General features: G+C 37.0%; 2 protein-coding genes across 3 annotated transcripts; one reads left to right on the top strand and one right to left on the bottom strand.

Moving 5' to 3' along the window:
• The first annotated feature begins 23182 nt into the window (after positions 1-23182).
• On the top strand, positions 23183-42529 carry LOC109157296 (vinorine synthase-like). 2 transcript variants are annotated; one of them, XM_019305196.1, is made up of 5 exons: positions 23183-24819; positions 33559-33565; positions 35135-35139; positions 39539-39544; positions 42520-42529. In XM_019305196.1, exon 1 carries the CDS (start codon positions 23208-23210, stop codon positions 24564-24566), a length of 1359 nt encoding a protein of 452 aa, XP_019160741.1. In that variant the 5' UTR covers positions 23183-23207; the 3' UTR covers positions 24567-24819; positions 33559-33565; positions 35135-35139; positions 39539-39544; positions 42520-42529. The 2 variants fall into 2 exon arrangements, with proteins under 2 accessions (XP_019160741.1, XP_019160742.1); XM_019305197.1 differs by lacking the exons at positions 33559-33565; positions 35135-35139; positions 39539-39544; positions 42520-42529 and adding an exon at positions 31630-31640 and having other exon boundaries at positions 23183-24821.
• Positions 30876-31808, bottom strand: LOC109157334. The gene has a single exon (XM_019305233.1). The coding sequence runs from the start codon at positions 31806-31808 to the stop codon at positions 30876-30878; it is 933 nt and encodes a 310-aa protein (XP_019160778.1).
• Positions 42530-72089: the final 29560 nt, after the last annotated feature.

Here is a 72089-nt window from a genome sequence, read left to right on the forward strand (position 1 = left end):
TTTATGATTTCCATAGGACTAGTTATTATTTAAGTCTTAAAATAGGGCTATGTGCCTTAACACTCTATGCCCATAGACTTAAGAAATTGCATGTTTAGCATAATTACGATTGAACACATATAGGCATGCCAACTTGCAGGTTTCGTATATAACATAAATAGTTAATTATCATACATATTAGGCTTGATGTTTCGTAACTGTGAATATTTGGTATAATCTGCTAAGCACAAAGATTAGACATAGATCCTACATATATGGCATCTAGGCTCACAACATACCACACTACATAATTAAACGTCTGCATCCACTCGTAAATGAGGTTCGCATGTGTTAATATATGTGCATATATACTTTATAATAATTATGAGGCTATACAAATCTGCACCCGCATGGTATTTGCCTATCATTTAGGTACATAAATAATTATACGATCGGTACAACTTGTGATCCTATATGTTAAATCATTATAAAATAATTAAATAAAAATCATGACCATGTGTAAAACTTCTATGTTATGTATTAGCCACCCGTAAAACATACATATTGTGTGTTCATATTCGTGACCTTGTAATTTGGTGCATTTTGTCAGCACAATAGTCAGGCACAAACCCAGTGAATCTATATGTGTATGTGTACATACTTCCCATATAATACTTTCCTTATAAACTACTATACTAATTCGGGCTCTCTACCCCAAAATGATTACCAAGCTTCGGGGACGAAGCTTATTGTAAGGGGGGGAGAGTGTAACACCCCGTGTTACGGCCTTTAATCCCGGATTAATTATTTAATTAATTTCATTAATTATAATTAAAAAGGATTTAATTTGATTAGAAATTCCTTTAATTAATTAATATGGTCCACCACGGATCGTGGACCCTTGCCTAAACTAGAGTCAAAAGCCTATTAGAAATAAAGAAAGTCAACATTTTACTAATCAGATCCTAATTAGGAATCCTAGGCCTACACATCTATTAGGAATAAAGAAAATATACATTTACTATTCAGATTATGGTTAGGATTCTCTTTAATTAATTAATATAGGTCCACCATGGACCATGGGCCCTTATCCCTAAAACAAGTCCTTAGTCCTATAAGGAATAGAATTAGTAAACCCATACCATTCAGACCCTAATTAGGACTCCTAAATATATATAAGGACATAGGAGACACCTAGAAGTCACACCACAATAGATATCACCACACAAGAATTCCCAAGGGACTCCCCACCACCAAGCCTAGGGAGATCAAAACGGATGGAAATCTTAGGGAAGAACCTTAATAGCCAAGGAATGATTAATTAAGGCTAAGAGGTAACCCATGTCTCAACAAAACCTATTTTCTTCGCTATAATCTCCTTCCTTGGCCTCCCTCTATATTCTTGCGTCTCGATTGAATTCTTCTATGATAATTATGTTATGTTCTCGATGATTGATAAGATGATTTATATACTTTCTTGATAATCTTGATGATCTTGATGTTAAAAGGAAGTTCCTGATTATGATGTGATGATTCTTGACGAATCTTGATATTTTCTTGATGTTAAAGATAAAATATGTTCTTGATGATTTGGGTGGGATTAGAACCCTAGGTCGGATTGGGAATTTGTATTGTGACGTTCTTGATTTATGTTCGGGTGGGAATTCGCATGTTCGGGTGTTGTTTATGTTTAGAAGTCGTGATAGGATGAGTTATACGTGATTCTTGCTTTTGATCCATTAATTGACTACGTGGTGTCGTTAATTGCGTTTAAAAGTGTCTAAGCAGGGTTTCGGGTTCCACAAAGGATCCCGGGACGAAATTGTGATAAATGAGTCAGTGGGGGGTAGGGGTACCCGCCACCTACCCGCTGCCCGAAGATCACCGCCAGGCAGCGGGCAGGCGTCCGCCCGCCGACAACCCGCTGCCGAGTAGTGATCTCCGGCGGGTGATCCCTCACCCACCGGCTACCCGCTGGTCCATTCCCCGTTTGATATTCCCCATTCCCCGTGGTGTCCCAACGAACCCCGTTTGTCGTGCATGGGTCTAGTTTGATGTTTCGGGAACCGTTCGTAGGATAAATGACTCTTAGGAACCGCATGCTAGTCGAATAGGTAACCCGTTGACCTAAGTGGAAGTCGTATGAACCCCTTAGGACAATTCTTAGTATGTGAATGATCACACGTAAGCTTAATTATATGTCTCCACCTTCCCTATATGCTATTATGTGTTATTATGTGCTATTCTGTGTTACGTGATACATGACCCCAACTTGGTTAAGATCAAGTGGGCTATACGGGCAGTTGAATGGGCTGAGAACCATCCCAACTGTTAACCAGGCCGGTTAAGATCGGTCAGGTATATAAATATTATATAGGACTGAGATCCACTATACGGGCAGTTGAATGGGCTGAGAACCATCCCAACTGTTAACCAGGCCGGTTAAGATCGGTCAGGTATATAAATATTATATAGGACTGAGGTCCACTATACGGGCAGTTGAATGGGCTGAGAACCATCCCAACTGTTAACCAGGCTGGTAGAGACCGGTCAGGTATATAAAGATTATATATAGGACTGAAGGTCCACACGGGCCTCGGTGATATGACCCACCGACCGGGACGCGCCAGGCGGTGTGTAGGGCCAACAAGCCGAGGAAAGCTGTAGTCCACCGACCTCAGTAATCAGGCGGTGTGTAGGGCTCGACTGGCTGCGATCCGCCGAGTGATGGGACATCGGTATGTAGGGTCGTAGTCTCCGAGCATCTTTGCCCACCGACTGAGTTTAGCTCAGCGGTGTGTCGGGCTTGATCCACTACGGTCCACCGATTGTGCGCATCAACGGTGTGTAGGGTCGTAAGTCCCCCCTTGTAAAGGGGATCGCGGTCCACCGACAGGGCGCGTCAGCGGTGTGTCGGATCGTGGTCCGACATTGATTTCGTCGGCGGTTCTCAAAGGGTTGGTTGAGATCAACTCCCCTCGTACCGCGGTACTGAGGTAAGGTGCTGCGGGGCCGTGTTAATGCTATACGCATTAACCCTAATGTTCGGGGCATGCGATTGGTCCTGTGGCGCCATCAATGATTATGTGATATGAATGATACTTGAATGATGATGTGTTTGAATTGAATCTGTGACCTTAGATGCATATTCCTTATGATGTTATCTCTACTTAACTGTTTATCATTGATTAATGTGCTTGTCCCTATTTGCTGAGTCTATCCCTGATTTTAAAGCCACAGTCTCCTAAGTATATATCTTCCTGCTTCAAAATGGTTTTCCTATATCTATATCTATATATATACCTATATTGTATTTCAACGCGTTGAAGTGGGTTACCAGCATCTCTCGCTGAACAGATATATTTGGCTTTCAGGCACAGATGAGTAGATCCCAGAGCATGCTAGAGATCCGAGGCGTAGAGTAGCTAGTTTCCCTTTCGGCCTGCGTGCCATGCTTATGTATTGACATTATTTGAGGATTTTAGTTAGTTAGCCTGTGCACCTGAGTTCTCTAGCTCAGGTGTGGCATAGCACCCCATACTCTTATGTTTGATTTCGGGATTTAATGAGGATTTAGCTTTATTATATAAGTTTTAAAAGTTTCAAAATTTCGGGGTCTTACAGTTGGTATCAGAGCCTAAGTTTGACCCTAGGATAAGACTCTTAAGACCAGACTTTAGGATATTATGCTTGAACTCTAGGTATTTAGGAACATAGGATTCAGGAATCTTAGGACGCGCGGTGAGATTGCGAACCTACCTATCATCACATAACCGCCCCACTTTACCCCACATTAATTTAAAGAATTTCCCCCTTCGCTTATCACATCAAGGTACTCTTCATTCCACATACTGGCCCTAGGAATTTGTTATGTCCTTGCATGCTTTTACCTGCTTTGTTGCTTATCACTCTTTGATTATCATACTTGCTTATTTTCTTAAGCATATACGTTCCTAATTGATTTTAGACAATGTTAGGAACTGCATATTATTGCTTAACTATTTGATCAAACATGCGTTATTCGGATATCTGTAACTTGATAAAGTATTTTGGAACTTGCAATTAGTAATTTTATTCAACTTATAAGGGCTCACTTGTCCTAATCATAATTGACCAATATATTTAACTCACTAAAAAGCCCGATAAGTACTTACATAGGGAAATTTTGGGGAACATAGCTTTAATTAAGGAGGGAAAGAATGGGGCGCGGGATCCTTATGATATTTAATTGAAGTCTCCCATATTCCTTATTAATAACGTGATCCCTTGAGTTTTTCCATGTATTCAAACCCCTTTCGTTGTTCACATAAGTATGGAATTCCTTGAACTTAAAATTGTGCATTCTCGGGGCTTTTCCCGAACTGATTCCTCCTTCACAGTCATTGTAACACCCCAAAATTTTTCAACTTTTAAGACTTATATAATAAAGGTAAATTCTCATTAAATCCCAAAGCATAGTATAATAGAGTACGGGGTGCTATAACACACCTGAGCTGGAGAATTCAGATGCACAGGCTAACTAGGGAAACTATCTACTCTACGCTTCAAGTCTCTAGCGCACTCCAGTGAGATAGATTCGGTTGAGGAGGAGCAATGAAGTACGATTTGCTGTCTTCGCCGTCGTTGGATTACGCTGCTAATGGTTTTTTTTGTCAAGTTTGTTAATTATTTTTGAACTTATTTAAGTTGGATGGCTTAATTGTTATTTTCCAAATAGTTTAATATATGGTCTATTTGTACCTTTTCTCTTTAAAAAAAAAATTAAACATACATTATTTATATACATAAAATATATTATTTGAGTACTAAAAATACATTATTTTTATATATTATTAAATAATGTACATTCAATACAAATAAAATGTATTTTTAATAAATTAAAAGTGTAATTTGTATTCATGGTCCACACAACTACGTAGGTCATGGTCCACCCAATAATTTGCCATTCACACCAATGTTGGCCTCGTGAAGAAGTTGAGGATGCTTAGTGTTTTTTTTTTTTTTTTTGATGGAAATGCTTAGTCTTGTTACTTATTCTCAATTTTGATGGCTACAATCTCGAACGTATCGATATGCTTTGCAATCTCGAATCCGAGCTTTTGGATAGATGGAAAAAGTATATATCTCCTCAGAAAATTCATCTGGACGGCCATACACTCACCGAGAATTGGTATACAACAATCACCGCTACTATTCATCCATGTTATACAGAGCACTCGTACTCATAACGTATTGTAAAATCAGACGTATCCTCACATGAACAATGTATTGCTTACCTCTAAGGAATATAATAGAGTAAATAGAAAGAGACAAGAACATAGAGAATCATCAACTCTATCCTTCAGTATAATATATATACAAGAAATACATGACTGGAGGCGAGATTGTATGGAAGATTGGATTGGATCTCTAGTGGGCACATGAAGACTAGGATCTGACGGGTGGTCTGATTGCACGACTCGTGGTTTATCTCTGCAGTGACTTTAAGGGTATCTGACGAGTGGTTTGATTATGCGACTAGTGATTTATCTCTGCAGTGTCTCTAGAGGCTGGGTCTTGTGGACTTAGAATTAGTTCAACAAAAGTAGGAACACCTAAGTTAAAAATAAATAAATAAATAAATATATAGAATTCTAGTATAACTATAAATCTATAAAGGATGAATAAGTATTATATATCATAATATAATACATTTAATAATATCTACATATAATTATTTACAACAAATTTAACATATTTCATATCATTTAATCACACAATTTGATATGCATCCCAAACTAACACACATTATAGATTTATCAAATACAAAATTTACAATAATCACACTTAGATAATACGGTTAATTAAAATTATGATTAAATTTAATAAAATACATAATACTTGTACTACTTTACAAAAAATCAGGTGGAAAGGGGTTGTGGCCAGCTGTCAAACCACATTATTTTGTACTCCGTAACATTTATTACAATTACAAATCATGCAATTGTATAAAATATTTAGTAAAAACTAATTATTGTCTAAAAAATAATTTCATAAGTTAGAGTAGTGCTTCAAGTTCTCAATCTACATTTAATTTAAAATTTGTTTCTATTATATCTGATCCGTAGTTATATGATGGACAAATGCTATCAGATCAGCCAGTATGCATATATAGATATAGTACAGAATATTAGTTTTATTAATAGTACTCATTAATTAAGTCAACATGTGTTTAGGCCAACATTTGTAATTTAGATTGTGATGATACTAAAATTTAGAAATTTAAGTCCCCAACTTCTTTTGTCTTTTAGACTTATGAATTTTGTATACAATTTCGAATAGTCCGTATGGTGATCTGAAAGGTTACGTTTCAGATAAGTCAAGACAACCCGAATGGTAACCCGAATAGTTACATTTCGGACGGACAAGAAGAAACCTCGAAAGATTGAAGATCAGAAGAGTTGAAGAGTTCAAGACCACAAGACCGAAAGGTTGCAACGGCCGAAAGATGGAAGGACCTACCTTTCAAAGTGAGAAAGAAAGAAGGAAAGGAACGAATGGTAAGGACAATCATTCGTAACCGAGAAGTGGCAAAGTGTTAAGGTTCAAAATGTTAACTCCAATAGTGTCAGTTAACCATTCGAAGAGAACTACTCCAAACATTCTCTGAGCCAACAGTTCGAAACCTTAAAACGCTAGTGCTTTATGGTAAAATATGACCAAGGCAAAGTGAGTCCTAGGTATACATCCCAAGGCAGATTTTCCTCATAAAGCCTAGACATTTATGCAGAACAAAAAAGATATGTTTGGCGCAAATTAAGTAGTCTAACAGTTGGAAAGTCTGACATGCAAAAGTCACTTTTTCGGATTACACGATGGCCTTTACTTTCTGGTCAATAGTTGTTTGAAATGGGTTTCCCTCCAACGGACACATTGAAACTCATTTCTAAACACCTATAAATACCTTCATTCAAGACTAAAGAAGGTGTTGGTCAATTAAGAAAAAATTCATTAAGTGTTCAAAGTATTCTAGTTTCATATTTCGTGACCAGTGAGAGAGATTAAAAACTAAAACTCATATCCAGAATTTAGAAGCTTGGGCTGCTCAAATCGTGAACATCAAGAGCATCTACAACCAAGTTTTCTAGTTGGAGTTTGAAGAATTTTATCTTCAATAATCTGTAACTCTACTCAGTAGAAGTAGAAAGAGACGGAGTAAACTCAGTGTTGAGTTGAAAAACCTGAGAAATCTAAGGCCAGCTTAGTGTTTAAGGCTTAGACGTTCTTCTTTGTACTAAAGGGAATTTGCGCAAACCTCCTTATGAGATTTAAGGAGAAGAGTGGAGTAGGCTTGGATTAGTTGAACCACTATAAAAACCTCTCTCTCTATCTTTACTTTACTGTTATTTTTCATATTCATTAGGATTAAATCTTAACATTTTTAAAATAATAAAATACATGTAAACCACTTAAAGGGGTTAACAAATTTTTGTTGTGCATTCCCAACGAAACGTTGAAGTAACATTCCCGTCAGCTTGAGCGAATCGTGAAAAAATTTCAAAGCATACAAGTCTATTCACACGCCCCCCCCCCCCCCCCCTCCCCCTCCCCCTCCCCTTCTAGACTTGTATCCCAACCCTTCGGGACAAACAAGTGGTATGAGAGTAGTTACTTTGGACGGTAAACGTGTTGTGTATACTACCTGGTGATCCTCATTTCAAAATCAAAACCATTTTAAATTGCACGTAATTTTTCTTTAAAATATGGATCATTATGCATCTAATAACCTTATGTTCAATCTCAATAAATTTGACGACTAGAAGATGCGCATGCAGGCACACATATCGACCTTGCACGATGACATGTGGGATATTATCACCGAAGGGCCAGTCCAAATAATGATGGTAAATGCAAATGCGGCTGCCCAAGTTCCTGATGCCCTAGAGTACATTCCAAAACCTCATAACGCATGGGCATCTGAGGATAGAACAAGAAATAACTTGGACAACATTGCTAATGATATTTTGTTCAAAACCGTGGATGATTTTATCTTCTCGAGGATTAAGAAATGCAAGTAAGCCAAAGATATTTGGAACATTCTTATGCAGATCGGAGAGGGTGATGAACAAGTGAATGAGAACAAGCTCACCATTACTATGGAGAAATTCAAGAATTTTCGAATGGTCAACGGTGAAAGCGTAACCAAGATGGAGACTCAGTTCATGAAACTGTTGAGGGAGATAGCGGATTTTGGAAAGGAGCTATCTCAAAAGGAAATCAACCTCAAAGTTCGCCAAGGCCTACCCAAGTTCGCCGATGTCTACCTTAAGGCCATCCACACCTCACAAATATTAAACGATCTCAAAGCATACGAATTCGAAAGGGAACCGAGAAGTGAGGATGACGTACGAACCGAAGAGTTTTGCGTTGGTTGCTGACCAACAACCTTCAACATCTTCAAGGTCAAATTCTAACTCTTCATATTTTTTAACTGACGAACAGTTTGTCATGTTTGTTAGGAAATTTAATCAGTTTATGAGGAAAAAAACATTCAAGGGTGCTCATCTACACCATCTTCATCAAACCGGAGACATTCTGAGAGGTCAAGTACCTTGAAGAATAAAGACTCGTGCAAAATCTGTGCTACAACTGTCTGAAGCCTGGCCACTACAAAGTTGACTGCCCATTCCCCATAGTTCGGAAACACCAAGAGTAGTAGAGAAGTGCCAACAAGGATGACTCGAGGAACACACGTGGAGAGTCAAGTGGTAGATCGTTAAGGAACCAAGTGAAAACTCACTCGAAAGGTGACATAAGGAGGAAAGGCTTGATGATCGAAAAGTGAACCGAGAAGCCAAATAACGAATTGGGCTCCTCTAGTTCCAGTTCAGAAAGTGAAAGTTCAGAAGATGAGAAGGGACTCATTTGCCTATTCAGCTAAGAAGATTCAGAAGAAGAAATGTGCTTAATGGCTAAGGATGAAGAGATTAACTCTCAATCTTCTTCCGAGTGTGAATTTGACTCTAGTGATTGTTAAGATCCTATGGATTTGGTCATCAAACTAATGAAGGACTTCAAATGTGTAAAAAAGACTCAATCGGAACTAATGGAAGAGAATTCTCGACTATTGGCTACTGAACGCGAATCTTTCAAGAGCATAGTACTCAAAAATTCAAAAATGATAAGCACCATAGGCTAGTTCGAGAAACAAGTTTTCTTACTAAAGGAAGAGTGTAAACTAAGAGAAGTGAGAGAGCACAAGTTGCGTGAGGTCATAGCTACCTTTACAAATTCATCTAAGATGATGGATCGAATTGTAGGTGAGCAAAGAACAATTGGTGATAAAGCCAGACTAGGTTTTGATCCCAGCTCTCTATCGCATTTAAATTAAATTGACCAAACCTTCATACCCTTTGATGGAGAATATTCCCTGGTATGACCTCCATATACGTTCACGCTCTCGCTTTGTAGTCGGGACGGGATCAAACGGTTCGGGTCAACGGGTCAAAGTCAAACTCGTCAATGCTTGGGCCTATATAAGGGCCTTTGACCTTTCATTTTTGAGGCTTCTCTCTCCTTTCTCCATGACACACACTCTCTCTCTATAATGTTCATTTCTCTCCCCTCTCTCTAGAAGGTAGAAGAACATCATTGAATAAAAGACCCCTTTTGAGCTACTTTCTCAGGACTATTCTCTACATTGTTCATGCAGTTTACATATACATTACATATGGTATACACTTCACATACACGGTAATAACCGTATCATTTTTGGCGCCGTCCGTGGGATCATGACAAAAAGCTACGTTCCTACCATCAAAGAAAAAGCTATGGAGTTCTGAAAATAGAAGAGGGTTTGAACTCAGGTATTCAAACTGCCAAGCCATTACCCCAATCGCTGGACTACTTTGATTGTTAGTTCCCCTTTTTTGTTTATTGCCACTCCATGGATCCAGTGAAGAGAATAGGCAAAGGGCTTTTCTAGAAAAAATAACGGATGCCATCAAAAATAGAAGGAAGGCTGCGTAGCCGTCGGCCATCACTACCGTTCTCTTCCACGCCGGAGGGGCCTGCTTCGCCATTCCGCAAGGTGAACAGATTCACCATCCACAATTGTTTAGTAGCTTTGTTAGTCGAAGAATTTCCAGAAAACAAAAACAAAACAAGCAAGTTATATAAGAAATCGAGAAACAGTTGCATGCCTTCACGGCTCCTAAGTGACTGCCTCTCAATCCCCATTCATCTATGTCTTGTATGTTTCTTCATCGCTTGTGTGCTTTTTCCTGGGTTGCTGAAGACAGCCCAGGTTGAAGGTAGGGATATAGGGGATAAAAGCAGAATAATAAAAGTGGGAAGAATGAATAGTAAAAGTAGTGCAATAGCTCTCTTGTTAGTGGTGCATGTGGCGGTGAAGTAGTGTAAATGTCAAGAAATAGCAGTGCATGCAAGGTAATTGGTTGAGAGTGGAGGTGGTGGAATGGAAAAAAAAAAAAAAAAAAAAAAACAAAGAAAGTTAAAGTTTAATGTTGCATGCAATTTGATTGGAGGTTGATGGCGGTGGAGCGTGAAAAGCAGAGCAAGTGGAAAGAGAGAGGAAAAGGAAAAATAAATTAGAAATGAGAAAAGCATCAGATGCATGCATTCCCGATCTTGATGCTTTTCGTTAATTCCCAACTCTGGTATTTGATATTTGGTTACCTAGCACTGGCTTGCTTCAAACTTGTTCGGACCCGATCCGCTATATAAGAAAAGAAGCTCGTTCACCAACTTAGGAAGCAGTCTCGCCGATTAAAGTCGCGATGAGCTCAAAACTACTGGCCGACCTTTTGATAAGTCCCGATCCAAACTTTGTGCAACAATGTGTACTGGCATGTCCCCGAGCATATTCTTCGAGCATGGCTGATCTGGCTCGTAACACTATGTGATATGTGCCATCCAACCGGTCAACTCCTAAACCGGGTGATGGATGATGAAGATTAGTTGTTTTTCCAGGAACCGAAGCAGAGTAGTAATCAGCGCCTCACCATTCGCAAGGTTCCTGTTCTCTCTTCCTTTCGGTCGATCTCCCAACTTCACCATGGCATCATTGTATAAGAACAAAAGGCAGGTAAAAGATTCACAATTCCCCGTCGCCGACCACCTAATCGAACCAATCTTTCAGCAACCGTCGACCGTCTTTCTTGTCGAAACGAAATTGTTGAACCTGGTTCCATTAATCTAACAAGTAGCAAGTCGGCGGTACAAGAATAGCATTCTGGTGGTCGGAGCTTTAACTAGATTATGTTAAGAACGTCATTATGCCTTCCATTTATTTTTTCCCTTCGCGTTGCTTAAGGAAGTTTCACATTGACCCCTGTTATGCCAACGAGCACGTGTTCGCAAGAAGCCAAACAACGCATGCATTTGCAATTCCAATTTCAAAGTCAGAGTCCCCGAGCGTAAGCTGTATGCATTCGAAGTAGCAATTATCCAAAACCACCGCCGACCATTGTAATAGGATATTAAGGGTGAGTTTAGAAACCTGGAAAATGAGTTCTGGAAATCATTTTTCAAGTTTTTACTGTTTGGATGTGCCTGGAAAATCAAGTCAACGGAAATCATTTTTCGTTGACTTTGGAAAATAGGCTTGTTTTGGAGGAAAATGATTTCCTTTTTTGAGGGAAGTCTTTTTCCAACTTTTACACCAACATCACACCATCACCAACATCATCAACACCATACCACCACCACCACCGCTGCTACCAACGCCACCACTACCATACCACCGCAACCACCGTCGCCGCCACCACCACCACTACCGTCGTCGCTGCCGCCGCCACCACCATACCATCGCAACCACTATCGCCGCCACCACTACCACCGTACCACCGCTGCCGCCACCACGACCATACCACCGCAGCCACCACCACGACCATACCACCGCCGCCACCACCACCACCACCATACCACCGCAATCACCATCGCCGCCACCACCACCACCACTATACCACCGCAACCACCGTCACCGCCGCCACCACCACTACCACCGCCGCCGCCACCACCACCACCATACCACCGCCACCACCACCACCATACCACCGCTGCCGCCACCACCACCATACCACCGCAACCACCACCACCACCACACCACCGCCACCACCACCACGACCATACCACCGCAACCACCGTCGCCGCCGCCGCCACCACCACCATAGCACTGCAACCACCGTCACCACACCACTGCCACCAGTTATTATTATTATTATTATTATTATATAACAAATAACACCACTACCACCAACATAATATTTTTGATATATTATTAGTTTTTTTATTATATTTAAAATTATTATTATTATTATTATTATTATTATTATTATTATTATATTATTATTATTATTATTATACATGTTGTAATATTCTAAATAAAATAATTAAAATGTTTAATTATACAATTCTACTCATTTTCCAGAAAATGAACCAAACACACAAAAACAGTTTTCTAGAATGCAACCAAACACTAGAAAGGAAAATGTTTTCTGGAAAATGACTCATTTTCCAGAAAACATTATCCAGAAGTCATTTTCCTGCTTTCCAAACGGACCTTAAGTGTAATAAGCCCGGTTAAGGTTGGTATTTCCACCACCAGTACCTTAAGCCCAGTCGGGTCGGCATCGCCACCACCGGCATTGTTAAGTCTGGGAAAAGTCTCGGCACCAAGTCCTACCAAGTAGGTAATTTTGGTCTCCAGACCCGTGAGGACAAAGGTCCTATCTACGACAACAATGTCGCTAAACTTTAAGTTCCGGTCTTATACCGATTAGGACGAGGTTCTGATCTATGACCGCAATGTCGCTAAACTTTAAGTTCCAGTTCCGTACCGATGAGGGCACAAGTCTGACCTACCGACCGCAATGTCGCTTAAACTTTATTCCGGTTCCATACCGATGAGGGCACAAGCCTGACCTCTCGACCGCAATGTCGCTTAAACTTTGTTCCGATTCCGTACCGATGAGGGCACAAGTCTGACCTACCGACCTCAGTGTTAAAGGCTTTATGTTTTGGTTCCGTACCGCCTATCCTCGGCTACTTTTCTTTGTAAATGGTAGCGCGATCACTCTAAGTCCGGTCAGGTCGACATTGCCACCACCGACGCTCTAAGTCCGGTCAGGTTGGCATTGCCACTACCGGTGCTCTAAGTCTGGTCAGGTCGACATTGCCACCACCGGCGCTCTAAGTCCGGTCTGGTCGGCATTGCCACCACCAACGCTCTTAGTCCAGTCAGGTCGGTATTGCCACCTCTAGCGCTCTATGTCCGGTCAGGTCGGCATTGCCACCGCCAGCGCTTTAAGTCCGGTTAGGTTAGCATTGCCACCACCGGCGCTTTAAGTCCGGTTAGGTCCGCATTGCTACCACCGACGCTCTAAGTACGGTTAGGTCGGCATTGCCAACACCGACACTATGAGCCCGAGACTGTATCTCGACTTTAAGCCCTACTATGTAAGCAATTGAGCCCGTGGGGTCGAACTTCCCACCCCGGGCAAACCCTATCTTATGATTAGGATTTTGATCACCCAATCGCGTTAAAAATCCGATCACTCCATCGGTAACATGCAAATCCTCTATCATGTTAGAGGTTCGATCTCTTGATCGGTAAGTTTAGATCTCGTAAAGTTCCAAAAGTCCTAAAAGTTTGACGAATCGACCAATGAAACATTGGCACCGTGAGTTGATCGGGTCACTTCCCGATCACAGTTAGAGTTGAAAACAAACTCAGGAAGCCATCGTATTTACTCCCTAATGCTGACGATTCTGTCAACTTAGGGAGTGGGGGGCTACACTGATAGGATTGTAGGTTAATTCCCTCAACCTATGGAGCTCGTTCGTTAATGTGCTTCCCGAGCAAAGCTACCTTCGCGGCCACATCATCGTAGACCTTTGGAGCTCGCTCGTTAATGCACTTCCCGAACAAAGCGACCTTCCCGGTCTCGTTATCATTAGACCTTTAGGTCTCCTAGCGCCCTTCCGCTTGGGGGTTGTTGGTTCGTAAACCAAGCATAGAAGGGGAAAGCTCTCCATTTCAATTAATTATTGTTCTTTAAAAGCGCATCTCGCTATTGTTAGACCATCGGGTCTCCTTGTGTCCCTCCGCCTGGAATTCTCAGTTCGTAAATCGATTGCAAAAAGGGGGAAGTCGGCCCGGTCGAATAATTTTTTTTTTTCAAAAAGCACGTCATAGTGATCAATTCAGTAATCAAAGCCAACAGAGCACGATCGGCTAAAAACGATCTTGAAACCAAGTAATCTAGGTTGGGGTTTGACCGAGCTCAAACCAACTACGACCAGTCAGCCCGAGTGAAGGGCCTTGGGAAAAGTGTTCTCTCTTGTAATCAACATGATCAATTGAGGTCCTTGGACCGTGAATAAAACCAGTCTCTTGACTGGTAAGACTTGATCATTTGGTCTCCTTGAAAACCCAATCTCATGATTGGTCGGTTTTGATCATTAGATCGTAAGCAAATTCAATCTCCCGATTGGTGTAACCCGATCCTTAGAACGGTATAAATTGATCTTTTACATCGTAGAAAGTTCGATCCCTAGATCGTGAGTAAATCCAATCATTTGATTGGTAAAAAGTAGATCCCCAGATCGCAAGTTAATTCGATCTCCCAGTTATAGCTGACAATCCGGTCGCTAGATTGGTAAAGTAGATCTCTAGATCGCGGTTAACCCGATCTCCCGATCATAGCTAGCATCCCGATCTGGCGCCAATCCGGTCGCTAGATTGGTAAAGTAGATATCTAGATCGCGGTTAACCCGATCTCCCGATCATAGCTAGCATCCCGATCTGGCGCCAACCCGATCTCCCGATCATAGCTAGCATCCCGATCTGGCGCCAGATCGGTAGATTTCGACCCGATCTCCCGATCATAGCTAGCATCCCGATCTGGCGCCAGATCGGTAGATTTCGACCTCGAATCGTGTTGCAAATCCAATCCATAAATTAGCAGAACTCAAACGACCCCTTATAGTCCAAAGGGATGTGCTTATGGTTGTAATATTTTTCCTTAGCTAGAATTTTTTCCCACTAGGTTTTTTCTTCCGTAAACGTTCAAGCTCTCGTTTTGTAGTCAGGTCGAGGTCAAACGGTTCGGGTCAAAGTCAATGCTTGGGCCTATATAAGGGTCTTTTTTATTACAAAGGAAGGGGGATATACCCATACAAACTACGCCTACAATGAGGCTCGAAACCTAGACCTCCCACATAGGGGAGCAATCCGATACCAGTGGACCACAAGCCACTATATAAGGGTCTTTGACCCTTCATTTTAGGGCCTTCTCTTCCCTTTCTCTACGACACACACTCTCTCTATAATGTTCATTTCTCTCCCCTCTCTCTAGAAGGTAGAAGAACATCATTGAATAAAAGACCCCTTTTGAGCTACTTTCTCAAGGCTATTCTCTACATTGTTCATGCAGTAAACATACAGTATACACTTCATATACATGGTAATAAACCGTATCACCCTTCAACAAATGGAGGTCTAAAGTCTATTTTTGTTAAAGGTCAAGATAGTGCCCGAACCTTCAAAGGTTGTTAACAAAGGCAAAACACCACAAACGAATAGTCAACAGAAATGTGATAATGTTCGAAAGGTTGTGGAACCTTCGAAAGGTAACCTGAAAAGCATTCCAAGTACTATACAGAACAGACCTACCAGTAGCAGACAGAATGGTCAACCTAAGAAGAAGAATCATTCGAGTGGTAAGTCTAATAATAACTCGAAATGTAACCATTCGAAAAGAAAACCAAATCATTATTCGAATGGAAACCCCAAAAGGTTCAATAAACCCAGAGGTTCACTAAGAGACCAATGAGGGGCGCCAAAAGGTTATTTCCTACTGATGAGGACTGGCTTATGGTCCATGAACCTATACCGAGAGCGCAATTCGAGAGGTTTCATAGACATAATCAACAATTCTATTCTAGGGTGCATTGCAATGTGATTCAACCACAATTTCAGAAAATATATGCACCTAAAAAGCCCAAATTTACCAAAATATTCCTTATGATTATAATTCTTTCAATGGTTACATTCTACCTAGGCTTGGACTAAAATGGGTTCTAGGTACAAGTGGATGCCCCAACTTACTAACCAACAAGGACCCAAGAAGGTATTATGAATATTAAGCACAATTCTTATTAAACTCATAAGTTGCTCTGTACTGTGTATCCTTCATGGGCTTCCTTGATCCAATTACTTTGTGCATGTGGCCAAGACATAGTATATCGTCCATCATTATTAAACATGATGCTTCTTTGGTATAATATTTATATACATTAATATTTATATACATTAAGCTTTGTTTATACGAGCATATAGAAAGAACATTATATGAACCTACTATAGAGTGAATGGAAATACATATAATGTAAATTTAGTTTAGTGTTTATGAATATTAAGGAATTATGTTTATGGACATGTAAAAAAGATTATGAATATAGTACCTGATGAATGTTAGTAAACATGATGCATCCGCAGTATAATGCTTATCTACAATAAGCTTTGTTTTAATAAACATATAGAATGAATATTATGAACATACCGTAGAGTGAATGAAAGTACATATGATGTAAAAAAAAAAAAAAAAAAAAATCACTTTTGGTCTTACGACTTTTGTGGTCTTATCACTTTTGGTGCACAACTTTAATTTTGTTCAATTTTAATGCCTAACTTTGTTATTTTTATTAGTTTTGGTACTTCCGGTCAAATTAATGAAGAAATGTTACCGAATTTTATATTTTAGGGGCAAAATCCTCATCTCAAGGAAAGATATTCAATATCTAAACAAAAGAAAAATCATATTAAGAGAAAAAGAAGGATTAGCCAATCATCAACGCTATAAATCCCATATATGTGTGTCTAGTTTCTTCTCGTCTTTCCCATTATTCTCGTCGATCAAACACCTAGTTATAGATATGATTTTATAGTGATTTTGTTTAGATATTGAAGATGTTTCATTGGAATGACGATTTTACACCTAAAGATATAAAATCTGGCAACATTTCACCGTCAATTTGGCCGAAAGGACCAAAGCCAATAAAAATAACAAATTTCGGCAACAAAATTGAAAATTTTTAAAGTTGTGCACCAAAAGTGACTGAACCTCAAAAGTCATGGGATCAAAAGTGAAATTAATTCTGATGTAAATTTAGTATATTGTTTTTGGACAGTAAGGTTCGGTTTATAAACATATAGAACAAATATTATGACCATAGTAAATAATAATGTTATTAAATATGATACACTATTCGACACTTAATATAAAACGAAATAGTTTTAGACGAGGGTCTGCGATATAAGGTAGGCACTGATCCACGATAGCTGAGATATCAATGCTATTGAAATTAATATATATTTGGGGATATAAATATTACTCCGTATTATTTTTTTTTAAGAAACAACACACATGACCTGCATTTACAAAATAAATATATTATCCACGGGAACATGAAGAAACACACATAACTTGTATTTACTAATTTATATTACATTTAGTGTAATAATTTAGTAGATGCAGATTCTAATATCTTTGGGAAGCAAAATGCATTGTTTGTTGTGCCGACTACATTTAATTAAAATGTCCAAATTCAAAATTTATGAGTACCAACATCAATTTGCACTCTAGATTTTAGGTGTCTCTTGCCTATATATATATACCCATAATTCCATAAATTGAGTTCAGTCTCCGTAGCTTTTTGATAGATATCTCTTTGTACCACCATGATATTGTTTGAATCTTACAAGTGATGAATGCTTTTTTTTTTTTTTGGTTCATACCACGAGATGTCTTTAGTAGGTTCTAACTGTAGGCAATCGTTATGCCATGGAACCGTGTTCATCATCCATGGTGAACACGGTCCCAACGGTAACGGTGCACCGTTTATCTTTTCTTCTTCTTTTTTTTTTTCTTAATTAACCGCGTAACTTTTCCTCGCGGTTTCACTTCCTCTTCGCGCAAGTTTCTTCAACATTCATAAATTATGAATGTGCAGCCATGGATTTATGAATGTGCAGCCATGGATTTATGAATGTGCAGTTATGAAATTATGAATTTTCTTTTATGAGATTATGAATTTTCTGTTATGAAATTATGAATTTTCTGTTATGAGATTATGAATTTTCTGTTATGAGATTATGAATTTACAGAAAATCCATAATTACATAACTGTAAATTCATAATCTAATAACAGAAAATTCATAATTTAATAAATGTTTTTCTTTTATGCGATTATGAATTTTTTGTTATAAGATTATGAATTTACAGTACATTCATAATCTCATAACAGAAAATTCATAAACTAAACAAACGCGCGGCGTTAACAACACATTAACTAAATTTTTTTTCCCGTAAAAACGACACCGTTTGGATCCGTGTTCACCATTCATGGTGAACACGTTTCCAGGGCATAATTTGCGAACTGTAGGAGACACCTTTAAACTCGTACCATACTTAGACTAATTCCTATTCACACCGGACCGGCCCATTAAGGGACAAAGTGCTGGCTAGATTGATTTTTGGAGCGTTATGCCATGGAACCGTGTTCACCATTCATGGTGAACACGGTTCCAACGGTGTTAGTACACCATTATCTTTTTTTTTTTTCTTAATTAATTGCGTGACTTTTCTTCTTCATTTTCACATTTTGCGGTTTCACTTTAATTTGAGGTGAACAATGATTTCGGACATTCATAAATTATGAATTCATGCCTGCACATTCACTTTGGAACTATGCCTACACATTCCTGTCCGAAATCACGGACATTCATAAATTCTGAATCCATGTCTGCACATTCACTTTGGAACCATGCCTACACATTCACTTTGGAACCATGAGATTATGAATTTTCTGTTATAAGATTATGAATTTTCAGTTATGAGATTATGAATTTTCTGTTATGAGATTATGAATTCACTTTATGAGATTATGAATTTTCTGTTATGCGATTATGAATTTTCTGTTATGAGATTATGAATTTTATGAAAATTCATAATCTCATAACAGAAAATTCATAATTTGATCAACGCGCGCCGTTAACTCCACATTCGCGAATTTTTTTTTTTTTTGCCTAAAAACGACGTCGTTTGGCCTTGTGTTCACCATTCACGATGAACACGTTTCCAGGGCATAATTTGCCATTGATTTTTCAGTTCTAACTCTGACCTCTCTTAATAGACAATAGTGCACAACCACTCTACCAACCAAGCAAGTTATTGCCTCTTTTTATTTAACTCCAAGACTAATTTAGTATAAAGTAAAATTCAATACAACTTTCCGTACATAATTTTTTTATAATAAGAAATTATTAGAATATCATATATATTTTGTACTATATAAAATTTATAAATAATATAATTATTAAAAACTAACTCCATCGGGCAACATGCGTTGTTTTAATATTCTTTCTTTATTTCTTTTGTTTTGTAACTCGACCCAGTACGACAATATTATTTATTTAAGCCTTCTAAGGAAAGGATTGCATCAGAAGTTATCCAGCTTGCCGGATTTAAATAGAGTATCCGTAACCATAAGTGGCCATGAAATTTGTTGAAGCTTGAAACCCATGCCCCTAATAAATAATAATGGCCCTTGAACCTAGGCTAAAAATCATTTTTGAGCTTAAGGCATTTGGATAGAAAAATACTGTTTTATAATAATAAATAGACCCGAACCTGTTTTTATAATAATTAGGTATATATATATATATATATATATATATATATATATATATATATTAGTAAAATATTTAAATCATAGATAGATAGTTCTATTTGGAAAATATATATTTATATTTAATATAAGGGAAAACGACGCTTTTGGCCCCTCAATAGTTTTACTTTTGAAAATTTAGCCCCTATCAATTGATTTAAACAAATCTAATTCTTTAATTGTTTATAATGTGACACATTTAGTCCCTCATGTTATATAATTAGAAATTTTTTTTATTCATGAGATTATAATTGTCCATTGCTTTCAAATCGTTCTTCGAATGGAAACCTCAAAAGGTTCAATAAACCCAGAGGTTCACTAGGAGACAATGAGGGGTGCTAGAAGGTTAATTCCTTCTGATGAGGATTGGCTTATGGTCCATGAACCTATGACGAAAGCACAATTCGAGAGGTTTCATAGACATAAGCAACAATTCTATTCTAGGGTGCATAGCAATGTGATTCAACCACAATTTCAGAAAATATATGCACCTAAAAAGCCCAAATTTACCAAAATATTCCTTATGATTATAATTCTTTCAATTGTTACATTCCACCTAGGCTTGGACTAATGGGTTCTAGGTACAAGTGGATGCCAGAACGTACTAACCAGCAAGGATCCAAGAAGGTATTATGAATATTAAGCTCAATTCCTATTAAACTCATAAGTTGCTCCGTAGTATGTATCCTTCTTGAGCTTCAATTCCTTGATCCAATTACTTTGTCCATGTGGCCTAAGCCTAGTATACCGTCCATCATTATTAAACATGATGCTTCTTTGGTATAATATTTATATACATTAAGCTTTTTTTGTATGAACATATAGAAAGAACATTATATGAACCTACTATAGAGTGAATGGAAATACATATGATGTAAATTTAGTTTAGTGTTTATGAATATTAAGGTATTGTGTTTATGGACATGTAAAAAATATTATGAATATAGTACCTGATGAATTTTAGTAAACATGATGCATCGGTAGTATAATGCTTGTCTACACTAAGCTCTGTTTGTAATCTTTTATAAACATATAGAATGAATATTATGAACCTACTATAGAGTAAATGAAAGTACATATGATGTAAAAAAAATTAATTTCACTTTTGGTCTCACGACTTTTGAGGTCTTATTACTTTTGGTGCACAACATTAATTTTGTTCAATTTTAATGCCTAACTTTGTTATTTTTATCAATTTTGGTCCTTTCGGACAAATTAATGAAGAAATGTTACGGGATTTTATATTTTAGGGGCAAAATCGTCATCTCAAGGAAAGATATTCAATATCTAAACAAAAGAAAAATCATATTAAGAGAAAAAGAAGGATTTGCCCTCATCAACGCTATAAATCTCATAGATCTGTGTCTAGTTTCGTCTCGTCTTTCCCATTATTCTCGTCAATCAAACACCTATAGATATGATTTTACAGTGATTTTGTTTAGATATTGAAGATATTTCCTTGGAATGACGATTTTACGCCTAAAGATATAAAATCAGACAACATTTCACCGTCAATTTGGTCGAAAGGACAAAAGCGGATAAAAGTAACAAAGTTTTGAAGAAAATAAAAATAACAAAATTAGGCACCAAAATTGAAAAATTTTAAAGTCGTTCACCAAAAGTGATAGAATCTCAAAAGTCGTGGGACCAAAAGTGAAATTAATTCTGATGTAAATTTAGTATATTGTTTTTGGATATTAAGGTTTGGTTTATGGGCATATAGAACAAATATTATGACCATAGTAAATAATAATGTTATTAAATGAGAGCAGGTACTTCATGTACTTAATATAAAACGAAATAGTTTTGGACGAGGGTCTACCATATAAGGTAGGCACTGATCCACGATAGTTGAGATATCAATGCTATTGAAATTAATATATATATATTTGGAGATATAAATTATTACTCCGTATTATTTTTTCGTAAGAAACAACACACATGGCCTGCATTTACAAAATAAATATATTATCCACGGGAACCTGAAGAAACACACATAACTTGTATTTACTAATTTATATTACATTTAGTGTAAAATTTAGTAGATGCATATTCTAATACCTTTGGAAAGCCAATTACAGTATTTGTTGTGCTGACTACATTTAATTAAAATTTTCAAATTCAAAATTAGTGTGTACCAACATCAATTTGCACTCTAGATTTTAGGTGTCTCTTGCCTATATATACCCATAAATTGAGTTCTGTCTCCGTAGCTTTTTGATAGATATCTCTTTGTACCACCATGATATTTTTTGAATCTTACAAGTGAGTGCTTCTTTTTTTTTTTTTTTTTTTTTTTGTTCATACCACGAGATGTCCCGCAAATTATGCTGTGCAACCGAATGCACCTTGCAAGGTGCATACGATTGCAAAACGGCACCGTTTTGGTTAAAAAAACGCGCGTCCCACTTAAAGAAGAAATCAGGTTCGATTCCCGGCAATAGCATTTTTATATATCCAGAAATTCATAACTACATATCCACAAATTCATAATTATATATCCACAGTAAATGAATGAAGTAAAAATCCACAATGAATGAATGAATGAAGTAAAAATCCACAATGAATGAACTAAATATTCACAATGAATGAACTAAATATCCATAAATTCATAACTATATATCCAGAAATTCATAACTATATATCCACAGTGAATAAATGAAGTAAATGTCTACAATGAATGAACTAAATATCCACAATGAATGAACTAAATATCCATAAATTCATAACTATATATCCACAAATTTATAACTATATATCCAGAAATTCATAACTATATATCCACAATAATGCTATTGCCGAGAATTGAACCTGGATCTTTTTTTTTTTTTTTTTTTAAAGTGGGACGCGCGTTTTTAGTCAAAACGACGTCGTTTTGCATCGTATGCACCATGCACATGGTACATTCGGTTGCACAGCATAACTATTGGAGATGTCCTGAGTAGGCCCTAACTGTAGGAGACACCTTTAAAACCGTACGATACTCAAACTAATCGCCGTTCGCACCGAACCGGCCCAATTAAGGGGTAAAGTACTTACCATATTAATTTTTTGGTTCTAAATCCGACCTCTCTTAATGGATAATAGTGCACGACCACTCATACCAACCAAGTTAGTTAATGCTTCTTTTTATTTAACTCCAAGACTAATTTAGTATAAAGTAAAATTCAATACAACTTTCCGTACATAATTTTTTTATAATAAGAAATTATTAGAATATCATATATATTTTGTACTATATAAAATTTATAAATAATATAATTATTAAAAACTAACTCCATCATATCGGGCAACATGCGTACGTTTTAATATTCTTTCTTTATTTGTTTTCTTTTGTAACTCGATCCAGTACGACAATATTATTTATTTAATCCTTTTAAGGAAAGGATTGCATCAGAAGTTATCCAGCTTGCGGGATTTAAATAGAGCATCCGTAACCATAAGTGGCCATGAAATTTGTTGAAGCTTGAAACCCATGCCCTTAATAAATAATAATTATGACCCTGAAAGTTGAAGTTTATCAAAAAGAGAAAGTGAGGCCATCATCACCAACTCCCCAAACCTTGAGATACCACAAGCTTTCTCTCCTTGACGTACTTGCCGGACCTTATTATACCCCGCTAATTTTGTTCTACGACTCCGCCGCCGGCTCTCGTCGCCACGATTATGATGAGCTCAGGGAATCGCTCTCTAAGACATTGTCCGTGTTGTACCCGCTCGCCGGAAGACTTAAAGATGGATCAACGATCGAATCCAACGATGAGGGCGCGGATTTTGTCCGAGCTAATGTTGGGAATTACGATTTGGGTGAGTTTTTCCGGCGCCTCCCGAAGCTGGAAGATCTACGGCGGCTGCTTCCGCGTGACCCGTACCCAGACGCTATTGATCCGGGCATGCCAATGTTAGCTGTTCAGGTGAACAGGTTCCGGTGCGGCGGAACTGCGGTGGCGTTCTGCACTTGGCACGGGGTGGTGGACGCGATTGGGATGGCCGGATTTTTCAACACCTGGGCCACAATCAACCGGGGCCGGGGGGATTCCGGCGGCGGTCTCGTCGTGGACGCCAGCTCGATTTTCTCGCCGGGGAATCTCAACACTTTCCAGGTAGTGCGCACCTTGTTCGTGGGGACAATGAAGAAGAATTCCGAAAAATACACCTCGAAAAGATTTGTTTTTAGCAAGCAGGATATGGAGCGGATCAGGAAGCAGTACAGCCAATCGGAGCACCGCCGGCGACCATCTCGAGTGGAGGCGCTGTCGGCGTTCGTATGGGCGGCAGTGATAAGAGCAACTCTAGTGGCGAACCCAATCCTCAAGACGCACTTGCTCTCACATTATGTGAACTTGCGAAAGAAGTTGGACCCGCCCTTACCTTCGCACTGCCTAGGCAACATCATCCAAGGGACTGAGTCCGTGTGGGAAGTCGCCGGCGGACCGGTTACTGCCCGGTCGCTTGTAGGAAGAGTCGTGGAAGCTATCGACAAGGTTACAAACGACTACGTGAGGGAAATGCACACTAAAGGTGGGTTTTTAAGATCAATAGTAGCCCGACTACGATCAAAGACAACGAATTACTACAATAAAGATGAGGTTGAAACTTTAAATATAAGTAGTTTATGTAACATTCCCTTTGGGGAAGTTGATTTTGGGTGGGGCAAGCCAATATGGATTGGCATGGGTCATACACTCTATGACATTGCTCTTTTCGTGGATACTAAAGATGGGGGAGTGGAAGTGTGGATTGGGTTAAAACATGAAGTTATGAGCAATTTAGACAAGGACATGGAATTTCATGCATATGTGTCGTTTGCCCATATTGTTTCTGGATCGTCTTATCCTCTAAGTTCTGCACTCTAAGTTAAGATCGACGGCATCTAGTTTATGGATTTAGACCGAGGTTACCAAGGGGAAGGGAATTGAAGTGAATTCCTACACACAATATCATTAGATTGCCACTTTTAATAAGTTTCCTAAATTCATAACCAATATAATGTCATTTAGAGCATCAATTCTTCTTATTATCAAATAATAATGACCTTGATTTGATATTTTTACAATATGTATTCATTTTACGACGTTTATATTTTAATTAATAAAAATAAGATTTTTTGTGTCAAAACTTTGTTATGTTTTTTAAATTAAAGTAGAGCCTCAAGTATAACTTACAGTACAGTATATTAAAACTCATTTTTTCTGAATAAGTATTTAATTCTATTTTTGAAAAGAAGAACTTAATGTTGGGGAAAATTGCAACGTCAACGCGCGATCTGGAAGCCTTTTAAGAAGCACGGACACTATTGGTGTATAGTTGAAAGGAAATCTGTGCCGTGTTACAATAACACTACCTTAAAAGCGTTATTTGCCCGGTAACGGTGCAGTTAGAACCCTGACACGCTTTCGATAGGCTACACAGACCTATTACGGATAGCTTGCACTAGCAATCACGTAGGCGAACCTCACTATTGCTCAGACTTGAATAGGCAGGCACGAAATTATATATTATATATTCATATAATATAATATATATTATGTAATATATATTAGTAATGGAAAAGGAATGACGAAAAAGATATTCCTTTTTGGTGTGTTTTTTAAACAAAAGAGGGATTGCCTCTTTTATAGTACAGGGGTAAGAGACCTTCAACCAGCCCCATCCACACACTAGCGCAATTCATGCTGCCACACAACTTTGTCCGTAAATGACGTCCTTTGAATGGACAATTTCCAACAATCCCCCAAACATTCAAAGTAGAAGGCGAAACAACGTCTGAGCAATACAAATGAGTTGATCTTAATGTCAGTGTTTAAGAACTTGAACTGACACGTAGTGACACTGAGTAATTTTCTTCCCGAGAGTGATATGAATCTTGAACTCACTGGTTAGATAAATTTTTAACTCGAATGCACACACCAACTCAAAAAGCAGGTTCTACAAAAGTCAAACTCTTTGACTTCTTATGAACACCCTTAGTATTAAAGAATGTTATGTCTGTCTCAAATATAGACTTCTACCCTGTCAAAGTCTATCACAATATAGACTTTTAACTTTGACAAGTCTTACCGCATTACAGGTTTTATGTCTTATCAAGTCTATCTCAATATAGACTTTTAACTCTACCAAGTCTATCTTAGTATAGACTACCATTAAAGGCTTATAGAGTAGTTAAATACATAAATCAGTTGTAAGTCTTTTTTTTCTATCATAGGCACTATTATTGGCAACGCAAATGACAGTTTGTGAATTACAATGTGGTGAAGGTGTTGGACACCCCCACAATTGCACGGTTATCACCATGTTTCTTAGCCACTCGGCTTCTTGGGATAACCCCATTGTCTTTCATAAGAGGCGGTTAGCCCTTTTCCACTCAAGTTAGGGATCTCTTTAGGTCTATCTCAACATAGACCATCCCAATTGAGTAGAAGGCACAAGAGCACTTTGTACTCATGTCATTATGCGGTGAATTCATTAGGTTTGTCTCAACAAAACCACCATTTCTCAAAGAGTTATGAATTCATTAAGAGATATAGCTAAACCTCACAAGTACACAGTACACTATCAGAATGACCAACTAGTGTACTATTTTGTAACTCTTTTCATGGCTTCGTTTGACCACAGAAGTGGGATCTACCACGAATTCATTATACCACTTGGACTTTAAGTCCTTCCAATGAGTCAGCGACTAATCCTCATAATTAGCCATCAAGTAAGTTGATTCTCTTGATCAAACTTACATGCACTTTGACGAGTACTTCGTTTACTCGTAAATAATCCCTTGAGATTTTCATGTTTAACATGAAACATCCTCTTTCATCATTACTCTCAATGCCACAGAAAAACTTTTGATGAAAATATAGGAGTTTATTACCCCCACAAGGCACGCAACACTTACAAATATTTTTGTCAAATGTATTTTATCTCTTACCAGACTGATATTTGGTGCCCATCATTAGCTCCTTTGTAGACTGAGTTTTGCCGACTTACTTTGTGGACCATTATAGAAACTTTGCACTCTGCCTGATACATGCTCAACAGTTGAATGTATTTCAACAAACTTGGTTATCTCAATTGATCACAATTACCCTTTAACTAGGAATTATAGGTATTTCAATATGACTCAACCAAGAGTTTAAATAATATATATACAAATGCTCATTGTTAGTAAGCCATAGAAATAATGTTGTCCACATGCTACATCAATTTGAACAACATAATCACAAATTTCACATCATATTCTTATAAGAAATTAATCTCATACACAAGGAATATGTTCGAGCTCATATTTATTCAGAAATATCTCTCAACAATGAGACTTCAGAGTTGCTACTTGCACAATTTTACATTCCCTTGAGAAAATTAAAACTCATATAAAGCATTCACATGATCACACCATCATGATCCCATATATTCTTTGCTTCTAAGAACACACCATCATGATCCCTAAGAACCCAGCCTAATCCCATTGAGTTTGCTGTAGTGTTCAGGGATGCATCCGTATTCAGCTTCAATCGACCCAACATTGGCGGCTTCCACTGTTCACACAGACCAGTCATGCTTCCTGCATGGTCCTTAACATTAACAGAAGTCCAGTTTTGCCAGAAAGAAACAGCACGACGTAACATTATATTTGCATCAAAAGTTATTCCTTTCCAAACACTATCATTTCGACTTTGTCATTACCCCCAGCATGCCATAACATACTTAAGCTTGTTTAAAGTTTCCCCATTCAAATTAGTAATGAATGCAAAAAACCAATCGATGACATTACCATAATCCACACCCGACGCTGGCAATCCAATCTGCCTCCAAACATTAGCCACTTCTGTACATCGGACAAAAAAGGTGGTAAGCATTTTCAGAGTCCGTCTTGCAAATATGACAAATTAAATTGCAATGAATATTTTTGTTTGGAGGGCATCTCTAGTTGACAGAAAGGAAGAAGCTAGTTGCCAACAGAAATGCTTGACTTTCGGGGGTGCATCAAGATTCCAAATTCAAGTCCAAGGTCTGGCATCTTGAACCTCACCTTTCAAATGCCGGTAGCATGACTTAACAGTGTAGTCCCCTTTTGGCTCCCAAACCTAGTACCACGAGTCCTGTGGCTTTCGGACAGAAATTGGAATATTCAAAATTAAATTGGCATCCCGGGCATAAAAAATATGCCGAACACGATCCACATTCCAACCCGTTCCTTGTTCATTAAACAACGTGGCTTCACACGATTCAAAAACTGCTTCACACACTGGTGTTGTGATGTAAGGTTCATCAACCGAGGGCAGCCAAGCATGCCTTCCAATCACCATCTCCATTCCATTGCCAATACTCCGCCTACATCCTTCTCGCAAGACATTCTGAACCTCTAGTAAACCTTGGCCTCCAAATAAAGGATGGGTTACTTCCTGCTGGTGCATCAAAGTAGGAACTATTTGGATAATAACGGGCTTTGTAAATTTGAGCAACCAAAGACAAAGGATTCTTGACTAACCTCCATGCTTGCTTGCTCAATAATGCCAGATTCATTTCCCTCAAGGACCGGAAACCCAATCCTCTTGCACCCTTTGGGCGTGACAGACCATTCCAGGACCTCCATCTCAGGCCCTTTCCATTACCCACTGTGTCAGTCCACCAGTATTCATTCATTAAAACCTCAATATTCCTGTACAAACCTTCGGGCAGCAGAAAAACCATCATCGCATAGCTAGGCATTTTTGGATGACGTTTTTCAACAGTACCTCTCGCCCAGCTCGAGAGAGGAACTTGGCATTCCAACTTTGCACCTTTGTTAGGATTCTGTCTTTCAAAAAACCCAAAATCTGCGTCTTTCTTCTCCCCACTAGCGACGGGAGACCTAAATATTTGCCAGTCGTGTCCCCTTCCGTTACTCAAAAAAGTTTGAGTTACTACATTACGGGCTGTTAAAGTAACATTTGCACTAAAGCATACCATGGACTTTTCATAATTTATGCATTGGACTGAAGCTGTAGACTAAGTATCCAACACATATTTCATACACTGCGTTTCCTTAGAGTTCGCCCGGAGAAATAGAAAACAATCATCCGCGAACAATAAGTGAGATATTGGTGGTGCTCCCCAAGCTACATGGATGCCATGCAAATGCCCCATATTCATATACTTATCAATCATAACACTCAGCCCCTCCACAACTAACAGAAATAGGTAAGGTGATAGCGGATCTCCCTGGTGTAACCCGTGTCCCAGTTGAATAGGGCCCAACTGTTGCTATTCATATAGAATATGATAATTCACTGATCGAACCGTCTCCATTAGAATATTAATCCACCTTCTGTCAAAACCCATTTTAATCATTACAGCCTCAGGGAAAGTCCATTCTACCCGATCGTAGGACTTGCTCATATCTACCTTCAATGCAACCACCCCCTCTTTACCTTGAGTTTTCCGGCGTAGATAATGGTGAGCCTCATAGGCTAACATTATATTATCCGTGATTAGCCTCCTGGGAATAAACGCACTTTGAGCATGCGATATAATCCCCTCAAGAAGTGGTTTTAGCCTGTTTGCACAGACTTTTGCAGAAATTTTGTAGACCACATTACATAGTGCAATTGGTCTCAAGTCTTTCATCGTAACCGGCACTGGCTCTTTTGGGATCAAAACTATGTAGGTTTCATAGTTTGAATGAAGTTTCTACAGAAAATCGTTACCGCCTCGCCCACAATATCCAAATAAAATTGGAAAAACCCCGGGCCTAAGCCATCCGGCCCCGGCGACTTGTCCGGATGCATTTGGAACACGGCTTTACGGCATTCCTCCATACTCACTGGTCGAAGCAACCTTGTGTTTTCCTGAGATTTTACCCTGGCAGTGATACTTGCTACAACCTCAGCCATATCCCCCTGCTCAGATGCAAACAAATTCTGGAAGTAATCCTTCATGACTTGGCCAATATCCTCTTCTGTGTCCACCAAGTTTCCAGCCTCATCTCTCAATTTCAAAATTATATTCCTCCTCTTCCACGATTTCACCGAGTTATGGAAAAATTGGCTATTGCAGTCCCCGCCTTTATACCGGTGTTCCTTCGCTCGTTGTTTTCAAAAAGAGTGTTGTTGTTTTAGCAAATGAAGCATCTCCCTCTCCGTATGACCATACTCAGCCACACTATCCTCATCTCGCCGACCAAGTATAAAATCCAACCTCCTCCTGCAACTCTCAATGCGACGCTGGAAGTCCCTATTGAAAGTCTTTCCCCACGGCTAAACCTCATAACCACAATGGTCAATACGCTCCAGAACGTCCAAGCCTACCGTTCGGTCCAAGCTTTGCGACACAATCTCGCGGCATCTATCCTCCCTCAACCACATGTTGTCGAAAAGGAAGCGTTTCCGGTGATTTACATTCGCCGTCACCACTGGAGTCAGAAGCAGCGCCATATGATCGGTATATGGACAAACAAGCGAGACAGTCATAGCTCCCTTGAACATAGTTAGCCAATTATCTATCACCAGAATCCGGTCAAGCTTCTCTTCTACCATATTTAGGGTGCCTCGCGAACATACCCATGTAAACTGGTTTCCATCAAAGGGGAAGTTCTACAAACCACAATCAGCCACTGCGTCACAAAAGCCATTAATCATCCACGGCGGGTGCAGGGCACGTCCCCGTTTTTCAGTTTGGTCCATTAGATCGTTGTAATCCCCCATTACCACCCATGGCACCGAGCCCTGCCCTGCTAGGTTGCGTAACATCTGTCGCGCCTCTCGTCTTCGTGATCTCTCGGGAATTGGGATATCCATAAAACCCCGTAAAACGCCACACCGGACTTCTCACATCTTGGCTTATCGATGTGTCAATAAAGTTAATGCAATAAGAATTTATTTGAAGATTAACAGTGTTGGACCAAAGCATTGCTAGACCTCCGCTATGCCCCACTGCATCTACTGTAAATACATTTTCAAAACCAAGTTGTACTCTTACAAGTTTCATTCTATGCTTGTCAACAAAAGTTTCTATCAAAAACACTACTCTTGGCCGCTTTGTGCGAACTAAGTCCGCTAATACTCGAATCTCCATAGGGTTGCCAAGCCCCCGACAATTCCAAGATAACTGACTCATATTTCTTGGCGGGCTTGCGACGCAAATCCCGCCGTATGGCCGTGTTTTGAGATACCATCATCACATTCCATGTCACCCTACAGGTTCTTAGTGCCCGAATCCACCCTTTTCCGTTTCAAATCAGCTGCCACATACACAGGTTGCTCTTCACTACCCAACGTAGCATCAGTTAGTGACATGCCCGACGCCTTCCATTCTTTATGCTCAACATCTAGTTCTGGTGCAACCCACTTTTGGCCAACTGAAGGAGCGTTTCTGCGTGAGCCTGCCCGCACCCATGATCCATATGGCTTCTCTGACTTTAGATAAAACCCAAGCGCAATATTTGGACAAACCCTGTCGCCATGGCCTATTACTTCACAAATAAAACAGTACGTTGACAACCTTTCATACCTAAAATCAATAACAACCCATGTGTCATTATCCTTCTTCAATTTCATCTGTTTCTTGAGGGGTTTGGTGACATCAAGCAATACCCGAACACGATAGTATGTTCGCAATGACCCTCCAAAATTCTTGCCATCAGTGTGAACAAGCTTGCCCAGAAAAGAACCAATAGCTGAGACGACCGCATTAGACCTGAGACCGGCCGGCAAGGAATGTATCTGTATCCAGAGCTCGGCATGGTTGAGTGGGACTGTTTTTGGATCATCACCCGCTTCTATCTTCTGCAAGACTATCAAGTGTTGCTCATACGTCCATGGGCCATCCCCTACTATCCTGTTCAAATCAGTTTCATGATAGAAACGAAGGAGGAACAGTTGTGGCTGTAGCTGTTTCATCGTTACCCCCATTACTGGCTGCCAAACAGACGCTATATTATATTGGAAGAAAAGAAATTTGACCGGCTTATTAGTGACAATCCTGCAAACTGCATAATAACTTGTTTCATCGTTCTCTGTGTTGACATGGACGTTCGGCAATTGCATAGAGCGATCTTCGTCGTCGACATCTGCGAGTGTTAGGTTCGCACACATGTGCGTGATTGCGTTATCGGTGTCAGAAGCCATGAAAACCAAGCGTGAAAGATGCAAAACCCTAGTAGCGTAGGGAAGAAGATTGTGACACCTCGTATTTTCCTAAAATAAATTATAGTCCCGATATTAAATATTTTTATTAAAAATATTTATATAGCTATTTAATGTTTAAAACTGGGCTTTGGTCTATTTATTATATGAACTATTATTTTTGTATCCAAATGCCTCCGCCCAAAAGAGATTTTAATTACCTAAAGTTTACCTATTATTGTAAGCCCAAAATATATTTATATACTTTGTATGACCCTTGGTCCAAAAAGAGTTACCCAACCCAAAGTGTGGTCTTGAACTTTAACCCAACCCAACCCAAGTCTAGCCTAAGCCCAACCTAGTATTAACAACCCTAGCTTTAGTGTATATGTGTATGTTTAACTCTCACCTTAGCTTAATTAGTTAATTTTTGCTTATTAGTTTTCATTAATAGTTCTATCCCTTAAGCTTGGTTACTAGTTATTCATTAGTACAATAATGTTATGGTTAGTGTAATGATAGGATGCCTAGCTTAGATAGTTATACTTGTGGGTAATTTAAGGAGGGATTAGGGTTCAAATCCCCTTTATAAGCACTAATTAGTTATAATTAGTACTTTTGTTAATTAGTGAAGATCCGGTTTAATCCACAGGTTCCTGGTAGCATGGCTTTATGAGTTGATCCTATGTTGACGTTGTTTTTGGATGGTTAAGCGAAGGAAGTAACCTATGCTTTACAAAACCTATTTTCTTACTTATATGATGATTTCTTGGCTTCTACTTGTGATTCTTGTGTTGATTTGTGAGATTTTATGCATTGTCTTGTGGTGATGCATGTTTAGAGCTTGTTCTTAGAGTTCTTGAATGCCATTGCTTGGCTATTTCTTGGGTTCAAGTCATATTGTTATTGTGTGAGAGATTTTGGGTGTTTTGGACTTGAATTTGGACTTGTTGAATATCCTCGAAGGGATGATTTGGAGTATAGGGTGTACCTGCGGGCAGAACGGCGGGCAGAGGCCTACCCGCCGCCCCACCCGCGGGGAACAAGTGGTCTCATGGGCATTTACCCGAGGGCGGAACCGCGGGTGGTTGTCCACCCGTGGCCCCACCCGCGGGGAACGTGTGTGGTTATTGGCGGGAATTTGTTCCCCGTGATTCTTTTGACTCGGTATTGATGTTTTGACCTCCCGATGTTGTTTTATTGGGATATTTGTGAGTCTTCTTGATGTTTCGTATGTCTAGAACAGTATGTTAGGAATCCATGTAGGATTTGGTGTCTTAAATTGTGCTAAGGGTCCAACTTTGCGATTCATTGGGCTAATTGTGAGTCTTGAATGTTCTTTAGAACTACTTTTGGTTTACCCGTTTGATAAGCATGCTAGTTTGATGTTGAAATGCTAGTATGTGTGGTTTATTCCTTTTCATTGGGATTAGCAACTTGTGTTGACAATCATTTGGTGTTGAATTGTAATCCTTTGTTGATTGAGTATGGGCTCATGTCTTCATTGTGATCTCTTGATTTGTTCTTATGATGTGAACGTGTGCAATTCGTTGTTCCTTTTGTTGATACTTGATTGAGCCTTAGTCTTCTTGGTAATGATGATGACTTGTGTGACTAGGATTTAAATGTGGGTGGTTGTTACTTGAGCTTTGCTCACATGTAGGTGGTTGTGTGAAATGAATCGTACCCTCGCATACTAATATGTAGGTGGAAATGTGGGTGAATGTAGGTGGGGGGACGACGGTCCCTGGAGGCATAAGGTTGGACTCAGAAATACAGGGGTTACTCGGAGGTAATGGTTGGAACTGAAATAAGGCCGGGGGTAGCCATAAGGTTGGAACAGGGCATAAGGTTGGAACTATGCAACTTGTGGCATGTAGTTGTCACCGTGTGAATGTGATTCTTTGCTTATGAGCATGTCTTGATGTATTCTACTTTGTGATCAGTAGAATGCATCCTGAGTTGTTTGTCTTTCATGTTTGATGTCTTGTCGTTGTTGTGAGGATGGTAATTCCCATTTCTTTGAGAGTGTTTGATGAGTCTTTGAAGTTGACTTCTCTCTATGGTTTTGAAATGATATATACTATATTCCGTTTCGAAATGGTTTTGATTTATACTTATCTATATATGCTATTTAATGCGTATTGATGGGTTACCAACAAGGTTCGCTAGCCGGGTGTTATCCCCATGTTATTCCCTTGTTCTACAGGTTTTGAGTAGATGTCTGAGAGCGCTAGATGTGGATCGCTAGATAGATTAGCTACCATGTTTAGACGTTATCCTTTGTTGGCCTGTGAGCCTAGTGTAGCGGCCTGTGAGCCTAGTGTAGCGGCCTGTGTGCCTAGATACTTTATGTTTTGTTGACTTGATAGTTTTCCCGCCTGTGCACCTATATTTGAGATATGTGTGGCATAACACTTACCGATTTTATGTAGCTTCCGCTTGCTTTATGTCTTGATGATTAGATGTTTTCCTTGAATTTAAGTTTTAAAAATGTGGTAAAAATCGGGGGTGTTACAAAGATTCTCGCGAAAGAGAGCGAGAGAAAAACCCTAGAAAATTTGGTTCTCATCAATTACAACCTGAAATCGTTTCTTGTAGAAAGAATAAATCAATAAAATCAAATAAAATAGTAAAAGCAATAGGATTCGAATTTCTGAGAAAATAATTCCAAAAAACAAAAATTTAAGTCGTGTCGCACACTTTTCATAAAACTGATTCGCTATGATTCGCCATCTCCGGATGATGCTAGGAGTGTTGTAGAGTCTGTCTACGAAGATAAAATGAATTACAACATTATATTTGAGCACTCAAATAATCAAATATAATGCTTTCAACAAACACTAGTACAAAAATGAACAAAGGAGACTGACTTTTCACAACTATTCTGAAAAGAAGGGTGATGTATTTAAAAAAAAAAAAATACTCACAGCGGCAAAATTATAAATATTTGAATAAGAATCCGCAACCGTTTCTAAGTAAAACAAAGTCGCGATTTGAAGAAAAAAAAAAAGCTGGTAGTTTCTACAACCGTTCCACTTAGAACGGTTACGGAAAAAAATTAAAATATACACAGATCTCAATGCTCAATCTTCCCTCCTCTCTTTTATTCTACGACGGACATGTGTTCTGTTTTCTTATCATCGTCAACTTTCTTCTCTAACAAAACCTGTTTCTTTTGTACTTTTTCCTTAGAGCATCCACATTAGTTGGGAAGAATATGGGGATAATGTAAGAGTGATTAGGAGAGAGAATGTGGGGAAGGGAGAAAAAAAAATAAAAAAACTAAAATTAAAAAACAAACGAAAAAAAAAATAAAAAATAAAAAGAAACTGTCAGGCGCGCCTGATGTGCCCTCGGGCGCGTGCTTGGCACGCGCCCGTGTGGGCGAGCTGCTGTGCGCGTTTCTCTTTTCTTTTCTTTCTCTTTCTTCTTTTTCTGCATTCTCCCCAATTTTGCAGAATAAATATCTCCACAATTATCCCCACCCCACATTTGTTATTATCCCCATTGAGAAGAATTAATACTGAAATCTTCCCCTAATATGCACAAGTGTGGATGCTCTTAGAAGAGATCCCTGGTTGCTGTTTTGAGGAGCTGCAACTTTCAGGGCTTTTTCTTCAGGCTTTTCCTCAACTTTCTTTTCTAAAAGAATCATCCCAACAGGCTTCGGGCTCGTTTAGTTCGCGGAAAATATTTTAAAGAAAATGGAATTGAAATTTCATACAAAAAAAATTACTAGGAAGATGAATTTTATTTTTTGGTTGGTAGAAAAAGAATTAATGGGAATATTAATTCTGTTGTTTGGTTAGATTTGGAATTATAAAGAATAACGAGTATAAAGACATGTATGCCCCTACGAATTAATAAGAGTAATATAATTGCGACCCTTTCAACCTAGAAAGGGTTGCAGATACCTTTTTTTTTTTAAATAAAAATAAAAACAAAATTTGCACCGATCGCAAAAAGTAAAGATTAAAAAAAATTATAATCCGTGACTATCTTTACTAAGAACGGTCGCGCGCGGATGCTCAACATTCTGTGACTGTTTCACAATGGTTGTAGAAAGTCCAAGACTCACAGCCCCAGTATCTGCGACCCTTGTACAATAGTCACGAAAAGTCCTTTACAATGGTCACGGATTAACTGTTTTATACTAGTTAAACTTAAATGAGTTGAGCACTGTGTAAATTTAATCGAAGTGTTTGGCATATTTTTTTAACAAAGAAATAATATTTTTGAGATAGGAAAAAATAGAGTTATGGCATTCTCAAATCAGCAACCAAAACATGCTACATGCATGAAGCAAGTAATTTAAATTCAATTCGTAACTCCCACAATTGGTAATTTAATCATATTAAATTTTGATTTGCAGCCCCCTTACGTGTGTGAGAGAGGCTGTATGTTAAAAAATTTAAACTCCTTCTAAAAGAAAGAGCCAATAACGCCTCCACTAAGGCTCAAACTCACAATCTTCCATATGGGAGTCCAACCCGGGTGTCATCTGAGCACAAGGTGTTTGGCAGGAAATTATATATATACTAGTGTAAACTCATATCTCTTTCTAATGTGGAACAAAGGCTCATTCAAAGTCTTCCCAACTCAATTTTTCCAACTCAAATGGGTCACAAAGATCTCACACAAATTTTTGCCTAAACGATATTGTTGGTTTTAGGGACTTTTAGGAAACCCATGAAGGTCCAACACAACCGGAAGATTGGTGGATTCACCGGGAAAATAAAGTAGAAAGATGAATGATTTGTGTTGCTAGAAAGTAGATCGAATATAAAAAAAATAGATAGGAAATTCACTATTTTTGTAGGAGATTGTGTACATGTTTGTGTAAGAATGCAGCTATATTTGTACATAACGATGGGATATTCTTCTTCAGAGAATGAAGCCTTCCTTGTGGTGAAAATGGAGTCTTCTTGTGTGAAGAAGAGTGATATGGGAAGAGTGACATGGTAAGAGTGATGTTTGGAGAATAATATGTGACCCCCCTTTGCTCTTCATCCTTCCCTTTTTATAGCTACAGATTATAGACGTTGGGGGAGAAATAATGATCATTAATAAGGATTTACTATTGGCATTAACATGTAGTAAGTGGAAGATTAATTGAAACGGGAGGGGTGTTTTTATGAGGAAACGGAAGACGAATAAGAGGTTTTAATATGAGGCTTTATTATGGGTAATTAATAGGATAGTTATTAGCCGCCTCTGCCCTTGCCCACACCTTGGGCAATCGGAGTATTGAATCTCCACCAACTCCAGTGCAGATCTTGCTGTGAGAGGATAAGAGTGGAGCTTGTTTCCAACGTGGAGTTGATCACTAGTTTCACACCCGGGAGTAATCCCTCTTTTTGCACCAAAATATATATATATATATATATATATATATATATATATATATATATATATATATATATATGATAGTTATTAGGATTAAATAGGGAAATAATGACTCATTTCTTTGGTTTAGTGGATATTTATTTTGGGGGTTATGGGGTGGCTTAGACGGTCCGATCGGGGCTAGGTGGTCCAATCGAATTCCGATACTCGGTATTCATCAGATATATTTATTAAATATGTAGGCCAATTAGTATGATACTATATAATTAGATTTCAATAGCTCACCAGGACTATGTGGTCCAATGGTACCCGGGTTGGACTTCCATTTGGAAGACTGTGAGTTCGAGCCTCAGTGGAGGCGTTATTAGCTCTTTGTGTTTCAGTAGGTTGAGAAAGTATAAGAACAGATACTACATTGTAATAGAGCTAGTAGCATTCAAAAAAAAAAAAAAAAAAAAAGATTTCAATAGCTCTCTTCGACAATGCCTTAAAAAGAACCTTATAACTTTTAATGGATAAATAAACTATTAGAGTTGTTTGTTGAATAAACAAAAGTTTGGAGGTTTTTTTTTTTTTTTAGTATGAATACTTTTAAATCTTATTTGTTCAAATATGATACTTTTAAACTTTTTTTTAGTACTACTGATTATGTTACAATGTAATATCTATTCATATGTATTTTCTCAACTTACTAAAGGACAAAGAGTCAATACCGCTCCCACTAGGGTTCAAATCCATAATCTCCCATATCGTTTTTGAGTTGTCTTGTTGTCTAAGCTCTGCACTCTAAGTTAAGGCCGGTGGCATCTGGTTTATGGATTTAAATCGAGGTACGAAGGGGAATGTGAAATTATATACTCAATGCACACAAACTATGAAGAGGCAGATTAACTGATGCATACAAGATTGAGGGACTAAGGTCTGATGATAAGTATGTAACACACAACAGATAAATAATAGATAAAATAAATGCAAGTTGACACCAAGATCTTAACGCAGTTGAATCCGCGGGGCACAAGTTCATATTAAGATCAATTTACTAAGCATGTTGAAGTACAAAGACATAGACTTTTACACAATAAGATCACCTACTCCAGGTATCTATTAATATTGTTCTAAAGTACCGCTAGAAATTGATGATCACAAGCCCCTCGTGACGTAGAATCCCTTGTGCCTTGAAAAAGTGGACCCACCAGTTGCCTCAGACTCCACTCTAATCAAAACTTTAAGGACGGATTGTAGTCTCACTAATAAAGCATATACCTTGAGTAACAGATCAACACTAGTACTTTACGTATTCACTCTATGCTGTGCAAATTCCTTCTGAACCCAAAGCCAGTATAAATACTACTAAAACCCTAACGCATAGAGACTGACATCTTTCCATAAGCTATACAAGGAAAGAACTAAAGACCATGCTACTAAAGAAAAATAATAATATTTGATAAACACTAAAATAAGAGTTTTAACAATAAATGTTGGAATTTTTAGCATAAAATAACAATTAAAGTGACTATTTTGTGTACAAATATAAGTGGGTCTACTTCCAATTTAGATCGGGTCAAAGTGAATTTAAACTCTTTGTAATGAGACAAAGAAATTGATATATTGTACACTCAAAACAAGTAATAGGTGAATGAAAAATTGACTCTCAAAATGAACATATAAGTGAAGTCAAAGATTCGAATAATGCTAATTTGTTAGCACTCACGAATGGTAATCTAGCACTTCTGTGCTTTAATATGAAAGGTGGCACCATTAGCTTCAATTAAAGCTTTGAAAGCTTTAGTGCTAACTGCAGCACTTATGTGAAGTACTTTTGAAAAGTTAGCAGCACCGAATGATCGTGATTATTATAACTTGCAGTATCGAATGGTGCTCTGACTATTCGGTCAGTTTCGAAACGTTAACATTTCATTCATACGGATTTTTTGGCCACTTAGATGTTTTAAAACATGTTATTAATGGACAGTACGAATTAATTGTATATTAATTTCATAACTGTTGGTATTATTTCGATAATAAGTATAACCATTTCAAACGTTATAATCCGATTATTAAATTGGATTATGTGACATTCATTAGTTCTATTTATTTCGATACCTTATATAAACACTTAGGTGTTGGGCAAATTTTTAAGTGGTTGGCTTTTGAACTAATCAAAATTTTTGTTGATTTTCTCATCCTCTCTCCACGAAAATCGTTTTGTTATTGAAAATTCTGCCCACACTTCTGATAAAACATCTAAGTGCTCGACTTTGGTTCTAGTTCGTCGGACTTTAGGTTTGTCTGTTCAAACACTAAAGTCGTAATTAGTTTAATATTGGGAGACTGCCGACTACAATGCTCCTAGCACCCTCGGGAGGTAACGGCTCGGTTTTAAGGAAAGTGTAAGTATCACACGACTCTGATTTATTCTCCTTCTTCTCTTTTCTTGTGTTGGGTTAAAATCTCAGGTTTATGAAACCCTTTCTTGTTTATTTATTTTTATATAAATAAATTCTTGGTTACCTACGAAGTTCTTTGGTTGGAATTAATTTTTTCCAAATTAAGTCTCTTTGTGCTAGTTTCTTACTAGTTTTGTTGAGATTATTTTTTCGCAAAATAGATCCACATTTTCATTAATATATATATTTTCGTGTGTGTGTGTGTGTGTGTGTGTGGCTCCTACAATTGTTGTAAGTGGAAGCGTGAATGTTGCGAATGGTCGGAGCGGCAACGTTGTCGCACATTCCGAAACCCCGGGGAACTTTGGTTCAAAGACAGGTGATGGCATCAAAGAGTATATCCCTACGATGAAGGTGCCTGTAATGGTACCAAGTGAATTGGTCGAAAGGTCGTGGAAATTCAAGGAGTTGAATTCCAAAGGGTGACAACATAAAATGTTGTTCAAACTGGTGATTCTCGGCATGTCATGGTTCTTAACCAAGATGATTCCTAGTGGAACGGAACACGCCTAACGCTCAAATCATTAGCGAAGTGAGGGTTTGGAAATATTTTGTTTTCCTATGTCTAAAGTCTAAACTACATCTTGAACAATTTGTGTGACTCGTTGTACAGTGTATACTGTAAATTAAAAATAGCTAAAGAGTTATGAGAATCTTTGGACCTAAAGTATAAGATTGATTACGCTAAGGCAAAGATATTTGTCGTTAGCCGATTCCTTGAATACAAGATGGTGGATTTCAAAATCGTCTTGAGTCAAGTAGACGAAGAAATGATCATGAGTGAAGACTTTCAAAAATTATGAGAAATAATTCCACATAAAATACTAAAACGGCTTAACTAGGCCTGTGCAATGAACGGCCTAACACATGTTGACTTAATTAATGAGTACTGTTAATAAAACTAAGGGCTCGTTTGGTTCGCGGAAAATATTTTAAGGGAAGTGGAATTGGAATTCCATGGAAAAACAATTACTAGGAAGATGAATTTCATTGTTTGGTTGGTGGAAAAAGAATTACTAGGAATACTAATTCTATTGTTTGGTTAGATTTGGAATTGTAAGGAATAATGAGTATAAAGACCTATATGTCCCTACAAATTAATAAGAGTAATATAATTAAAAAAGAAAGTAAGGGTAAAATAGGCATTCCATCTCAACTTTTCTTCCCATCTTCTATGGAAAACAAAATCCTTGGTCCAACCAAGGATTTTGTTTTCCTCAAATTTGAAGAATTCCATGAACCAAACACAAGAAAACAACATTTTCCTCTACTTTAAGGAAAATGTTTTCCCATTTTCCATGAACCAAACATCCCCTAATATTCTGTACGATATCTATATATGCATGCTGGCTGATCTGATAGCATTTGTCCATCATATAACTACGGAGCAGATATAATAGAAACAAATTGTTGGATATTTAGAAAAATGTCGTAGAGATGTGTGGATACTACGTTTTTTATAGGCTGTATAGAATTATAGGAATATTCTGTGACGTGTGCAGGACACTGCCTTAAAAGCTTAATGCCGGAGACTGTGCGGTCTTTTTCCCGGACGCTTTCAACTGGCTAACACAGAAGAGCTCACGTATTCTTTGCACTTTTAGAGATACGTAGCAATTGAGCGTTTAAGCTTATTTTTCCAGTGTAATTCGAGAGGTCTGGGAAGACAGGTATTTATAGTAGTGAGAATACCTGACTTCCCAGTATCAGCCACAATCAACCGAAAAAATAGACGGAAAAACGCAAAGAGAGGAACGCTAATCGCGTTCGTAATCGCCCACTAACGCACACAATTCTCTCTGACTTTATTATTAGTGCGTAGACTAAGAATAATTCTGTGGAGTAGCGAAAAAGTAGGACAAAATATAATTGCCTCGTAAAACTTCGACCCCACTACACCGCGACGCGCGTGCGAACCGAGCCGGGCGGGCGGCGGCGGCGGCGCGCGCGGGGACTTCTCCTTTCCCTCCCTTGAAAAGATTTCAAAGATTCCAAAAGGAGTGGCATTTAAATTATGGGAAAGTAGTCCCTAAGAAACCAATGTGGGACAAGTAGCAAGGCAAAACTCCAAAAACTCCAACATCCTTGAATGTATTCTCCAACAATCCCCCACACATTCAAGAGGTGTGGAAGAAGGATGTTTCAGTACAATCCCGAAGGCTGAACTTAATATCAGTGTGTAAACTTGAACTGACACGTAGTGACCTGAGTAACTTACTTCCCAAGAGTGAACTAAGTCTTGAACTCTTTGAGAAGTGGGTAGTTTTGAACTCTGGTTCACACATCAACACTTCAGGATGTCCTCCATGTAGGTACATAAGTCTTTTCATGGCTTCGTTTGACCACTACAGTGGTGTCCACTTTGAATTCCTTATCTCTTATTTTAAGCCCATTTCCCTTGACGTGTCAAGGATAGCTTTTCGGTTTAGTCCTTTTGTTAGGGGATCTGCAATATTCCTCTCGGACTTCACATACTCTAGTGTGAGTACTCCATTCACAATTAACTGTCTTACAGACTCGTGTCTGACCCTTATGTGTCTTCTCTTTCCATTGTAGGAACTGTTTTTCGCTACACATATGGCAGTTTGTGAGTCACAACGAACAGATACTGATGGAGTAGAATTCCCCCACAATGGCACGTCTGCCAGTAGGTTTCTCAGCCATTCAGCCTCTTGCCCAGCCAGGTCAAGGGCTATGAACTCAGCTTCCATTGTTGACCTGGCTAGACATGATTGCTTCGTGGATCTCCACGACACAGCAGCTCCTCCCATGGTAAACACATACCCACTGGTGGAGCTTACGTCATCACTGTCATTGACCCAGTTTGCATCACAATATCCCTCCAGGACATTCGGAAACCCACTGTACTGCAGGCCCCACTCAATGGTGCCTCTCAAATAGCGCAGTACTCGTTTCAGGGCATGCCAGTGAACCTCACTTGGATTGTGAGTGTACCGACTGAGTCTATTGACTGCAAGAGCGATGTCGGGTCTGGTATAGTTCATTAAGAACATCAGACTTCCTATTAATTTCGCATAATTTTCTTGTGCCACTCCTGCTCCAGTGTGTTTTTGTAGTTTGATACTGGAGTCATACGGCGTTGGAGCCGGGTTCACTTCATAACTGTCAAATTTCTTTAACAGTTTTTCTGTATAGTGACTTTGTGATAGCTTGTAGTTATTTTCACTTTGTATGACTTTTACTCCAAGTATTACATCAGCCTTCCCCAAGTCTTTCATGTCAAATTTTTCAGAAAGTGACCTCTTGGTCTTCTCTATTGCTTCGACATTGGGGCTGAAGATTAGCATGTCATCTACATAGATGCAGATGAGTACCACGCTAGACTCAACTTCTTTTGAGTATAGACAAGCATCTGATCTGTTTACCACGTAACCCAGATCCAGTAGTGTGGTGTGAAATTTTTCATACCACTGTTTTGGAGCTTGTTTTAATCCGTAGAGGGATTTCACTAATCTACAGACCTTTCTTTCTTGTCCTGGTTATACACACCCAGGAGGTTGGTCCATGTAGATTTCTTCTTCTAGGTCTCCATTTAGGAAGGCCGTTTTGACATCCATTTGATGGACTGTCCACTTATGCGCTGCGGCTAGCGCAAATAGCACTCTTATTGTTGCTATTTTTGTCACAGGTGAGTAGGTACAGAAGTAGTCTTCCCCAAACTTCTGTCTGTAGCCCTTGGCTACTAGTCTCGCCTTAAACATTTCTATTGACCCATCGGGTCTTAGTTTCCTTTTAAAGATCCACTTGCAACCAATCGGTTTAGCTCATTTGGGAAGTTCTACTATTTCCCAAGTGTGGTTAGACTTTATTGAGTCTAGTTCACTTTGAACGGCTTCTTTCCAGAATACCGCATCAACTGAGCGCATGGCCGCATCGTAGGTCTTTGGTTCTTCTTCTAGAACCAGCTGACACACGAACTGTTCATAAAGTTCATTTACGTCTTTCAGCTCAGTTATGTACGTTATAAAATCCGACCCAAACGTTGTTTCGGTTCGTTGTCTTTTGCTCCTCCTGAGTTGTTCAGGCTCACTCTCCACTTGTGAGTAAGGAAGCGAAAGTGATTCATTCACATTAGGGGTCTTTAAAGGAAAGATAGTTTCAAAGAACTCAGCTTCCCTGGCTTCACATATAGCCCGGTTTTCTAACTGCATGAACCGATAGGCTGCACTATTCTCTGCATACCCAACAAAGACTGCATCTACAGTCTTAGACCCAACACTGGGTCTTTTGAATGAGGGTAGCCCCACTTTCGCTAGGCACCCCCACACTCTGAAGTATTTCAGATTCGGGGAGTATCCTTTCCACATCTCATACAGAGTATTGTCGTACCCCTTGTGGGGTATTCTATTTAGAATATGATTAGCTGTAAGTGCAGCTTCTCCCCAAAGTGCATTAGGAGCACCTGAACTTACCAGAAATGCACTTATCATTTCTTTGATAGTTCGGTTTTTTCTCTCGGCTACGCCATTCTGTTGTGGCGTATAAGGGGCTGTAACTTCATGGATTATTCCATGTTTTTCACATAATGATTTAAAAGATGCAGATTCATATTCACCTCCCCTATCTGAACGCAATCTTTTTATTCTCATACTCAGTTGATTTTCTACTTCATTTTTGAAAATCACAAATTTATCTTCGGCTTCATCCTTAGTTCTTAGCAGATATATTTTACAAAAGCGAGTAAAATCATCAATAAAAGATATGTAGTATTTTTCCCACCTTTAGATTCTGTGTTTCTAAAGTCTGCTAAGTCAGAATGAATTAATTCTAAGGCACATGTTGTGTTATGCTTGACTAAAGAAAAAGGTTTCTTAATGAACTTTGCTTCAGCACAAGTCTCACATTGCGTTATGGTTTCATTTGACACATTAGATAGCAAGTTCATATTCTTTAGTCTATTCATGCATTTAACACCAATATGTCCTAGTCTAGCATGCCACATGTCAAACGAAATCGCAATATACGCAGAACTGCCAGAACCACTGGCCACATTATTCATGTTGATTGCAGTGTTTTTGTTTGAAATAAAAGGTAACACAAAAAGACCCCCACGCATGTAACCTTTCCCCAGATAATCCCCCCTACGAGTCATTATCATTTTATCAGACTCAAACACTAACTTAATCCCGGCCCTCACCAATAAAGGTCCCGAGACTAAGTTCCTTCGCAGGGAGGGTACATACATTACATTGTTTAAGAACAATTTTTTTCCTGAACATAGATTTATTTCTATGGTACCACTACCTCTTACCTCAGCCATGCTATCATTGCCCATAAAAACTTGTTCACATTGTCCTCGTGCAATTGCTTGAAAACTTTTGAAAAGATTCTTATTTGAGCAGAAGTGGCGCGATGCTCCAGTGTCCACGATCCACTCTTCGGAGTCTTCTATCACATTGGCTTCTAGTGTTACAACTGCTGCCACCACTTCTTGGTCTTCCACCACATTTGCTTGACTTTTTGAGCCTCCCTGGTTCTCCTTTTGTTCAAATCCACCCTTCTTATGGTAGCACTGTGCTGCACGATGGCTATGCTTGCCACAGACAAAGCAGCCACCTGGTTTTCCTGGTTTTTTATTCTTGTTCGCCTTGAATCATTTGGTGTTGTTTGCCTTCATTCCTTTCTGCCAACTTTTATTTTGACCATTGTGTGCAGGTTTTGACCTATCACTTGTTTCGATTACATTAGCCTTTAAATTTTCAGGAAATGAATTCGATTTTTGCCTTGGGCGAAATGCCTCTTCAATGTTGATGTGATTCACCATTTCTTCCCATGTGCTTAGTTTAGGTTCATGTTTCATTTTATTTTGAAATCCTGACCAGGATTCAGGTAACTTCTCAACCAAAGAATAAGTTTGTAAAGTATCACTTACCGGAATCCCCTCGGTGATCAGATCCCCAACTAGATTTTCGAACTCATGTACTTGAGCAATAATAGGCTTACCATCAACCATTTTGTAGTTTAACCAACTGGCGACAGCGTACTTCTTCCTTCCTGCATCATCTGACCCGTACTTCTTTTGTAGCAAGTCCCAGATTGCCTTCACGGACTTGTGAGGCGCATAGATGTCTAGAAGTGAGTCAGACATATATTGAAGTAGAATGCCCCTTACCATTTTGTTATATCGCTCGAATTTGCTTCGACTGTCTTGAGTTGTTTCAGAAGATTTTGCAGACGCCGACACAGCAGATGCCGACGCAGTCGCAGAAGCTTTCGGATCTGGAGTTGCTTCTCCCGTCGATGTGGTCTCGAGGTCATCTGTAGCAGGTGTAGTTGGAGTTGCCGCAGCAGGAATTGCATCGTTGGTGAGTACATAATCAACTTCGTGTGTCTTGAAGTGCACCATCATCTTCACTGCCCACCTGCGGTAATTGATACCATTCAGTGGTTCAATTTTTGTAAGTTCAGCAGCGGGCTTGGATAGGAGGGACGACATTTTCATGATTAAGCTTTTAACTGTTGGATATTTAGAAAAATGTCGTAGAGATGTGTGGATACTACGTTTTTTATAGGCTGTATAGAATTATAGGAATATTCTGTGACGTGTGCAGGACACTGCCTTAAAAGCTTAATGCCGGAGACTGTGCGGTCTTTTTCCCGGACGCTTTCGACTGGCTAACACAGAAGAGCTCACGTATTCTTTGCACTTTTAGAGATACGTAGCAATTGAGCGTTTAAGCTTATTTTTCCAGTGTAATTCGAGAGGTCTGGGAAGACAGGTATTTATAGTAGTGAGAATACCTGACTTCCCAGTATCAGCCACAATCAACCGAAAAAATAGACGGAAAAACGCAAAGAGAGGAACGCTAATCGCGTTCGTAATCGCCCACTAACGCGCACAATTCTCTCTGACTTTATTATTAGTGCGTAGACTAAGAATAATTCTGTGGAGTAGCGAAAAAGTAGGACAAAATATAATTGCCGCGTAAAACTTCGACCCCACCGCGACACGCGTGCGAACCGAGCCGAGCGGGCGGGCGGCGGCAGCGGCGCGCGCGGGGACTTCTCCTTTCCCTCCCTTGAAAAGATTTTAAAGACTCCAAAAGGAGTGGCATTTAAATTATGGGAAAGTAGTCCCTAAGAAACCAATGTGGGACAAGTAGCAAGGCAAAACTCCAAAAACTCCAACATCCTTGAATGTATTCTCCAACACAAATTTTAAATTAAATGCACATTGAGAACTTGAAGCACTACTCTAACCTATGAAATTATATTTTAGACAATAATTAGTTTTTATTAAATATTTTATACAATTGCATGATTTGTAATTGTAATAAATGTTACGAAGTACAAAATAATATGGTCTGACAGCTGGGGCCACAACCCCTTTCCACCTGATTTTTTGTAAAGTAGTACAAGTATTATGTATTTTGTTAAATTTAATCATAATTAATTAACCGTACTATCTAAGTGTGATTATTGTAAATTTTGTATTTGATAAATTTATAATGTGTGTTAGTTTGTGATGCATATCAAATTGTGAGATTTATACTGTAAGTTAATTTATTGTTTATTATGTGTTAGTCCGATAATAAGTTTTTAAATTAATTAAATGATATAAAATAATCAAGACTATGTGGTCTAATGGTATTTAGGTTGGACTTTCATTTGAAAAGTCGTGAGTTCAAGCCTTAATGGAGGTGTTATTGGTTCTTTTGTGTTTCAGTAGGTTGAGAAAGTGTATGAACCTATATTAAATAGGCATGTGCAAAATTGTCTGAAACCAAGGCATCCGATCTATAGCCCTATTGGTTTTTTCCCATCTGACCCGTCCGATTTGAATGCTTGTGAGCCAGATGCGCAGCTCTCTTCTCATCCGATCCGCAGCCCTATACGACTTCGGATAGGGTTTGGTTTTTTCCCATCTGACCCGTCCGATTATCTGAAGTTTGCTAGGGTTAGGATTTAGGTGTATGCTACACGACGTCGTATGAGGTTAGTATATATGTATGTTGAACGCTTGTGAGCCAGATGCGCAGCTCTCTTCTTTGAGACTCTCAGCTCTCTTCTCTCGTTCTTTATTCTCTGACTTCTCTCTACTCCTCTCAAATCTCATCCTCTGAGTCTTTCACAATCTCACCTCTCTCTAGTCTCTACTCTCTGAGAGTCTGACTGTCTGAGACTCTGAGTCTCTACTCTCTAGTTTCTCTATCTGAGACTCTGTGGATATTTCGATTGTTTGATTGTCCGGTGGTCGTTGACCGTTGGTGACTTGTTGAGTTGGTGGTGGACTGGTGGAAGCCCTTCTCGAGTTGGTGGTGGACTGGTGATTAGAGGCCCTTGTTCTCCGGGGAATATTAAGGGGAAACCAAGTAAAGCACAAACCCTAGTTTTTGTTTTTATTGTTTGTTGATTCTTTTCTCTCTGCATGTTCAGATGTTCGTATATTTGTGTTATATTATGCTATGTTGTGATCTATTTTGTGATCTATTATGGTGAAAGCACAAACCCTAGTTTTGTAGTTGTGATTTACTCACCCGTAGTCTTATAGATTGTGATTATGCTATGTTGTGATCTATTTTGTGATCTATTATGGTGGAAGCACAAACCCTAGTTTTGTAGTTGTGATTTACTAACTGATTTACTCACCGTAGTCTTATAGATTGTGATTTGTGTGGACTGTGATAATGTGGTCTATTGAGAAGTTCCAGATTGCATGTCACTTGTCTCTAATTTGTGATACTTTTGATAGTTTGATTAGGGTTTATGTGATTGTGATTTCTGTGGACTATGATAAATTGATAATGTGATATTGTGATCTATTGAGAAGTTCCAGATTGCATGTCACAGTGTCACTTGTGTATAATTTGTGATACTTTGATAGTTTGATTGTGTGGATTGAGATAATGTGATCTGTTGAGACTTGAGAAGTTCCAGATTGCATTTATTGTTGGAAGCCATTAAATGATAATATTTGCATAAAAGTTAAAGGCTTGAATGTGAAATTATCAAGTTTCAAACTTGAAATTTCCATTTATTGGTGGAAGCCATTAACTAAAATCCAGATAATGATGAACTGGATACAGTTCCTGAATCTAGATTTCTTTCATTCTTTGAGTATGTTTATGGATGTATTACCCTTAATTGAATGTAAATATGTAAATATGAAAATGTGAAATCTTGATACATGATGACACAAAAAGTGTCTGAATCTTGATTTCTTTGTATGTTTATGTGATTGTTGCCTTTGCTGAGTACTTGAAGTACTTGTATTTGTTGGACCTTTAATTGATTCCCATCATTTTAGATGAAGAACATCAATCTTCCTGATTCTGGACCTCAACCCTCAACTCAAGAGGGACATGGAGGACAAGCCCAAGGCACTGAGAATCTTGCTCAGCAACCCCAGGTTACTCCTGTTGTTCCTGCAAAAAAGAAGAAGGTGGTTGAGTCTAGATCTCCAGTCTGGGATCACTTTGAAAAGATCAAAAACTCTGAAAATGTAGTGGTTAAAGGCAAGTGCATTTACTGCCTGAAAGTGTTTGTCTGTGAGTCTAAGAAACATGGCACATCATCTTTGAAAAATCATATGCTGGCATGCCTTAAAAATCCTGTTTCAAAGGATACTAGGCAGTCCCTTCTCACATTCAATACTGTTTCAACTTCTGCAACAGAGGCTCCTGTGGGGGTTTTGGGGACATGGGTCTTTAATCAAGAGGCTATTAGGAGGGCATTGTGTGAGATGATCATCATAGATGAACTCCCTTTTAGGTTTTTTGAGGGTCAGGGGTTCAAGAAGTTTATTCTTGTAGCTTGTCCTAGGTTTCAGATTCCTTCTAGGTGGACTATTTCTAGGGATATCTACCAAATTTTCCTAGATGAGAGATTGAGTCTTAAGAAGTTGTTTAGGGTGGGCACCCAAAGGGTCAGTTTAACCACTGATACATGGACTTCTGTCCAGAGGATTAATTATATGTGCATTACTGCACATTTTATTGATGACCAGTGGAGGCTTCAGAAAAAAATAATTTCCTTTGTCCCTGTTTCTTCTCATAGGGGGAGTATATTGCCAAAGCCTTTGGGAGTTGTCTGTTGGAGTGGGGGATTAAAAATGTGTTCACTGTGACAGTGGACAATGCTTCTTCTAATGATACAACTATGGGATTTTTTAAAAGCAAGCTGTTGTCTTGGGGGTCTTCTTCTGTTAGGGTGCAGTATATGCACATGAGGTATATAGCCCATATCTTAAACTTAGTGGTTCAAGATGGCTTGAGGTTTGCATATGAGTCAGTAAAAAGGGTGAGGGATGCAGTGAGATGGGTTAGGAACTCACCTGCTGGGTTGAATAAGTTCAGAGAGCTTGCTGAACTCATTGGGGTGGAAGCCAAAGCAGCTTTGAAGCTTGATGTCCCTACAAGGTGGAACAACACCTACATTATGCTCAACACTGCAATTCAATATCAAAGTGTCTTTGACTCATATCATCAAAATGATCCTTCTTTTTCTGCTGACTTGGGTTCTACACCTTCTTTCTTTGATTGGGAGACTGTTGAAAGCTTAATGAAGCTTTTGAAAAATTTTTATGAAATGACAGTGAGAATATCTGGTTCTCTTTATGTCACTTCTAACACATTCTTCTCTGAAATCTCTGATCTAAGTTTCATGCTGGAAGATATGACTAAAGCTGAGAATACTGAAAAGGTAAAACACTTGTGTTTATTTGTGTAATTCTGTATAACTTGTAAGTTGTATGTGTTTTAAAATGTTTATGCTTTCTGAGTTTCTGTATTTATTAGGCAATGGGGACAAAAATGAAAGACAAGTTTGATAAGTACTGGGAGATCCAGAAAAAATGAACCATCTCATTTTTTTTGCCAATATTCTACACCCCAGAGATAAGGAGGAGTACATGCCTCACCAGTTTGTCCAGTTGTATGGAGATGTCAAAGGCAAAGAATGTTTTGCCAAGGTCCAAACTGCAATGGTTGCATTGTATAATGACTATGCAGCTACATACTCTGACAGTTCATCCTCTAACCAACCTGTCCAGTCTCAGGCTACTAGTTGTACAGTTGGTAGACTTGTCTCAAGGATGAAGAGTGAACTTTAAAAAAAAAAAAAAAAAAAAAAAAAAAAAAAAAAAAAAAAAAAAAAAAAAAAAAAAAAAAAAGAGAGAGAGAGATTGGAGAGTGGTGGTGGAAGCAGTAAGCAGACAGAGCTACAAATTTACTTGAGTGAAAATCTGGTTGAGGATGATGAATCTGTGAGTTTTGATGTTTTAAAGTGGTGGGAGAGTCATAGTGAGAGATTTCATATTCTCTCCAAAATGGCTAGAGATGTGCTTGCAGTTCCTATTTCCACAGTTGCATCTGAGAGTGCATTTAGTACAAGTGGAAGGGTGCTTGATGCATTTAGGAGTTCCTTGACTCCTAAAATTGTGGAATCCCTACTTTGTACCAAGATTGGTTGAGGTTACATAATCAGCCAATCACACTTGAGGAAAATTTAGATGAGGTTGAAAGATTGGAGAAAGGTAAATATATTTGTGTAAATCATTTCTTTTTTACTTTTGTAACTTGTAAGTCAAGAACTAATTACTTATCCTTAACTGTTTCGCAGAGTTACCCACTGGAGCTGCATCTATCTACCATCAATGTTGTCATCCATTCTTGTAATATTTTCAATAATTATTATTTGTTTAAATAATTATTTATCTTTATATGTTATGGTGTTGTACTGTTGTTTGTTGTTGGCCTTCACAAGATGAAACTCTAAGAGTCTTAACTGTCTAAGTGGCTTGGCAACTTTCTATAATTATATTATACAAATGTTGCCCCACTTAGAGTTGAGCAGTATTCAGTACTGATGTCCCATTACATCCATTCTGGATCTCTGGTATTCCTCTCATCCTCTGAATTGATCTCTGTTCAGTTTTAATGCATTATTATTTATTACTTTTTTTTTTTTGGCTATGATGATGCTTCCACCATTGTCTGAACAAATGGTATAGTGTTGCTATGTTGCTCATGTGCTATTATAACACATTTGAGCAATTTGCCACTATCCTTACTTGAAATGGAAAATTGCAAAAGTGTTGCTATGTTGCTCATGTGCTATTATAACACATTTGAGAAATTTGCCACTATCCTTACTTGAAATGGAAAATTGCAAGCTGAGCCTATAAGGCTATTAGCCTAATGCCCCAACAGCATAATATTGTTACTTAGTTAGCTGTTTACTACATATGTTGTCTAATAATCTAATATTGTGTTAAGTTTTCATATTAACATGAAGAAGTGTATAAATGGTGATTGATGTCAGCAGATTTGCTGAAAAGGCATAGATTTGAATGATTGCTGAAGTTTAAGTGATTAACTTCGAATATTACATTTTTTTTTATGTTTTGAAAGTTAAACACTTAAACTTAGATTAATTTTGTAATTTTTGTTTACTTTTTTCAATTTTGTTTGTAAACTTAAATTATTTAGCTCTGCAAAGTGTAAATTATTAAGTTGTTGCATGTTTTATTTTGTTTACTTATTAGTTATTACTTATTTTGTTAATAGAGACTTGGCAGATCAGATATTATCATATTAAATTTATAATATTATTTTGTTTCAGTTTTTCAAATTTCAATTATTAATGACCTTTTCGAAATCCGAATGAAGTCCGAAATCCGACATAGCATATCCGATAGGGTTTTAGTTACAAAATGCAATCCGCAATCCGATCGGATGAACGGAATAGCCATCCGATCCTATCTGATCCGTCTGATGCACAGGCCTATTATTAAATGTATTATATTATGATATATAATACTTATTCATCCTTTATAGATTTATAGTTATACTAGAATTCTATATCTTTTTTTTTTTTCAATTTATGTGTTCCTAGTTTTGTCGAACTAATTCTAAGTTCACAAGACCCAGTCCCTAGAGCCACTACAAGATAAACCACTAGTCGCGCAATCAGACCACCCGTCAGATGCCCCTAAAGTCACTGCAGACATAAACCATGAGTCGTGCAATCAGACCACCCGTCAGATCCTAGTCTTCATGTGCCCACAAAGGACCCAATCCAAATCTTCCATCACAATCTCGCCTCCAGTCATGTATATCTTGTACATATATTATACTGAAGGATAGACTTGATGATTCTCTATGTTCTTATCTCTTTCTATTTACTCTATTGTATTCCTTAGATGTAAATAATACATTGTTTATTTGAGGATACGCCTGATTTTACAATATGTTATGAGTACGAGTGCTCTGTATATCATCGATGAATAATAGCGGCGATTGTTGTTGTAAACAAAGAAAATTGAATATATATTTAGAAATTCAAAATTCTGGTTTACATATCAAATATCAATGCGGGGTGGGTACAAGTCTCTGGATGGTCCTCTGATTCTCCAATTGATGTCTTGAACACTCCACCATTGAAGGGCCTCCGGATTTCAAGTGGCTTAATCTTCAAAGAAGGGCTTGTATATATAGCTTGTTCTTCTTGAAGGGTTTAAATGGCTTGATCTTCAATGGAGGTTTGGATCAACAGGCATGATTGGATTGGAGGAGGGATTTTTACTTTCAGGATCACATTTTCATTGTGATCTCTGAATAATATATATTTCTAAATGTTTACATGATTTTTTCCTAGGATGTCCGATTACATAGAAATGAGAGCCCTATTTATAGCTGTAGGATAAAAGAGTTTTATTAAGCTCAAACTCTTTTGATATTATCTAATTAACAAATTAGATAATATCAATATTATCCAAAATATTTCAAATATATTCAAATATACTAATATTGATAAATAATCAATATTTATCAAAATTTACGTGTCTAAAGTTGTATACCAATTCTCGGTGAGTGTATGGCCGTCCAGATGAATTTTCTTGGGAGATATATACTTTTTCCGTCTATCCAAAAGCTCGGATTTGAGATTGCAAAGCATATCCATATGTTCGAGATTGTAGCCATCAAAATTGAGAATAATTAACAAGACTAAGCATTTCCATCAAAAAAAAAAAAAAAAAAAAAAAAAAAAAAAAACAAGACTAAGCATCCTCAACTTCTTCACGAGGCCAACATTGGTGTGAATGGCAAATTATTTGGTGGACCATGGCCGACGTAGTTATGTGGACCATGAATACAAATTACATATTTAATATATTAAAAATACATTATTTTTATATTGAATATACATTATTTAATGATATATAAAAATAATGTACTTTCAGTACTCAAATAATATATTTTATATACATAAATAATATATTTTTTTTAAATAAAAATATATAAATAAGTTATTGAACTATTTGGAGAATAAAAATTAAGCCATCCAAAGCTCCAAAATCATTAACAAACTTAACAAAAAATAACCATTATTAACATTTTTACAGGTTAAAACAGGTTTGTGCTGACCGATATGTCATGTTGGCAATTTATATCCTACACCAGGGCGCGCATTGCATTGTGCGCCCTGATGCAAAACGACGTCGTTTCAGATTTTATTTTATTTTTTAAAATTTCGCTACCGTGTGTTGGCGGTTAATTTTCTTTTTTAAAAAAAAAAATCTATGTTCAAAAATGTACATAATTTTATACTAGAATACACATAATTGTATACATGAATGTACATAATTGTATAACAAAATACACATACTTTTTTTTTAAAAGATAATACATATTATCTAACATAATACATAATATACATAAACTTTTAACATAATAAGCATCAACTCTTAACATAATACACATAAATTTCCTGTTTCAGATGTACATAATTGTATAAAAAAGATGTACATGATTGTATAAAAAATGTACATAATAATTGTATAAAAAATACACATAGTTGTATAAACAAATACAAATAATTTATAAACAAATACACATAATCACGTCAAATCTCTACATAACTTATCAAAACGACTTTGTTTTGGGAGGCGCGGGGCGCACAGTGCTATGCGCGCCGTGGTGCAGGGTATAACGATTGGAAGAGCAATCATTATTGCATAGACCATGGTCCACACAATTGTGTGGACCATAAATAAAAAGTACATTTTCAATATACTAAGGGTACATTATTTATGCACATAATGTGCATTTTTTGAAAGTACATTTTTAATATACTAATGGTACATTATTTTATATTATGTGCCTTCAGTACAAAAATAATTTACCTTCAGTACAAAAATAATGTACTTTTAATATATTAAAAATGTACCTTATATTCATGGTGCATACAATTGTGTGGACCATGGTCCACACAATAATTTGCCTAGGAAGAGAATGATACAATACATACATACACACTATAAATAGTAGGGTTCATAATGGGTTGAGTTAGATTATTTATGGATTCTAGGCTAAACATTTTGGGCTCACAAAATAATAACACATATATTTATAGGCAAATTATGTTGTGCATCCGTATGCACCATGCATGGTGCATACGGATGCAAAAACGACGTCGTTTTATTAAAAACGCGCGTCCCACTTTAAAAAAAATTCAGTTTCGATTCTCAGCAACAGCATTATATTGTGCATAATTTGAACTATATATCCAGAATCAATGAACTAAAAATCCAGAATCAATGAACTAAAAATCCAGAATCTATGAACTAAAAATACTGAATGAATGAACTAAAAATACTGAATGAATGAAATAAAAATTCATAATGAATGAACTAAATATCCATAATGAATGAACTAAATATGCATGAATGAAAAAAATTCAGTTTCGATTTACGTCTAAATATCCAGAATCAATGAACTAAAAATCCAGAATCAATGAACGAACTAAAAATCCAGAATCAATGAACTAAAAATCCAGAATCTATGAACTAAAAATCCAGAATGAATAATAACATAATGCTGTTGAGGGAAATCGAAACTGAATTTTTTTTAAGTGAGACGCGCGTTTTTAATAAAACGACGTCGTTTTTGTATCCGTATGCACCATGTGCACCATACATGGTGCATACGGATGCACAGCATAACGATCCATATATATATATATATATATATAGAGAGAGAGAGAGAGAGAGAGAGAGAGAGGAAGGTTCAAGTGCGGCAGTGCGCTTAGGTGCGGCGGTGCGGTTAAATGTAGGCCATTAGATTAGATAAATTCAACGAATCACATTCATCCAGGCTTTTCCGATATTTTCACGCACGTTCTCACACTACGCGAACTGCAAGGTTAAAGTCGTCATTGGGCACCTGAATAGATCAAATCATAGTGTTGTGTGTTTTATGTTCGTTATTGGTGCATTATTAACCTTACTGTGGTGTATTTGAGGATTCGTGTTGGTGCCAAGTTTAGGTGCGCCCGCGCCTTCCCATGCGGTCAGTGCGGGTGCACTAATAGTTATACAAATATACACCATCCATGTTAGAAAATGCACACCAAAAAAACATGTCACAAATTAGATATGCATCACCAGAACACACCATTAGGTATGAATAAAAGCACCACACAGTGTTCAGAAATACACCATTGGGGTGGTGAGTTATATGGTGTATTTTTTGAGTGTGTTGTGTGTTTTTTGGTGTATTTGTGCATTTCATTGTGGTGCTTTTTCCTAACACTATTGGTGTCTTTTGTTAACACTGTTGGTGTATTCTGAGAAGCGGCCGATATAAATGACCACTACAATTACCATAACACCCCCCACTTATCAGGACGCGCTTAAATCTTTAAATCTTCAGAAATTAGCCGCTGCCGTTAGATTAAGCAAAATGGACGATGCTGATATAGCCGCACCGCCGCACCTAAAGCCACTGCCGCATTTGAGCGCTAATATATATATATATATATATATATATATATATATATATATATATATATATATATATATATATATATATATATATATATATATATATATATATACACACACACACACACACACACACACACATATGGGCTTGACTAGTTGGGTTCAAGACTTATATAATATATAATAATTATATTTTGGGCTTAGGATAACAAATAAACTTCTAGGCTAAAAAACATTTTTGGGCTTAAGGCATTTGGGTAGAAAAATACTGATTCATAATAATAAATAGACCTGAGCCTGTTTTTAATATATATATATATATATATATATATATATATATATATATATATATATATATATTAGTAAAATATTTAAATCATAGATAGATAGTTCTATTTGAAAAATATTTATATTTAATATAAATATTTAGGAAAATACGGGTGTCACATTGAGTAACATATTAGTACTAGTACTTTACGTATTCTCTCTATGCTGTGTAAGAGCATCCACACCAAAAGATAATGAGGGGTTAATGTCAGATGAATAAACTTGGATGGAGATATTAAGAGATGTGGAGTGGGGTTATTTGAGAGAAGATTTGTCCTGCAAATGCAAAGATAATGTCATAAGAAAGAAAAAGTAAAAAAAAAAAATTAAGCAACACAGGCTGTGCGCGTTTGCGCAAATGCACGCGCAGCGCGCCTGACGCTCCAGCTTTTTGTTTTATTTTTTTAAATTTCAGTTTTCTCTTTTTTTTTTTCTCCCCTCCCACTTTCTCTTTCCTAATCACTCTTACATTATCCCCAAATTCTCCCTAACTGATGTGGATGCTCTAATTCCTTCTGAACCCAAAGCCAGTATAAATAGTACTAAAACCCTAATGCATAGGGAGTGACATCTTTCCATAAGCTATACAAGGAAAGAACTAAAGACCGTGCTACTAAAGAAAAAAATAATATTTCCTAAGCACTAAAATAAGAGTTTTGACAATAAATGTTGAAATTTTTAGCATAAAATAACAATTAAAGTGACTATTTTGTGTACAAATATAAGTGGATCTATTTCTAATTTGGATCGGGTCAAAGTGGGTTTACACTCTTTGTAATGAGACGAAAAAATTGATATATTGTACGCTCAAAACGAGTAATAGATTAATGAGAAATTGATTCTCAAAATGAACCTATGAGTGAAGTCAAAGATTCGAATAATGCTAATTTGTTAACAGTTACGAATGGTAATCTATCACTTTTGTGCTTTAATATGAAAGGTGGCACCATTAGCTTCAATTAAAGCTTTGAAAGCTTTAGTGTTAACTGCAGCACTTTTGTGAAGTACTTTTGGAAAGTTAGCAGAACTTATGTGAAGTACTTTTGGAAAGTTAGCAGCACCGAATGGTTATTATAACTTGCAGTATCGAATGGTGCTCTGACTATTCGGTCAGTTTCGAAACGTTAACCTTTCATTCATACAGATTTTTTGGTCACTTAGATGTTTTGAAACATGTTAGTAATGGTTGGTACGAATTAATTGTATATTAATTTCGTAACCGTTGGTATTATTTCGATAATAAATATAACCGTTTCAAACGTTATAATTCGATTATTAAATTGGATTATGTGACATTCATTAGTGCTATTTATTTCGATACCCTATATAAACATTTAGGTGTTGGGGCAAATTTTTAAGTGGTTGACTTTTGAACTAATCAAAATTTTTGTTGATTTTCTCCTCCTCTGTCCACGAAAATCGTTTTGTTATTGAAAATTCGGCCCACACTTCTGATAAAACATCTAAGTTCTCGACTTTGGTTTTAGTTCATCAGACTTTAGGTTTGTCTGCTCAAACACTAAAGTCGTAATCAGTTTTAATCTTGGGAGACTGACGCTACAATGCTCCTAGCACCCTCGGGAGGTAACGACTCAGTTTTAAGGAAAGTGTGAGTATCACACGACTCCGACTTATTCTCCTTCTTCTCTTTTCTTGTGTTGGGTTAAAATCTCAGGTTTATGAAACCCTTTCTCGTTTATTTATTTTTATATAAATAAATTCTTGGTTACCTACGAAGTTCTTTGGTTGGGATTAATTTTTCTAAATTAAATCTCTTTGTACTAGTTTCGTACTAGTTTTGTTGAGATTGTTTTTTTCGGAAAATAGATCCGTGTTTTCATTAATATATATTTTTGTGTATGCATATATATATATATATATATATATATATATATATATATATATATATATATATATATATATATATAATCGCACTCAGGTGCGAATGCTTCGCCCAGGAGCGAAATAGGAATGGATTCTGTCTGTCCACGTGTCCAGATCTAATGGATGAGAAACACTGATTTTTTAAAAAAGCGCGGTGGTATTTTCGTAAATAATTGAACATCGAAGAGCAAGTAAAATGTATTACAAGTGCATGTAAAATGTATTATAGGTGCAAGTAAAAATTTACACTGAGTATCAATACAAAGTGCACCTATAGTTATAAGTAGTTGCACATATAGTTCTAAGTAGTTGCACAAATAGTTATAAGTAGTTGCACCTAGGTGCATGAATGTCTGTGGGTGGTTTTCAGGGGTATTACTACTCGCTGAACTTAGATCAATGAATGTTAACAAGGCAAAATTACATGCACTTATAGGTGAAAGTAGGTGCATCTATAGTTATAAGTAGTTGTACCTATAATTATAAATAGTTGCACCTATAGTTATAAGCACACCCAGGTGCATGAATGTTTGCGGGAAGTGAATGCTAACAAGGCAAAATTACATGCACTTATAGGTGAAAGTAGGTGCACTTGTGAGTGATTTTACTTGCACTTCGATGTTCAATTATTTACAAAAATGTCACCGCGTTTTTTTATGCTATTAGATCTGGACACGTGTCGCGCGCTGATTCGTTCGCATATTCCTTCCTGGGCACTTATTCGCACCTGAGTGCATCCCTATATATATATATATATATATATATATATATATATATATATATATATATATATATATATATATAGATTTTGGATCCGGTGAGGTCTTAGAGTTATGTGAGGTCGTGAGATTCGATCCGGAGCGTCTATTTTTTTTTTTTTTAATTGGTGTGATTTGTATGTGAGATCAAGGTTAAATGATATGCCATGTATATTACTGGGGGTAAGCTTGTAATTAGCCATATGCATTAATTTCTTGCCATTTTGAAGTTGATTCGGCGGTGTTATTTTCCTTACGCAAGCCGCCTCGCCTCCATCGCCTGCTTCATTGCTCTAGGCCTCCAGCGAGTCACCGTCCACTGCCTCCAGCCGCCTCCATCATCGGACGATTGCTCAAGCCGCCTCGCCTCCATCGTCGGTCAATTGCTCCAGCCGCCTCGCTTCCATCGCCGGTTGACTGCTCCAGCCGCCTCCATCACCGGTCGCCAGTCGCACTGCCTCCTCCACCGCCAGTCACTCCAGTTACTCCGGTGCCCACTGCGTCCTCCAGTACTCCTCCACCACAGCTGTCCAATGAAGCGTCCCAGCCGTAGGCCTCCAATCCATCCATCACAACCTTCACAGGTGAGTGTCTAAGTGACTAGTTTTACTTTTAAATTTAATCAATAATCATATACTGTGTAACTTTGTTTGTGTATACATAATCAATAATCAATATGGAATTAGGTATTATTTAACATGTAATTAGGCACTTGTTCCTTATTGTCCAAATGTGTTGATGTTCATTATTGGTCCATTAGCCAGGAATCTGCTTGAAGTATGAATCACAGTGTTCTTGATGGTAATTGTCTGTATTAATTGTCAGAATTTTGTTAATTTAACGGAATTCAATGATATTTGACTTTAGAGATATTGAAACCTGAGCAGGAGCTATTGTTGCTATAGAAGATGTGTGTCAACATATGCTTATTGAAGTTCATACTTGATAGGGCTGAAAGTGGTTATGCTTTGGTTGGTGAAATACATTACACACTTGTAGGCGAGAGGGCTCTCTTCAGGTTAAGAAGTCTTATCATTCTGTATCTTATTCAATAGTATACCACACTAAATGCTATTTGTTGTTGAATTTGAGCACTGCATGTCTGTATGGCTAATTTATTTTTGAAACATAACATGGATATGATTAGCTCCTATTAGCAAATCCCATTAGTAGTTGGGTCCTATTAATGAGGTAGAACAATGCAAGGGAAGGATTTAATGAGATTTTGTAATTGGTATATTTGCCTTTAAATCTATCCACATAGTTGATATAAAACTGCATAGTCCATTCCTTATAAGTTATGAATATATTTTTTTGGTTCAGTTTTGGAAAATTTCTTTAAAAGAAAAACTTTTGAGGATTCATCTAGCCAAGGTAAACTTTGCTTAGTCCATTCCTTATCAGAGTTATTCTATTGCTCTTCAATATCAGGATAATTATATCAACCTTATAGGCTCTCCAGGACACATGAACTTCTGCAGTGAGGTCTCTACTCTGGGACACATGGACTTCTCCAGAAATTTGGAAAAAAACAAGGATCTATTTAAAGCAAACTATATCTGCAAATTAAGTCTTGCGATCAAAATAATATATGTACAGACTTGGCGTGAGTGTAGTTAAGCATCATACTTGATATAAAACTGCATAGTCTATTGGTTTTGTTTGTCTGTCTTCTCTTTATGGAACTAACACTTTGATTTTTTTTCCCGAATTCTTGTTGCTGTTTTTTTTAGAATTCCAGTTTTTTTTTTTTTTTTTTTTTTTTTTTTTTTTTTTTAAAGGAAGTTTTTAAAGTAAGAGATTGGTGGTACAGTAGTCACTGGTTTTTTGTGCACCATAATTGTAATGAACGGTGGTCTTTGCGTAGATGTTCAGTAGTGTTTGCATGTTACTATAAGGGCATAATTGTTGTACCACTTTTTTTTTTTTGATTTGTCTTTTAAAACGCCCTCTACATAACTTTCGCACACGCATTCTCCCATAAACGCACACACCACCGTATGTTACTAGTATTGTATGAAAAAAATTAAAAAATCAATACTTGAGATAAGAAAATCTCAATTTTACCATTTTTTAAGGATGTCAATGAGATAAAAATGCTCAATTATGGTCCGTTCGTGCTATAATAATACTTGAATTGCAAACCTTATTATTATTATTATTATTATTATTATTATTATTATTATTATTATTATTATTATTATTATTATTTTTAAAATTTATTTTTTCAACTAATCATTTTCTTTTATTTTGCACATGCCTCCTCCCATATACGCACACACCACCGTACGTGACTATTATTGTATGCAACAAATAATATCGATACTTGAGATAAGAAATCTCAATTTCTCCATTTTGAGGATGTTGATGGCATATGAAATCTCAATTGGTGTAAGTTCGTGCTATAATAATACTACAATTTCCAACCTTATTAGTATTATTATTATTATTATTATTATTATTATTATTATTATTATTATTATTATTATTATTATTATTATTATTATTATTTTATATTTATTTTTTTAAAGAATCAACTTCTATTATTTCGCACATGCCTTCTCCCATATACGCATACACCACCGTATGTTACTAGTATGGTTCGGAAAACAAAGAATTAATACGCACAAACATCAACTACTCTTCAAATACGTGGTCATGCAATTAAAAATATACCACGCACTTACCTAATAAAGATTATGGTTCACAATTTAAAAAAAATACCAAAAAAAAAAAAAAAAACTAATACAAAACGTCGTCTGCAGAACTTATGCACATGCCTTTGACCATACGCACACAGCAGCGACAATTTTCAAAAAAAATAAATAAATAAAATAACTCATACAAAATGCCCTCTACATAACTTCCGCACATGCATTCTCCCATAAACATACACACCACCGTATGTTACTAGTATTGTACAAAAAAAAATTAAAAAATCAATACTTAAGATAAGAAATCTCAATTTTGCCATTTTTTAGAATGTCGATGAGATAAAAATGCTCAATTGTGGTCAGTTCATGCTATAATAATACTTGAATTGCAAACCTTATTATTATTATTATTATTATTATTATTAATATTATTATTATTACTATTATTATTATTATTATTATTATTATTTAAAATTTATTTTTTCAATAAATAAATTTTTTCAACCTTATTATTATTATTATTATTTTATATTTATTTTCTAAAAAAAAAAATCAACTTCTATTATTTCGCACACGCCTTCTCCCATATACGCATACACCACCGTACGTTACTAGTATGGTTCGGAAAACAAAAAATTAATACGCACAAACATCAACTACTCTTCAAATACGTGGTCTTGCAATTAAAAATATACCATGCACTCACCTAATAAAGATTATGGTTCACAATTTAAAACAAAGATACCAATAATAATAATAATAATAATAATAATAATAATACAAAACGCCGTCTACAGAACTTATGCACATGCCTTCGACCATATACGCACACAGCAACAACAATTTTCAAAAAAATAAAATAAAATAAAATAACTCATACAAAATGCCCTCTACATAACTTCCACACACGCATTCTCCCTTAAACATACACACCACCGTATGTTACTAGTATTGTAAAAAAAAATTAAAAAATCAATACTTGAGAAAAGAAATCTCAATTTTGCCATTTTTTAGGATGTTGATGAGATAAAAATGCTCAATTGTGGTCAATTCATGCTATAATAATACTTGAATTTCAAACCTTATTATTATTATTATTATTATTATTATTATTATTATTATTATTATTATTATTATTATTATTATTATTATTATTATTATTATTATTATTATTATTATTTTATATTTTTTTTTTTAAAAAAAAAATCAACTTCTATTATTTCGCACACGCCTTCTCCCATATACGCATACACCACCGTACGTTACTAGTATGGTTCGGAAAACAAAAAATTAATACGCACAAACATGAACTACTCTTCAAATACGTGGTCTTGCAATTAAAAATATACCACGCACTCACCTAATAAAGATTGAGGTTCCAATTTAAAACAAAAATAACCAAAAAAAAAAAAACTAATACAAAAATACAATTACTCTTGTCTGTCGTATACCTCTCTAATCACAATGTAATATTACTTATTACCATTCTTATTTAGTCTATTATTATGCTAAATACTACATTATTATTCTAACAAAAAATAACCACACTTACACAATTACTCTTTTCTCCTTATACTTAAAATCTATCCTTAATTAATTTCTAAAACTCTTTCAATCTCATCCATCAATTTTAAATGAGTTAATGGTGGTGATGGAATCGCATGATCTCATTTTTAATAGAGACCTCATCGGAACCAAAGCCTATATATATATATATATATATATATATATATATATATATATATATATATATATATATATATATATATATATATATATATATATATATATATATATATATATTGTATTGAATAAGATTGTTCACCTCATCACAGAAGTTTTTTAAACTCTGTTCATATGCAGTGCAGTATTCCTGTGTGGGAATGAACGTTTGTATGATTATTACATGATGTGTATCAATGTTAATTACATCTAACAGATCTTAATGTGCGTCCTGTATTGTGTTAATGTACTTTCAACCAATATGTATATAACCGCGGTAATATGCAAAGGGTTATCAACTAGTGTGCGCCACAGTAAATCCTAACGTGCGTGATAAAAATACTAAACATGCATATGATTATAACTTTATATGCGTTTAAAAAAAAAAACAAAAAATGAACATACCTCCTTAGCATCAATCGTAACATCATGTACCTCAGGGAGGCTCTGAGCATCAACAGCAGGAATGTGAGAAGCTGGTTGGGTTGGTATATATTCTGGATTGCGTGGCTCGACTCTTCCATGTCCAAAACCACCAGCCTCAGCTTCTGTCTTCTGCCGCTGCTTTAGAAGTGGAGTTGTCCACCCTACTAATGCCGGAATAGACCTCTTGACAGGTCGGTCGAAGCGGAGAATCACCCTATCAACATAATGTACCTGAATACAAATGAAAAGATCATTAAAATAAATATCTGCCACATTTTGCCTTTTTATTTTTTCTGTAGAAACTCAATATGCTTCAAAACTTACAAGCATAAACAACATGCAACCGGAAAAATATCCCGTATATTTTTTCTGCCAAATGACAGCTGCAGCACTCAAGGTTTGGAGGGTGAATCTGCACCAATTGAATTGTGGAATTTTGTCTACATCGTCCACAACTTCCAGAATATGTGGCTTAATATACCCATTTTTTGTACTTTCGATGTACATGGAGTTGAATAGAAGAATAAAGTGGAATTTAAACTATTTCCCTCCATCAGTGCAGGCAAGCATTGCTGTAACAGCCTCCGAATACTTCACGGACGACAGATTTGTTGCCACAATATTATTCTTCCACTCGTTGAACAATGCATTAGTAGAGGAGATCCTGTGTCCCTTGTATTTAATCTCAAGGGGTCCCCTAGGGAAGCCTAAAGCAGCTTCCACATCATCTTCAGTCACGTCCAAAGTTTCCTTTGAACGTAGAGTCAGCTTGTCTGCCATGCCGTCATAGTGTTGTAGGATCCAGTAGCATAGGTGATTCGGGAACTCTTTGATTGTCAGATTTAAAAGACTTCCAAATCCCATCTCCCGAACTGCAGTTTGTTGTTCTGGATTAAATTGTGCAATGGCATTAACCAACATGGAGGATGACCCCCTGTTATGAACTTCTTTAAATTTTGCAAGAATGTCATCAGATTTAGGCTTTCGGGATCGAGTCTTTTTTGAAGACTGAATAGGTCCATCATCCACTGGAGCTACAACAATCTGCATATTACGTTCCCTCTTGCGTTTGGAACCTATATTTGCAAACAAATACAAACTTTTGCTCTTTTAAACTGCAAAAGAGGCTAAATGCAGAATGTGTGTGCATTGTTCGAAGGTATGCGAGTTTATAATTTATGTGCGTCAGTCTACAAGTTAGAGTGCGTTAAACATATAAACAAAATGCGTACAACAATTTCATAATTTTTGGGGTTAATCATAAAACATAGAAATAGAATATGAGTATAAATAGTAAACAATGTGCGGCAAAAAAAAAAAAAAAAAAAAAAAAAAAAAAAAAAAAAAAAAAACCATTAAGATGAATCCACGTGAAGTATACATTCAACGAAATAATATTCCTGAATTCGAATTTATTAGGGATTGTCAACTAAAATCACAATGCGTGAGAAACTGAAATCTTAAACTTATACATACAAGACCTAACGTGCGTGAAATTAATCTGTAAGTTGCGCATGTGATATGAATGTATGAAATTTACCTTTTCTAGAAGGTGGTTGTTAGCTGGATTCGGCCGTGTGGGTTGCATGTTCTTCAGACGCCATATATGCTTTTAGTAACTCGAAGGAGTTGATAATAAAACTGTCCGCGACGCAAGGTGTTGGTAGTTAAGCACTGTCGAAGTACTAAAAGCTTGTAAAGGTTGATGCCTGACTGTGAAACAAATTAGAAAACGCGGTGTTAAAGGTAAGAAGCTCTGATAATGAGTTTCTAACCAGTCGTGGGGAAGAATAAAGGTTTGCGCATTTTGTTTCCTTTAAAAAAAAAAATTAATACCCGGGGTGGTATTTTGGTTAATTTCTGTTGACATCGCACGAAATTGAATTGAATTTACCGGAATTCTAATCGACGGTTGAGATAATTGGACGAATTTAAATGAAAGGAATTCATTTTTTAATGATTTTGTTAAAACGCAATGAATGAATAATCTAACGCACATAAACAAGTAAAGATTTGTGAACAGTTGGCAGGGCAACATATATTTCGGTATACAAGGAATAAATGGATGAGCTTACTGGCGAAATGGTAGAAGTCTTTGAACACACCGACTCTTCTTAGGATCAAATCCCCCCCCCCCCCCCCCTCTTCCCCCCAAAAGATTTAAACATTTTTTGGCCGTTTGTTCGCACAGCAAGAACAGAATATAATAAGCATATTAAAGTATTAGTGTGCGCATATTTATCTCCATGTGTACACGCACATTAAGCTATTTGGACACGCGCAACGTAGCTTTATTAGCTAGGCACACATACATAATATATACAATTAAACAAATTATTATATTATAGATTCAAATCAGTATGTCCTCGTTTTATTAACAAATTTCACATTGTAATGATCTTGTTAAAAGTTGTTGATTAAGGAATTTAACGCACATAAAGGCTATACTAAAGGGATATTCTGTTTTTTTATTATTATTATTAATTTGTTATTAGTTGTTAATCAAGGTTATGTATTTTGGGAAATGAATGAATAATCTAACGCACATAAACAACTAAATACAGGCATATTATTTTCTTTTAGATTTGTGAACAGTTGGCAGACAACATATATTTCGGTATACAAGAAATAAATGGATGAGCCCACTGGAGAAATGGTAGAAGTCTTTGAACACATTGACTTCGCTTAGGATCGAATCCCCCCAAAAGACTTAAAATTTTCTAGCCGTTTGTTCGCACAGCAAGAACAGAATATAAGCATATTAAAGTATTAGTGTGCGCATATTAAAGATTAAATTCACGCACACTCGTTAAAGTACTCACGCACGTTCAATGGTGTGTGTACTTGCGCATGTAATCCATGTGTACACGCACATTAAGCTATTTGGACACGCGAAGTGTTATGCATGTTAATCCATGTGGATACGCTCATTAAGTTATACATAAGGGCACATTTTACGATTGAGATAATTGGACGAATATAAATGAAAGTAACCGAATTTTTTAATGATTTTGTTAAAAGGCATTGATAGAATAATCTAACGCACATAAACAATTAAATGCAGGCATATAATTTTGTTTTCAATTTGCCAAAGTATCAAGACGCATATAAAGTTGTATAATGATTGGATGGTGGTTCTGGAAATCATTGTAATTCAATACATGGTGGAACGATAGTGTGGGACATTCTTCCTCCGGGGACTTAAGGAACAATGTATCCTAATCAACGCGAGGGTTTTGAGTTCTTGTGCTGTAACATTGGTGGGGATACTCACATCGAGATTCTGAAAAAGCTGCAGTCTGATTGTGGGAAGGGATGCATAACCTCGCACGCGCCTAGTACTGGGAAAACCCGCGCTCACGATAGTGTTTCTCCAGTCGTTTATGAAGCTCTTCCCCGATAGCCATCCTGTAATCATAGCCCCTCGAAGCATGCTTCATACCTGGGAAGCTGAATTCCGAAAATGGGATGTGGATATCCCCTTCCACAACTTGAACAATCCAGCATTGTCAAGTAGGGAAAACCGTCACCTAGGCTTCTTTGTCCAGGTCAGTTGTTTCAGGTTTAGAATGTGTTGCTTTAGTTATTAATTATGTTGAAAACAACAAGAGAGGGGGGGGGGGGGGGGGGGGAGCAGGATAAAGATTTCGAAGAATAAGAAGGAGATGAAGAAAAGATGAAGGATCTAGCGTGGGTGAGAAAGAGTCACCATACGACATTGTGTATATCCATGTATTGCAAAAAAACCAAGTAGGAGTATTAAACAATTAGACAATATATAGGTAATAAATTTTGATGTTGGATTGTAGCATCTTACCTCCCTTTTATAGGCTAATAATAACATGGTACGGGGTGTGGGTGGGGGACATTTACTTTCGTGGTTATAGATCATCATATTTTAATATGCGCTTACTTAGTTGCTTATGTGCGTTTCTAAATAATACAGCGTGCGTCAACGAATAAGTTTACTATACGCATGGTATTGTATTCATGAGCCTATATTAAGTAAACAATAAAAGCATTTTAAAGTATTTTGTCACGCACATTAAGCGTGTATCCAACGCACCCTAAAGCCATAAGGCGATTTACATATAAAATTGTCATGCATAGGCAAATTAACCACCTCACCCCTATAAATCCTCCCTCACCACACACCCATACGGTGGGGTTGCATGGTCAGGTGACAAGACTAATCGTTGTCAGCAATTTATCTATTTCCCATAAAGGAAATCTTTTCAAAATTGAATCAAAGAAAATCTTGATAAATGTAACTTTTTTGATATCATCTCACATTATAAATTATTATCAACACGCACATTGTAGTGTTTATTCGCGCATATTACAGTGGAAATTAAAGCACATTAAAAATTGTTGGACACCGTCACTATTCAATTACCAGTCGTATGTGCAAGGTAGGTGAAAAGACTAATCGTTGTCAGTAATTTACCTATTTCCCATAAAGGGAATCTTTCAACATTGAATTGTCATTTATGACTATTAACTATGCATGTGTAGTTGGCGAAACGGACAGTATTTTGTAGTAGTCATTCAATGCTTTAAAGGACTAAAAAAACGGACATCATTTTTTTCACGCACGCAGTACTAGTATTTGGCGCACTTTATAAATCTATCTGAAGCACATTAAATGTGTGAACTCCATTTCATTTCAATGTTTATGAAATGTCAAAATTAAATGTGTCAAAGTCAGGGAATGTGAACAAGTATTTCGCCTATAAAAAGGAAGGTACACCCAACGACCGAGTATCAAGGGTTTTCTTTATATTTTTATATGTTGAAATGGCATCAATTGAGTTACCCACTCCATCTCAACAACAAGCATCATTTCTTCCTCGTCGTGTTCTTCATGTTGTTCATAATATTTACCCTCATGTTCTTCATACTCGCCCCCCTTCTTCTGGTTGTGAGTGTAATTAGTTACAAAAACAACACATTCTAAACCTGGGAATAAACATCCTCTTAATCAAATGCAAAACCACAATAATTCAGCCCTCCCCAGATGCCCCCATCTTTCCCCACACTGCCTCGGAGCGGGAAGTTAGCATACTCTCCCACTCCCTGTCAGCTATACGTCACCGAGTAGTTACTGTTATGCTTCGACGTCCTTTAAGTAGAGTTCGGCGGTGGTAGCTGTGGGGGACCGTGTGGTTATCGACTAAGGCGACACAGTCTAAACCTGAGAAGGTTCTTTTATGGGTCTAAACCGTAACCAATCCCAATGTTGTGGGTCTCCACTAAGTTGCATGTAACTGTTCGAGCAATTTAACACATCTGGATTAGTTGGGGTTTACATTCATTGAAGTCAATCTTCTCAGGTTTAGAATGTGTTGTTTTAGCCCAGACATACGGCAGGATCCTCTACTCTTTGTGGAGATATATCCTTTGGTACCTTAATGCAGGCTTAATCAAAAGAAATATCTCCAAAAGGTGTAGACGGATCATGTCGTTTGTCTGATGTTCTTTATCAATTAAATAAGCTATAATCGGGCATTTGATTTGAATTGTTGTTTTGGTTGGTGTTGATTTAGATCGTTAGGGGGATGTTGTTTATTATTATTTTCATTATGTGAGTGGTAGCAGTAGATCAATGTATGAGTTAGTTCAATACAAATAATAAATATTTGGTTGGCTGTTATATATTTTTCTTGGTTTATTTACTTGAAAGTTATTAAATAAATAAACAAAAATCAAACGTGTATTATTATTGTCATATTATTATTATTATTATCCACACAGTAGGACTAATACCCTTTTTCATCGTGAGTGGGACAAAATCCGTAATATGCGTTGATTTGGTCATTTAAATGCATGCAATAAGAATACAATGTTGCATATGTAAATTATTTAACGTTAAAATATTAATGTTTGCATATTAAGAACTAACTTAACGCACAATCATTAAAATATTACAACTTTACAATGAAGTATTCACACGCACGCGACACACATGTTAATGTGGTTGGAGACGCACGTTAAGTTAGCAAATAAAACACATTAAGAACCATAATGTACTTTACACACACGATTTTTAATTCGTAAAGAAATTCATAGTATTTCTAATCAATAAGGCAAATTGTCTTTGATCGTTTGTTCGCACACTAAGACCTGACCCTATGCATAATAAATTATTCATGCGCGCATGTTAGAGATGAAAATGACGCACGTTTGTTAAAGTATTGGCGTATCGTCAATGGTGTGTGCACTTACGCACGTTAATACATTTGATCACGCACATTAACTTGTTCATAGACGGAAATAGTTTTAAAATCCGTCACGCACATTGAAACATTAACGTACGCATTTTAAATCATTTTTTGCCTTTTTGGTGTACATATTATTATATTTGGAAGGATAACTGTATATAACACCAATTATAGGTAAATTAAAAATGTAAAAAAAAGATACTCCGTATTTTTTATTTTATGAAACGGGTAACACTGTATTTGTCAAATTATTCAATTTAACCTAGTTATTCACATATAAAAGGGGAGGAACACTCATCAAGAAAGCATACGTCGTAATGACATTGTTTGAGTCTTTCACTCCATTACCACAACCACCATCAGTCCTTCATCGTCGTATTATGTACATTCTTTACAATGTATACCCTCCTCATCATATTCGCCCTCCTTCTCCTTTTTGTTGTCGTTGTAATTGATTTCAATAACAACACATTCTAAACCTGAAATCAAACATCACTTAATGCAAACTTCCAACCTGAGATTGATGGAAGTTTGGGATGTTCTCTGCCACCGATTCTAGTCTGAAAGACGTGGTCTCCCCGCCCATTCAGAGCAGATCCACAGAAACGTTCAAGTGATGCATCATGCGTGCTGCTCAAATGGGCATATACTTCTTTGGAAAATCCAAGAAACTTACAAGTTCGCAGAGGACATGAGCGTGGTGTTTTTTTTTTTATTTATGTTTTTTTTTGTGTTTTTTATTAAGAATGAGGAGAATATTGTATCTCGGCAATTTGCGCATGTTAGATGTTATGTAACGCATGTATTTTCATTGGATAAGTTTATTAATAAAGTAAAGTTTTAATACACAAGCTAACTCGCATATTGTTTATTTGGTACGCATATTAAGCATTAATGTTCCGCCAATTAAATATATACATATATATATATATATATACACATACATACATATATATATATATATATATATATATATATATATATATATATATATATATATATATATATATATATATACACGCGTGTTATACAATTCAACGCATATAAAGAGTTTAATATAGGCATATTGTCTTCCTTTTTTAACGCAGATAAGGTTTAATGTTACGCAAGTTTAATGGTTTATCAACGCATTTTTTATTTTTATTGGGTCTAAGTCAGTTAGCATACAGTCTAATGCATACTTTGTTTGAAATACACGAATAATAAAGTATAAAAGTGTGCATATTAACGAATAAATTGACAAATATCCTTTTAAGATCACCCCAAAGCAAACTGTAATATTAATAGACACATTTTAATTTTTTTTTCTCAAAAATATATGTTAAGTTATACATAAATGCACACGCATGTTAAGTGCATATGTAACGCATATTAGAGCAATAAGTCCCGTCAGATATGTACCTGGCATTGGAAATGGTTGTCAAGTCATTTTGGATGTCAACATTTTTTATATTTCCCCTAATGAGAATATTTTAAAGTTGACTGGTCATTCAATACTTAAAAAATGTATCCATTGATGTTTTTTGCTTTATTTTATTTTATTTTATTTTAATTTTTCTTGTAATTTGGTGTACTACAGTCACACGCACACTAAGAATGATAGATACACATAATAAAGTGTCAACATGCGCATATTAATGAATAAATTATATCATATTCGTTTAAAAATCTCCCAACGCATATTCAAATGTAAGTATACGCATTTTAAAGTATACTTGTTACACATTTTAAGTTATACATACACGCACACGC

Source organism: Ipomoea nil, unplaced genomic scaffold, assembly GCF_001879475.1.
Source record: "Ipomoea nil cultivar Tokyo-kokei standard unplaced genomic scaffold, Asagao_1.1 scaffold2779, whole genome shotgun sequence".
Taxonomy (NCBI): domain Eukaryota; kingdom Viridiplantae; phylum Streptophyta; class Magnoliopsida; order Solanales; family Convolvulaceae; genus Ipomoea; species Ipomoea nil.

Excerpts from the sequence above, each read along its gene's own strand:
- LOC109157334 (XM_019305233.1), bottom strand. The coding sequence starts at position 31,808 with ATGGCTTCTGACACCGATAACGCAATCACGCACATGTGTGCGAACCTA.
- LOC109157296 (XM_019305196.1), top strand. The coding sequence starts at position 23,208 with ATGACCCTGAAAGTTGAAGTTTATCAAAAAGAGAAAGTGAGGCCATCA.